General features: G+C 36.7%; 2 protein-coding genes across 2 annotated transcripts; both read right to left on the bottom strand.

Moving 5' to 3' along the window:
- Positions 1–14,372: 14,372 nt before the first annotated feature.
- LOC143571146 (putative germin-like protein 2-1) lies at positions 14,373–15,005 on the bottom strand. The gene has a single exon (XM_077056645.1). It carries the CDS (start codon positions 14,974–14,976, stop codon positions 14,404–14,406), a length of 573 nt encoding a protein of 190 aa, XP_076912760.1. The 5' UTR covers positions 14,977–15,005; the 3' UTR covers positions 14,373–14,403.
- Positions 15,006–30,822: 15,817 nt separating this feature from the next.
- Positions 30,823–34,478, bottom strand: LOC143571147 (uncharacterized). Its single transcript, XM_077056646.1, has 5 exons — positions 34,187–34,478; positions 32,769–33,683; positions 31,516–31,716; positions 31,242–31,437; positions 30,823–31,155 (listed from the first exon to the last, which is right to left on the bottom strand). The coding sequence occupies exons 1-5, from the start codon at positions 34,259–34,261 to the stop codon at positions 30,968–30,970; spliced, it is 1,575 nt and encodes a 524-aa protein (XP_076912761.1). The 5' UTR covers positions 34,262–34,478; the 3' UTR covers positions 30,823–30,967.
- Between the last annotated feature and the right edge of the window lie 33,263 nt (positions 34,479–67,741).

The raw sequence follows: 67,741 nt of genomic DNA, 5'->3' as shown, positions 1-67,741 counted from the left end.
GATTCTTGCGTAATCAAGTGATGTATACGGGTTATACAAGGGATCTTGCTCCAAGAAAGGAGTTAAACGAAGCAAAAATGAGTTTTTACGGTTAAATCTTTGTTTTTGGAATCATAACCGAAACCATTAAAGAAATGGCTTGATCGTGAGTGTAACTTGCTTGGTATTGTGGTATGTTGGTTGTAGGTTCTGTGTTTAGTGGGCGGAAAGACGAGTTTGTAGCTTGTAGTGGCGGAAAACGAAAGGTATATTCGGTTATGTTCGGTGTATGTGTTTTGGGACAGATTGTTGACGGTTTAGAGTTGGATCATGAAATTTTACAGGGATGTTCTACACATGAAAATATGAGTTCTGTGAAATTTTGGTAATTTTTGGACAAAGGATGAATATTTGGTGAATTTAATGCTTGGTTTTGGCCAAAAATGGTGAAAAATAGTTAAATATCATGAAAAATTCTGAAAAATTGCAGACAAGCGTTTTATATCATTTATAAGTCACACACAAAATTTGAGGTCCGTTGGAGAAGTCTAAGTAGGCTTTTCGGTAAACGAGTTCTAGGGTTTTCTAGCTCGGTTTTAGTTAAAATGGCATGTAAAAGAAGATTTTAGTTCTGGAAGAATTAAAGGGGACTATGTGGATGGCAGGGGACATCCAGGAAAAATTTGGGATTTTTCTAAGGTCGTTTGGTATTTACGACATATTTAGTGTTTAAATGGTGTTTAAAAATAGATAAATAAATTTTAAATATAAAAATTAATTCTGGAAATATTTTTATAAAATTCCCCACTGTCAAAAAGTAATTTTTGCAAAATTTCAAGATCCGAGACTAAATGGATAATTATTTGTGCTAAAAAGAAGATAAAAACAAACTTTTAAAGTCTAAAACGCATAAACCGGTAAAGTTCGTCTAAACGAGCTGACTGGTGTATAAAAACCCTAAAAATGAACTATTTTCATATAATTGAGTTAAACAAGTAAAAATGAATCATCCGAAAATAATTCGGATGATTTGGGTATTTTTAACCGATTTAACAGTTTCCGGTACGCCAAATACGGAAACGGGTCCCGCGGCCAATCGGGGCGTCTAAACCGAGCTCTAATTTCACATCTTTAATTAAATTATCAGTCAACCACTACTTTCGGGTCGTGTGTGACCAAACTCATTTTTGAAACGTAAAAACGGATAACCGTGCTAGGCACGCAAAACGAGAAAAACGACTAATAGTAGTTGTGACCATGGACTCTAAACGATATCACAATCTGAGTCCGGAGAAGTGTTTCTGGGTTAACCTTGCCCCAGAATGGGTACAGTACTGGGTTAACAGTGTTCCCAGATGTACCGGTTGATACGGTTAAAAGGTTATATAAACAATAATTGTATAATAACGATCGTAGGAATCATATTACAGATTGGACGTGTTAATTGATAATGATTGTTGTTACCTGCTTGCATGTGCTAAGGTGAGTTTCACGAGCCCCTTTTTCTGAATTGTTTTCAAATATTTTCCCGGGGCGGAAGCATGTTACTACTGAAATGTTTAAGTACATACTGAACGCATGGATTTGCGTGGATTTATATATATTTTATTGTACGGGAATCGTACGGAAATGTACTAAGATGGTAATTGCTGAGTTGCTAACATTCTAAGGCCCCGGAACACGAGTGATTAACTAAAAGCCGGTAGAGTGTGGATAGTACCATTGGTCTGACAAACCCAACTGGTCCGGCATGGATTTGCTGATGTTTCCCAGCCAGTTGCACATGTCTATTTTGGGTGTTATATATATTTTGCTATGTAATGTTAGACATAGCTGTTTGGGGCAGTTCCGTGGGCGGGGGATATGCCACGGGGGTTGTGTGTGATAGTCAGAGGTTTCACTTGTGGGCTCAGCATAATTACATCGATAATATTATATTTTGATAATGGATTATCATGGTTTACTCGAATTGTGAAACTCACCAACTATTCGTAGTTGACCCGTTTTCTCACATGCTTTTCAGGTACAACTAAGATGAAGTGATTGCTTACGTGCTAAGTGCTTGATGTGTGTAAGATTTGCGTGCGGGATGTTAGGATACATTATAATAAATAGAATTATGTATCGTATTGTATGATGTGTGTATCACCTAGACGGTAATGGAATACGAGATAATGTAATTTTGAAGTATATTAACGCATTCAGTTTTCTTTATAAACAATGTGGTTGATATCAGAGGCGTCTGTTGCATCCCGTTTACGTTTCCGCTGCAGTTACGGGGTGTTACATATACCGCGCGCCCGCCTCGGCTACCTGAGAATAACATACTAAAAGTGTCAACACAGGGTTGGTGAGTTCACAAGTATATATAAATAAAGTGTTTGCGTTTGCGTTTACGTTTTGCGTTTTACGTTACCAGATAGTGTTAAGTCAATTATATATCAATAGGTAGCTAACCTATCAAGCATGTATTACTAAGTGTTCGACACCGAAGTTGACTGTTTATCAATTGCCTTGCCACCATGTCAACCACGACCATGGTAATGTGTTAGCCAAGATTACACCCACTCGATCTACTGTCGAGTTTAGAGTTAGGCGGGGTTTGTCAAACCCAGTAGTACTACTCAACAGTGACTCGCTATTATCGATGTTATGAAGGACTTTAGTTGGTTTGTTTGCCACTTAACCTTACAAGTGATATATAAAAACTAAACAAAATCTACAGCGTTGGAGTATGTTATCTCCCCTTAATAAAAGCGTTTAAAAAGAGTAAAAAGGGGACGTGAAACTCACTGCTTGCGAAGATAACCAAAAAGATTCGAGAAAGGTGTGTGTCACAGAAAAATCCTCACTAGTGCTCTAAAACAAAAATGATATTTTCTAAGTATTTATACTACGAGTGAGTCCCTATACTCGACACATACAACTTATGCATGAGATGCATTTCGTGTTCCATTTGTGAAATAAGTGCGACTTGACAAACACGTTGGTGATACGTTACATGTGTGAAGAACTACTTAAGTGTCAAGTATTAACATTGTACATTACTAGCAATTATCCCCCACAAGGGCAATTTAGTCAAAACATAGCAAACATCGATCGGTTATACACTTTTCATGTTAATCCAAGTAGTTCAGAAGCTAAATTGTCCATGTAGATTTTCACTCAACAATATTACTCTATTCAATAAATCCTAACATGTCAAATAAATCACCAAAAATCATCACAGAAGAACACGTGAGTTAGGTTTCTAAAAATATTTTTATTATATTTTTATCTTATATGGTTTTATCACAATGATCAAAACATCACAGCAATCATTATCATGCGCAACATAATGTTATTTGTTATTACCATTAAATGACAAATCCAATTAATACAAGACAAATTGGGTTAGATTCCTAACTCAAAATATTAACTTTCAGAAGTGGAACCAACCCATTTGGTCTTGTCGTTTATGAGATATCTTAGTCGCAAAACAGCTTACCAGCAGGATTCCCGAATCAGACTTGCACAACAGATTTGTAAAATAATAAAATCTAACTTTTACACGTCCAAAAATTACAAATTTAGACTCTTTAGAAACTAGACTCTACCTACTATATCATATAATCAAAAATAACTTCAGAACAGGTAATTAACATCGAGTTACAGTCATTTAAACACGAATTCCATAATCTGTCCAGCATCAGTTTCATCAAAACTTAACATACAAATAACCTATGAACTATAACTCATACATACAACCCTCTAGATGCATAATTCACCAACCATTCATCCCAATTTCTCTTTACACACACAATTAGGGTTTTACTTCAAAGTTCAATTTCAAGAAACATGTAATTAACAATCAATAGCAACATAACTAGTTATCAATTCACTAGTAAACATCAACAAACACATAATTAAACCCTAACTCATCTTCAATCATCACTTTCAAGATTTATGGTTTTGATTAACATGCTCAATATCATAATTAAATCATTAGAATAGCTAGAGGGAATGTTAATTACCTATCTTGTACCTTGAATCCTCCAACAAAACTTGAAAAATACTTGTAGGTGTGTGTGTTGTGTGTGTTACGGCTACCAAGAGAGGGAGGGAAGACAAGAACGATCATATAAGGGGAGGGAGGGAGTTAGGGTTGGGTAATAATCTAATTATAATATTAATTATGTTACATTTAACCCCCTAACCTTCTAGTTAATCAATTTCTAGCACAAACAAAGCATTTAGTCAGATATAATCATATATTATCACAACCTAATACATATTGTACCAAGTACTTGTTTATTATATTTATTATTTGTTCACCAACGGTTTGAGTCAACTCGTGTGTGTTTCGGTGAAATTTCGAAAGACTATTTGTGTAGTGATTGCCATGCGTCATTTAAAACCCTAATTTAAATGCTGTGAGATATGCGTTACAGTACGTGTGATCTTAAGTTTGAATTAACGAAGTTCGGATTAACGGAGTTAACCTGAAAATGACGAGTGTCACACCATCAGATAACAGAATATACAATATTAAGATCTAAACAAATGTTAGATAATTGATTTTTACTTGAAAAATCAATAACTGATTAGGAAGTGTCACGTATAAATACCTGAAGGTAGAGAATTCAAAGATGCAAAATTTAATCTTCAAAAAAGATTTTAGGGGGCTCTGATATAGACATAGAAGAAGAAATGTTAGGGTTTTCGAAAGATAATCATATATAGACACAAAGAACCATGTAAGGAAAGGTTTTAATACCATAATACGAACTTTGTGATGATATTTTTTTTCCTCTGATGTCGTGACGTAGAAACAGAGACCTACAGATCATGAAGAAATAAACGAAAAAATCAGTTCATAGAATTGCTTAAAGATACTTATTAATTAACCTTGATAGAGTTGGGTTCTTACCAGATTTTGAATACTAAGAATAATCATGTGAGATCATAGTTCTTCAATCTCCATATTACTTTTAAGATCTCTCTTGATTTTCCCTTCACTCTCTTTGTTTGATAAAGATAAAGCAAAAGTACGACATAGATCTGCTAAAAAGTTAAAATATATGTTAAAAGTAAAAACTTTATGAATTCAAAATTTGAATTTGGTGTGAACGCGGGCCGTAAAGAACCAACTAGGCTTGTTCTTTGCTTATGAAAGAAGCAGTTGTACTTCATGAAGAATCAATTGTAAAACTCTTAGATTTACGAGTTTTTATGAAATTACCATTTTGTCCCTTCTATATACATTTTAATATAGTATAGATATATATATATATATATATAATAACACACACTTTCGGGTGACCCGAGTAACGCTACAAACAGAAAACATGATAAGGACACTTATATATAGGATGTACCAGCGGCGTATCCACCATGCCCTTATAACATCGATATTTGTACCGTTATCCAAAATCACCCTAGGTTCCGAGTTATGTCACACAACCGTATTTACCATGAGTTCCATGCGAGGATTTCGATAATTATGCATTCACTCATAATTATTTAGATCGTCGCACGATGCACATGGTTCGTCCCGTTGTGTGGGTTCGAAAACAATGTAAAAGAAAACTTTTTAGATCAATAATTAAATGGAAATTGTTTGATCAAGAGTAATAAAACTAAGTAAATGCGTGAATTTTGATGTTCATAAATAACTAATAAATGAACTTGGAAATATATATATATATAACGAGATTGTTGAAGTTAACGATTAAAAGTAATAACAACTAAATAAAATAAATATATGGAGAAAATTTTGAAATTAAATAAGTCACTTACACATTTGATGTATAGAAATACATGAGATGACGACAAAATTCACGAATAAATAATTAGGTTCACACAATAAACAAATCTTATGACATAAATATAATTGTAGGTGAGGCATTAAATCAAGCTTGTAAATCGGATAAGGTGAGGAAGGAGTACTATGAGCGTGAGGTGAGCTTTTGGGAATTTGGGTAGTCAAGTATCAAAAATATCGAAATAAAATTTGTACATGTGACTCCTATTAAATAACTATGTACAACACATGTTCATAGTCCCAATTTTCAAAACGTTTGTAGGAAATCGGTCATCGGTAGTTTATGATACAAATACGGTACTATTAGATAACTATGCACATCACCATGCACATAGTCTCGGTAAATAACCGGTCATAGACCACTTAAATCTTGATAATAAATTGTGTAACAATAAATAATGCAATAAATGACAAGATAGGAATAAATGAGAGATTGAATACCATTAAATAACCATAATTTTCATTCATAACAAAACTAGAGATTTAATAAAGTTTATACATTAGATTTAAATGAAATGAACTAAATAAAAGAAACGTCTTTTGCGTAGCTTGTCTTCATAAAAGGGTTAGGCTTAGACTTGGGAACCGTTGATGTAACATGCATGTCCTTGAGCACCTTGAGTAGCTTGGTTAACTTGAGGTTGGTTGATTGAGATTTGGTTGACTAGAATTGGTTGAATGGGTTATTCTTGAATTGCTTAGATGGGTTGAGCTTGGATTGGTTGAAGTTGATTTACCTGGGCTTGGTAAGCTTGATATTGGGTGGTTTGAGTTGGGTAGGATTGAATTTGGTTCATGTGTGCGAGTCTTGGGCATGCATTACGATAGTGGCTAGGGTCTCCACAATTGTAACAAGCTCTAATAGTTGAGGGTGCTTGAGTAAACGGTTGAGCATAAGGTAAATTTTGGGGTTGGGTAAGAGGTGAGGTAATGGTTGCATCATGAGTTGGTTGTGTTCACGGCATGTGGTAAAGAGGTGACCAAATCGATCGCAATAGGTGCATTGACGACACTTGAGGTTAGGCAAATGGTGAAATTTACACGTATCACATAATGTGAGGGGTCCTGTGTAGAGCTTCTTGGTGGGTTGGGTTTGCGATTGGGCCAAGACATAGTTTTGGGAATTGGACATTCTTTTATTGTTGTGGTAATGGGGAGAGTTGTTGTTGTTGTGCTTGAAGGATTCGAGCTTAGAAGACTCTGGTTTGGAAGATTCGGGCTGGTTTGGTGGGCTTGGATATAGGCTTATCATTAGGCTTCTTGGAATTTTTCCGCGTCAAGGTCCCAGCTTTAACGTGGTTTTCGGTGAGGGTACTGGCTAAGGTGATGGCATCATGGAGGGTTTGAGGGTCACGACTTAGGACGGAATCTCGGATTTGCATAGGCAAACCCGCGGTGTACTTGTCGATTGAACGTTCAAGGGGAGTGACCATGTGGGGGATGAGAAGGCTCAGTTCATGGAAACGATCATTGTAGATGGTGTCATTACCACTTTCTTGTTTCAAATTCCAAAACTCCTCTTCCAACTTTCGAAGCTCATGTTTCAGGAAAAACTTCTTGATAATGAGTTTCTTGAGCTCATCCCATGGCAAGGCCATGGTAACCTCAGCGCCAAGTGTGCGCTTCTTATCGTTCCACCAATTGAGGGCCTTCTTCTTGAGTAAGCTAGAGGCGTAAGTGGTTTTCTTATCCTCAGGACATTCACAGTGGAGGAACACGCTCTCCATATCTTCGAAACATTGGAGGAGAATAGTAGCACCATCGTTACGAAAGTATTCGGGTGGGTTGGCATTCTTGAATTGTTTGATGGAGCAAGCAATTGGGTTCAGAGTTGTGGATGATGTAGGAGCATTCACAGTTTGGAGTTGAGATATGATTATTGGGAGGGCTTCCACAATTCCCTTAGCGATGCGGGATGACATGCTACGGCCTGAGTTGCCGGTGCGACGGTTACGATTGATAAGGCGGGAAGAAGACATGCTACAATGACGACACGTGAAAAAAATTTATTATGTTTTAGAATAAAAAAAGAAAATTGTATAACTATGTGAAATTTCTAGTTTTGTGAAAATTCATGAGAATACAAAATAAAATTTTAATAACCTTAACTTAGAGTATTGATGAAACTGATAATTTGAGAAAATATTCATTCTTAAAAAAATTTAAACAAAAATCTCATCGTTGATTTAATTGATTCTATCCTACAGAATCATACTTGGGAACTAGTGGATCTTCCACCAGGTTTTAAACCACTTGGATATTCAAAAAGAAGATGAAAAATGATGGTTCCATTGATAAGTACAAGGCAAGGTTAGTAATCAAAGGGTTTAGACAGAAGGAAGGTCTAGACTATTTTGATACATACTCACATGTTACCCGAATCACCTCTATAAGGTCGGTGCTTTCGATTGTTGCTTTGAGAAATTAGGAAATACATCAAATGGATGTAAAAACTGCATTTCTAAATTGGGAGCTAGACAAAGAAATATATATGGAACAACATGAGGGTTTTTCAACTACTGGCCATGAGGGTAAAGTTTGCAAACTCATCAAGTCCCTATATGGTTTGAAGCAAGCTCCAAGATAATGGCACCAAAAGTTTGATTGATCAATGCTGGAAAATGGTTTCAAAATAAATGAGTGCGACAAGTGTGTCTATGTGAAAGACACAGCTAGAGGTTATGTGATTTTATGCATGTATGTGGGGATATGCTTTTCATAGGGAGTGATGATAAGATGATCAAATCTACTAAAGATATATTGAATGAGAGATTTGACATGAAAGACATGGGTTTAACCGATGTGATTCTTGGAGTTAAGATCACTAGAACCCAAAATGGTCTTCTGTTAAGTCAATCTCATTATGTAGATAAATCCTTGAAATGTTCAACGCTAGATACACGAGTATAGCTCAAACTCCGATTGATACTAGCCAACATTTGTCAAAGAATAGAGGTGAGGGTGTTGTTGAGTTGGAGTATTCAAGGATAATTAGCAGTCTTATGTATCTTATGTCTTGTACCCGGTTGGACTTAGCATATATTGTGAATAGGCTAAGTAGATATACTAGTAATCCTAGCTCAGAACATTGGAGGAGTATGACAAGATTATTAAGATATTTAAGATACACAAGGAGTGATGGACTGCATTATGGCCAAGACCCATCTGTTGTAGAAGGATACAGTGATGCTAACTAGATATCCGACATAAAAGATTCCAAATCCACAAGTGGTTATGTGTTTACCTTGGAGGAGCTTCTATATCTTGGAAACCTCCAAGCAAAAGCATATAGCTAGATCTGCAACGGAATCAGAGTTCATTGCAATAGACAAGGCTGGTGAAGAGGCATAATTGTTACGCCAATTTTTGGAATATATTCCACGATGGCCAAAACCAGTTACGGTTATTTTCGTACATTGTGACTGCTAGTCGGCGATTGGAAGAGCTCAAAGTGCAATATATAATGGAAAATATACACATACGTCGTAGATATAATACTATGCGAAAACTTCTCTCAATGGGAGTTATCACTATTGACTACGTGAAGTCAAGGGATAACTTTGCAGACCCGCTTACAAAAGGGTTAAGCAAAGAGGTTGTCTATAAGTCTTCGAGAGATATGTGACTAAAGCCCATGGAGTAAGTTTCTACAAAGAAAAACCTATCCTAGAAGTGGGGAGATCCCATGATCTAGGTTCAATAGGACAACCTAACTATACAAACTGAGGTCACTGTGGGGGAGTACCTCAACATATAAATGGAGGTGTATACTTCTTAGTCCATTCCGATAGTAAGTCAGTGATATCAAAGGAGGTTAAGCATAACACTTTTAATGATTTGAAGAAAATTACCAATGTGAGAGAGAAGTGATGTCGCTTCGAATGGATTTGTGGGGTGCGCAAATCCTAGAGCTCTCGCATAACCAGGCTAGTGTTCAATGACTAAAACGAAGACAACAATGAGGGGTTACCAGACCAGGAAGAGTGTTGTGTGAAATGTAATAACGTCTACGTCAAAAGGGGTTGGTTCTAAGACACTGTGTCTACTAACCTCTAGGAGACAAAGTATATTACACAAAGGAGGCTTCAAAGGGAACACCTACTTCTCCTACAACACTTAACCACTGTAACGATATTTGCCACTTGGGCGTATGATTTGATTTCCATTCACGTGGGGGATTGTTGGAAATTTTAATATTTGGAGATAAATAATTATTTGTATTAGTTATTAATATAATTATTATTCTAAAATGTAGTTGATATGAATGAGAAATCGTGACCATTTGATTTCCATAGGTTAAAAGAGATTAATTGAGGTATTCAAATATCATACGTGATACATTAAAGTCATCACGTAACTCATATAGTGAATGGTGAATTAAATCAAGTCTTTTGGTTGACACATGGCTCTTCTATATATACTAGCATGGATGTTCGTGGTTGAGAGATATACATAAATATCCTTAAATGCAATAGTCACACAACCAAAAGAGTTCCTTGGATTTACTTTCCTACGCGCTCTTTGTGCAGGTATTGTTCGGGTTCGAGGTTTAACCGACAGTACATTCTGCTTACGTTGTTGTACACTGGGAAACAGACGGGATCACTTGAGTGGCCTGAATCTGTTTTAAGGGAAGCATTTTCTACACGTTTCCCAATCACCTTGTTTCTTGCTTTGTTATTTCTTTCTAATCTATTTGTATTTTGGTTTCTATATTGTATTTTTTATTTCTTGTTCATGTATTGTAATTTGCAATGTTTTCAGACCCGGTCCGGACGTCGACCTGGACGCCTTACAGAGTCAAAGGTCGGACCGACCCGGGAGGGCGGACCGGTGTTTGACCCTGATGACGTCATAAATAATTTAAATATATATTTCTATCTATATATATATATAATTCATATACATTTAAAAAATAATAATAACAAACTTTAATATTAATTTATGTTATATAAATTGCTTTTTAAATATATATGATTTATATATGAAATAGAGACATTAATAAAGCTTGTTTGGTTGGCTTATGGAGTAATTATTAAAGCAACTATTCCGAAATGATCCAAGTTTGAATCCCGGCATGTACATTTCATTTTGGATTTAATGAAAAAATGGGTTTTACTGGTTCAGCCGGTCCGGGCCGACCGCTCACCCGCAAAAATCGGCCGGGTTTTTCGAAACGACCCAAATAAACTGACCCGACCCGGTATAGGAACCGGTCCCGGTCAGATCGGTCCGACCGACCGGGCCAGTTTTCAAAACACTGGTAGTTTGAATTATTATTAATTATAATTTAAGTTTTATTTCTTTTGTGAATGGTTTTCCTACATAAAACTTACATAAAAAAATTAAATGGGTTTATATAATTAAAAACACACGATTAATAGAGCTTATCATCGACAATTAGTTATGCATATCATAAAACAAGAGCACGCTTAACAGTTTCTTACCTGAAGAGTGAAGAGGTTAGTAACATTAAAGTTAGTTCTATCAACAATGATTGATTCTCACATTTTTTTAATCTTAATTATTTAAAGATGCATCATTTTTAAAATTGAAAGTTTAACAGTGTGTTTTGTTTACTACTTGAGATCATGCAACATTTTAACATGTTGTTAAACTTTAATTTAATTTCGAATGTCGTTGAATAAACTGTCATTACTTCTAATTGAAAATGCTCATATCATATGTTTTTGAATAAAGTGTTTGCTTTGATGATATATGTTGGTTATTTGGCATTTTAGATGATTTTGATACTGTATGTTAGAGGATTATAGCTTGAAATATTTTGGAATTTGAAAAAAGTGATATTTTTCCATTACAAAATATTTGTTGAAACTTTTTGATTTAAGTGCGTTTTTTTTCGAGACCCACGCTTTTTTTGCGCCTAGCGTCTAGGCCCTCGGAGAGACCTTTACGCCTAACGTTTTTAATAACTATGCTAATAGGACATTTGGACATGTATAACTGTCTTATATGCCAGTCGACTATATGCGATTTCCTTAGATGAGTAAAATGCATGTCTAAAATAGGGATGCATACAGTCTAATTTTGATGAAAAATTTGGGCCGAACTATGAATTGTGATTTTTAGAAACGACAAATTAAACTGGTAAGGGTTTTGTATCTTTCTTTTTGGTGGGGGAGAGGAATGGTCCATTGGAAGTGCTGGTTCTACCAGTTTTGCAGTTTAACGGTTCAGATTTGTTGATTTTAACAACTTTTATTTTGTTTTAGTTTTAAAATAATTAATTTGCTTTATAATTATTAAATTCTTATAGTTGGTTATGACTATATAATGTGTATATACAGGGGCGGATCCACGGGAGGGTCAGACGGGTCAGTTGACCTTTCGGTGGCCATGTCTACGTTAACCTGTATATGTGTAGAAGAAACTTTTTGGTAGCTTGACCCTTTAAAATGCATCTACAAGATCAATTAAACCAAAGAAAAAAAAGAGTGAAATGGAAACTTCAAAAAGCTCCCGCGATAGTTTCCGGTAAAGAGAAGGACCAGGAAGACAAATGAAGAAGAAATGGTTTTAGGATTTCAATTTAAATATAAATAAATATAAAACTATTATTTTATTATTATGTCAGATATGAAGCGACCCTTATGTGCCTCTCTTTTATTTATTACATAACACTTTAATAATTATTTATTCCTTCTATAATATTAATTAAATTTAGTTTTCTCACCAATATTTGATTTTTATTAATTTATTGTTAAGTTTGATTTAGGTTTTTTTTTTAACAAACAACTAATAAAGTTTGGCTATCCAATAAACTAAAAATATGTCTTTCGCCAAAATTTTTATTATATTTTAAAAGATATGTAACTAGATTAAGTTATTGACATACATAACAAATTTATTGTTTAGTTTTAGTTGGTGTTTATTCACTATTTAGTTTATATAAATAAGTTATATAACACTTTTTATAATGTAGGCTTTTTACGTATATAAATTGCATCAAATTGTTAGAAAATAAAAATATTTTGGTTGAAAAGTAAGTGGATCAATATCACATCAATTCCTATATTAAGAAGATTATGCCAACCTTGCTCTTGATTTTGTAGCCGTTAGAGAGGATTTCCAGCCATGAACAATTGATTGTATTACCTTGTTTAACTCTCACCTACTTTTCCCCTATATTGTATACTATTGTCTTCTTTGCATATGCATCAAAATAATAAACGATTCTTCTTTCATCTCATTTGCAATCTTTTGTATTTCAGTCACAAACTATTTCAATCACAAACACAAATTTGTTTTAGTCGTTGGTTATTTAATAGTGTTCGTCCATCTATTTTAAGTTATAGATGTTCATTTGTGTTCGTAAATCACTCGTTTATACTATTAACGAATGGGGATAGACGAAAACGGACACTTTGTTTTCCTAATGAACGAACACAAACAAAAAAAACACATGCCTTGTTTGTGTTCGTTTGGTTTGTTTACAAGCCTAATTACGACCCCCTGATTGACAAGTTCTAGTTCCGCCACTTTGTATATATGACTAGATATTTCAAATATGAGAAGGGTTAAATGGTCAGTACAATTTACATTTCAAACTGAAACGGATTGAAACTTTAAAATTGTCAAACGGCTAAAACAGAACCATGAACCAAACTGTTTTGATCTCAAACAACGATAATGGTTTATAATAAGGTACTTGTTGGAAAAGATTAAAGAGTATTAAGTTTATGGACGTTATTAACTGTTTTGATCTTAAACAATGATATCGCATAGTATTGCTATACTGCTCGTGCCCTTTCACCTAAGCACCATTGAGTCCGCTACCCATGCAACCATAGACCCGATGTCTTTGTCGCCACCTATGTCCGAACCTGAGACACCATGTTAAAAACAAAGAGGTGCGAGTAATCCTCCTTATAAATTACTCAAGGGTAATTTTGTCTCTTTTCCTTACGTGGTGGGGCAAGTTCCCGCTCTTTCCATTTATTTTTATCTAATTTTCAAAGGCTTAAAATGTTTAAACACCCAACTTCAAAAACGATATCTCATTCATCTTATTCATGTTTTGAACACAATTTGGTTCGTTGTGAAGCTATCACGTCAGAGAACACAAAGTCAGTAATTAATATTTATATTAACCCAATCACATAAAAATATTTCTATCCAAGTTTGGTGAAAAATACACATTTACCACTTGGTTTAAAAACTCATTTCTTTTACCATTTCCAACAGGGTCAAACAAAAAAATGACAGTTGTGGAGGCTGCAGTAACAGCGACGGACTCAGAGACCATTGTAGCAGGGTTGTTGACGATATCTTCAGCGTTTTGAAGAAGTTTAATCTTACGGTTATTAAGCTCCTATGATCTTTATAGCATCTATTGTTTTATTCTCTGTCCTATACTTTATAAACATATATATACTTTTTGTTTTCTTTTAACCTAAGCCCGATTAACATGATATTTTGAGTTACAAATATACTGACGAATTTAGTTTAAGGCTTTAGCCATGCCTTTTTTTATTACATATCAAAACAGTTGGTCGGTTCAAACACAGATATTATTGTCACGATAAAAACATTAGTCCTTTATTCATTCTTAAATAAATTAAAAAGCATACTTAGATCACATGCTGTGATCACATAATAGTTCAGAATTTTGATTGAATTTCTTCAACCACATTGACATCAACTCGAAAGGCCTTTGCAAGAATCTTCGGATCGATATCAGGGTTTGATCCAAACATAGCATTTGCAATAGTAATCACACCCGGGTTTTGACTACTCAAGCCCGCAAGAGCAAGAGCACACTCCTTTCCTATATTTTTCTGGAAGTGAATTAGACCTTGTGGAAAAACAAACACATCACCCTTCACCAGTATCTTCGTGATGAGGCGGTTCTCAGGGTTAGATGTGACAAAACCGACCAAAAGACAGCCTTCAATGACAGTCAAGACTTCACTGGCTCGAGGGTGCGTGTGTGGAGGGTTAATACCCCATGGAGCAAAGTCGATACGAGCCAACGAAATACCAAGAGTGTTGAGTCCTGGTAACCGTGCTACGGTCACTGCAGTCACATTAGACCCCACGGCATTTGATGTATCTCCCACTATATTAAGCCCTCTAAAGAGAAAATCATCGGCTTTCACAACGTTTGGATCTTTGCAAACCACACCATTCACGAACACTGCAATCATATAAACAAACAGTGAAAACATATTCATATGGACAGCAATAAATATTGCATATCATATATGAAGAGGTATGCACCCGCCTTAACATCGAGCGGGGCGGGTCAACCCACAAGATATAGACAAGAGGCTTGAAATCAGGATGTCATGAGGACGCAAAGCCAAAACCTATGCGCGTGGCGCATATCACATATGCTCACGCATATCATATATGCTCACGCATCACATATGCTCACGCATATCGCATATGCTCACGCATCACATATGCTCACGCATCGCATATGCTCACGCATCATATACGCTCACGCATATCACATCTGCGCGTGGCGCATCTGCGCGTGGCGCATCTCACATATGCTCACGCATATTACATATGCTTGCGCATATCACATGCTCGCGCATATCACATCTGCGCATGAAACTTCTGCGCGTGAGAATAAAGAGAAGACCTCGCGCATCCCCAGGATAGGCGCATATCACACATGCACACAATCAACCACGTCCTTATCCAAATCAGGATAAGGACAACCATGATTGTGCTCATCAGACAACCTTCCAGAAGGTATCCTTTAAGGAATAAAGAATATGCTGATGTTGACAGCTGCCAATGAAGGGTGGACAACTCAGCAAAGCCCATGTGCTACCACGTGACTACACATGGGTCAGGTGAAGTACCTTGGTCAGAGAATAATTAATGAAAAAGCACCAGGTGTCCTAAGGACACGTGGCGCGAAGCAGTAGGAGGAGGCCAAAAAGGCCCTAATTGGGTCTGAGCCCAATCATTGGAAACCCTAATACTATAAATACCACACCACCTCCACAGTGGGAGGTAAGCAAGAAAATACATTCTAAGTCCTTACTCACTTTCAGATTATTATCTTCTCCTACAATATCCTATTCTCACACCGGAGGGTTACCCCAAAGAGGACCCCTCTGTCCCTTTCTGAGGGGTAAGTTCACGGTGCTGCTCGTTTTGTAGGTGGAAGAACTCATATTCCGGAAAACCATCGGTGATATAGCACACTCATACCCGAGGAAAGTTGATCGTATACTAGTAAGTCGATCCACGTTTCTTCATTGGCGCCATCACCTGTTACAACGGCAACAAAACCACTATCTCATCAGTTCTCTCTGAAAATCTTCACCATGGTTTCCGGTGTTCGAAACAGCGATCAAGTTCTGGAGGATAATGAGCTTGAGGATGTTAATGAGGGACATCAGTTTCTGAGGGCGCCGCGTGATACTGCGCGCACCACCAGTAACCATCCCTTCATCACAACACCTCATAGCCAGACTGAAACTCCTCCAGACGATCTCACGTTCCAAAATCTGACTGGTGCAAAACAAAAAGGACCAATGGGTCTGGAAGTTGAAACCAATGACCCTAAAGAATGGCTCATAAACGAACAACGGCGTTTAATGGACAAATACAATGAGCTGGTCAAACACAAAAAGTTAGCCGACTTAACACAAAGGCTCGCATTTGATAAACAAACCATTCAGGGAACAACAAAAAGGGCGCGCGCGCCGGAAGATGGTCACTCTGTTCACACCGAACACGCTGATGTTAGTGATGAGGAAGAGGTGCACAGCATGAGGAAGACGTGAGATACTCATGCAGGAGGTTCACAGCTTCGCGCGCACATGAACATAGCGCCTGGAGCCAAAGTTGATATGGATCTATACACACCGTACAACCCACAAGCGAAAGGGCAAGTGGACGTAACCACACCATATAGGCCAGCCATCTTGGTGAAGCATTCAAAATTCACTGAGCGCATTGCGAAGGCTCCCATTCAACACAAAACCAAGATGCCAAGTGGTCTAGGCAAGTACGATGGTACAACAGATCCAGATGATTTCTTACAAGGTTTTTACAACACTAGAAACCTAGAAAGCTGGACGATGCCAACATGGTGTCACATGTTTGCTCGCTGCCTCACGGGCGCAGCGCGTGTCTGGTTCGAAAGCTTGCCGACAGGACAAATCGATGGGTTCGAAGAGCTATTGGAGAAGTTCCAGGCTCACTTTGTACAGCAGCGCAGACACACGCGCGACCCCGATGACATCATGCACTGCGTGCGCAGGAATGATGAAACCATTGAAGACTACATAACTCGTTTCAATCAGGAATCTCTTGCAATTGGAGGTATCACTGAACAACTCTTGCGCGTGGCCTTTATACAAGGTGCGCGCAGTGATCAACTCCGCAGAGCTCTCGTGAGCAGAGATGGCATGCCAACCACTTGGGCTAAGCTTATGGAAGCATCGCGAGTCTTCGCGCGAAATGAAAAACAAATTGCCCAAGACAGAGCAAGAGATAGAGGGCATCAAACAGAAGCACCACGCAACAATGAAAGGAGGGGCAAACAAAACTCCGTATGGTCCATGTTGCAACAAACCAGTTATTCTCCCGCAGAAAAGCAAGCGCAACAAAGTTCACCCCAGCCCCAAAAAGACATTCGTAATCGCGGAGAAGGTGACAAGAGGGAAGGCGGCAGAGAGCCTAACAGACCTCTACCAAGAATATGGACTCCCCTCACCAAAACGCCTTCGCAAGTGTTAAGCACAGAGAATGTCCAGTTTAAAAGCCCCAAGCCATTACTCCATAAGGGACCACCAAACAGTGGCAAGTATTGTGAGTTTCACAAGTCCACAGGGCACAACACCGATGCATGCCACCATTTGAAGGATGCGATTGAAAGAGATGTGAAATCAGGCAAGCTGGCTCACCTGGTGAAAAACCCAAGACCAGAGAATGAACAACCAGACGGAGCCTCAGCCAGTTTAAAATTCAAAAGAATCTGTGTAGCTGAAGGAGGAAGGCAAGGGCAAAGATCGAGGAAGAGAAGCGCGCAAGTCCAAGGGGATTGACGCGAGCAACAAGTAATCTTCCCAAGAATCAGAGGAGGCCCGTCTATCAGCAGTCCTCTAGTCATCACTGCACACATCGCTCATTATGAGGTGTCAAAAGTTCTGGTGGACACCGGCAGTGAATCAGACATCATGTATGAACAATGTTTCAGGAAGTTGGATCCAGCAAACCAAGCAAGGCTCGAAATTGTGAATGCACCAATCTCGGGTGTCTCAAACGAAATTATTCACCCCCTAGGTCAGATACAATTCGAACTAACTATGGGGGATGAGAAACACAAGCGAGCTGAAATTGTCAACTTCTTGGTCTTGCCCACCACTTCATGCCATAATATGATCTTGGGTAGAGGAACGATTGCCCAATTCAACACCATACCGTCACCAGCGCACGGCGCGTTGGGGTTCCCAACACCAACAGGAGTAACATTTGTATACCGAGATCATTTGTGCGCAGTAACAAGTATACCGCGAGAAGGGAGAATGAAGCTTCCAATGGCAAACAACGCGCCAGAGGAATGGCTTCTCAACCCAAAATTCCCAGAATAAACAATCACAATTGGAGCTACGATATCAGATGACCAAGGGTGAGAATGAAAAGATTGCTCCCAACGTATATATAGGTCTTCGCGTGGCAACATTCTGATATGACTGGGGTTCCGCGAGACCTGGCGCAGCATTCTCTCAACACATTCAAGTCTGTAGAGCCAATTGCTCAAAAGAAAAGAGTCATGGGGGATGAGAAGGTAAAGGCCATGAATGAGCAAGTAGAAGATCTACTGCGCGCAAATATCATCCGCCCAATACGATACCAAACATGGGTAGCCAATCCTGTGATGGTAAAGAAGAGCAATGGGTCATGGAGAATGTGCATTGATTTCAAGGACCTCAACAAAGCGTGTCCAAAAGATTGTTACCCCCTCCCAAACATTGACGCGAAGGTGGACTCTGTGGCGCCATTTAAGCTCAAATGTTTCCTGGATGCCTATAAGGGCTATCACCAAATTCAAATGGCACCACAAGATGAGGACAAGACTGGCTTCAGAACTGACAAGGGTGTTTTCTGTTACACAAAAATGCCCTTTGGTTTGAAGAATGCAGGAGACACTTACCAAAGACTCATGGATGCGGTTTTCAACGAGCAAATTGGAAGAAACTTAGAAGTCTACGTGGATGATTTGGTGATTAAAAGCAGGGAGGAAAAACAAATGCTCAAAGACATCGAAGAAACCCTTTGGCGCCTAAAGGAAGTAAACATGAAGCTCAACCCGAGCAAATGCACATTCGGCTTAGAAGAAGGGAAATTTCTCGGTGTAATGGTCACCAAGGATGGTTTCAAGGTGAACCCAGAGAAGGTGGAGGCTATCCTTGACATGCCCTCACCATCCACCATGAAGGAAGTTCAAAAGTTGAATGGCAGATTGGTATCAATTAACAGGTTCCTAGCAAACCATGCAAGAAAATCTACCCCATTCGTTAACACATTGAGAAATTGCTTAAAGAAAAGCCAATTCAAGTGGACGCCTGAGGCCGAGCAAGCTTTCAATGAGATAAAAGAATGTCTGATAAATCTGCCTGCGCTCACAGCTCCACTTCCTGGTGAAACTTTAACGTTGTACCTGTCAGCAGGAGAGCGCGCCATTGGCGCAGTATTACTGGTGGATCGCAAAGGAATCCAAACACCAATTTATTATGTAAGTCGGGTGCTGACAGATCCTGAGACGCGCTACACCATCATAGAAAAGTTAGTTTTATCACTAACGCATGCGTCGCGCAAGCTTCACAGATATTTTAATGGTCATCCTATTGAAGTCCTGACTGGTTACAACATCCAGCAAGTCTTGCGGCGTCCCGCGCTCTCAGGAAGGCTGACACAATGGGCGCTGGAATTAGGAGAGTACACGATCGCCTATAAGCCTCGTCCAGCAATCAAGGGACAAGTCTTAGCTGATTTCATCTCAGAAATCCCTGAAGGAAAAGTTGAAGAGGCTCAGCGCGAATTAGACCCTCCGCAAGCCAATAATGAAGAAAACGTTTGGAGATTATTCACTGACGGAGCTTCAAACAACGAAGGGTCCGGCGCAGGCCTCAAGCTGGTGGATCCAGAAAATCATGAGTATACTTACGCAATCAGGTTGGATTTCAAGAGCACCAACAATGAAGCTGAGTATGAAGCCCTGCTGGCTGGTTTGCGCATCGCGCACAAGTTCGGAGTCAAAAAGCTAGAGGCTCATGTAGATTCATACCTGGTAGCAGCGCAAGTCAATGGCCTTTATGATGCCAAGGAGAACACCATGCCTCTGTATCTAGAGCAGGCGAAAAAACTCATCGAACAATTTGAATCTTTCAGAATCATACACATTCCGTGCAGTGAAAATAAGTCTGCCGACGCGCTAAGCAAGATGGCATCAACCAGCTTCGATCACTTTGGCAAAGATGTCAGGGTGGAAGTAATGAGCAACCCGTCGGTGGGAGCGAAGTCTGTCCTTGTAATTCATACAACACTTTCATCATGGATAACTCCAATAATGGAATTCTTGAAGGAGGGAAAGGTACCGGACGATCGCGCACAGGCGAGGAAGATAAGACACAAGTCGCAGAACTACGAACTGCTTGATGGTACGTTATATCGACGCTCTTATCTTGGACCGCTCATGAAATGCCTGGATGCTGAGGAAGCAAGCTATGTGATCAGAGAGATACACGAAGGAATCTGTGGAATACATGCTGGCCCGCGCATGGTGGTTGCCAAGGCAATGAACGCTGGTTACAATTGGCCAGGCATGTACTTGGACGCGTTAAAAGAGATCCAAAAATGCAAAGCGTGTCAGAGCTATGCGCCAAACACCATGCGGCCAAAGAACAACTTGATTCCGGTGACCTCTGCATGACCTTTCCACAAGTGGGCAATCGATATTGTGGGTCCCTTACCACAAGCGCTGGGGCGAGTAAAGTTTTTGGTAGTGGCAGTAGACTATTTCACAAAATGGGTTGAAGCCAAGCCACTAGCAAAAATCACAGCCGAGGCAATGAAGCAATTTATTTGGAGCCACATCATATGCCGTTTTGGCCTGCCAATGGGAATTGTGAGCGACAATGGCAAACAATTCACTGACAGGAAGATATCCAGTTGGCTCAAGGAATTGCGCATCAACCAAGTCTTCACTTCAGTATACCACCCTCAAGGGAATGGCCAAGTGGAGCGCGCGAACCAAAGCTTGCTGAATGGGCTGAAGAAAAGGTTGGAGGGAGAATCCCATGCATGGGTCGAGGAGTTACCTAATGTCCTGTGGGCGCACAGGACATTAAACAAAACCAGCAATGGCGAGTCCCCGTTCAGCCTAACCTATGGAACGGAGGCTATGATTCCAGCAGAGATTGGATGCCCATACTATAGAGTGCTCATGATGAGTAAAAAAGACAACGAGCAAGAAAGGAGGTTGGATCTCAACTTACTTGAAGGGTGCAGAGAGGCGGCTATCATCAGTGAAGCCAAATACAAGAAAAAACTAGAAAAATATTACAATCAGCGCGTGAAAGAATGCCACTTCAAGAAGAATGATTTTGTCCTTCGGAACAATGAAGCTAGTCGCGCAATACCCCCGGGAAAGATGTCTCCCAACTGGGAGGGACCTTATCAAGTCTCGGAAGAATTGGGAAAAGGCGCACACTCTTTAAAAGATTTGAATGGAAAGAAGATCCCGCGCACATGGAACGCAGCACAGCTTAGAAAATGTTTCATGTAAAAGTTGTCAAGTTTGTAATCAAGGCCCTTTAAGCCATTATGAATAATGATGCGCGCTATTTCTCTTAATGTGTGTTCTATTACCTTTTGCATACATGTTTCACACTTCCCTTTATTAATTTTGAGCAATATGACAACATTGTATTGACATCAAACTAAAAATAAAACAAAGTAAAACATACATGCGCGAGCTTCAAGCTCAAACGCGTTAACGAGTTTTAACTCTAAAACGTCGGGGCCTTAGCCCAATAATATGAGCCTTAGTTCAAATCACACACAACATCCATCCTACATGCTGCGCAGCTAGACCATAAAAGTACCTAAGCACAACTAAGGCAAAGCACATGCCAAAACATAGTTGTTAAGGTCTCAGGTCGAGGTCGCGCATGGGATTATAATGGATATCAGAGTAACTCATACTGACACGTAAAGGCTAAAAAACTCATTCATAATTCCCTATAATAAATGCGCGATAACGTCACGCAAAGGAGGAATAATGAAGTGCCAAGGCACGTGTCAGCATATTCAGAATATTGCAAAATAACTTGAAATGTGACAACTGTTAAGGATTAAATAAAATAATTTCCTTACAGCCTTGTTCAAGTTTCAATGTGTAAGCATACCTTATATTCAACGAGCACAAACATGCAATATAAAGAGACGAATTGGGAATGCGCAAGATGCGAATAAGGGAAAAACAAAATTTCATTCCAAAATATAGAAGTTTACAAATTTACAAAATGATGAGATAAAAACTACAAACAAAAAAAAAACATGAAAGGCTTTTCAAGTCTCTATATCAACATCAGCCTCTTCATCGTCCTCATCATTACCTCCTCCCTCAGCATCTGGCGCAGCCCGCTCCTCGTCATCTCCAAACTTACCATAATCAAGCTGTTCGTCTTGAATGGAGTCGTCTTCTATCACGATAGTGTCAGGTGTAGGTCCTTTGGCCACGCCAGAGCCGCTAGCAGAGGCAGCATCTCCCGCGCCATCATCGCTGCCACCAGTCCCTTCACATTCGTCAAGTAATTTCTTTAGCGCGCCAAGATCGGGCTGGTCAGCAAGCGCGGCTATCTGCAAGTCACAAGGAAAAGTATGAGTACAAAAGATTAGGTAAATAAGTCAAGGTAAACTCATTAAGGTTAAAATACCTGCTCAAGGATGGGAATTGGAGTATTCAAGTACTTCTCCCCCACCTCGGCCATGTCAGCGCAGACAACGTCGAGCTGATAAGGGTAGTCGGATGGATTCTTCTTCAGCATGCCATATTCATAGCCATCCTTAAACCCTTCAGCTCGACCCACCAAGCGCGACGCAGCATTGCAATCCATCACAAGGGTCTGAAACTCGTCTGAGTATTTCATCGCATAAGCGCAACGAGTCACACCCTGTGAAACTAGCCATTGACGATCCTTCGCGAGGGAAGAAACAGACGTCTCAAGAGCAGGAATCTGAGAGTTTAACAACTCAACAGTTTCCTTGGTTTGTTTTAGCTCTTCTCTGTCAGACGCTGCTGCCTCCAAGGCTTCATTCTTTTCTGCTCGCGCAGCATCGAGCTCTTCTCTGTCAGACGCTGCTGCCGCCAAGGCTTCATTCTTTTCTGCTCGCGCAGCATCGAGCTCTTTCTTCAGGCGCGCAACCTCACTCTCTAATAAAGATTTGTCAGTGTTAGCCTGCGCAAGAGTTTGATCACGCGCCTCTGCCTCCAACTCCAAGTCACGCGCTCGACGCGCGTACCTGGCCGCATCCGCTTCTGCCGCTTGCAGCTTCTCCCGCGCAGCCTGCAGCTCATTCCCGCGCTTCACAAAGGCAGCGTTGGCACTTGCTCGGTTCTCGCTAAGTTCTGCTTGGAGTTTCTCAGCTCTCTCTCGAGCGTCAGAAAGATTCCAAGCAGAAATCTTAGCCTCTTGCTTGGCCTCCACAAGGGCATCACGCACTTTTATATAATCATTGCGAAGCTCTTGGGAGGCAGCAAAGAACGCAGACCCAGCAAAAAGGTGGTCGTTGAGCAAGTCCACGCGAGCGCGGTCCTCCTGAAACCTCCTTTCAGCAGGAGGAACAGAGTGAGCCCAGAAGTCTTCACACACGCCCATGGATTGAAATGAGCTATCTTCAGTAATATTCCAGCTCGGGCGGTATATGCGATCGGCTTCCTGCAAACACAAAGCAACTCAAAAGAAACGTTTTAGTTATCTAGACACTAATTTGGAAGTCCGCACAGCGGAGAAAAACAAACTTATACCTGCGGAGAACCGGCAGAAAGGTCAGCGCCAGCTGGTGAGCTCCTGCTTGCCCCACGAGAAGAAGGCTGCGCCACGAAATCTCGTGGCGCTATAGGGCTTGCGCGGCCACCATCGGAATCTTCAAAATTGACCTCCTCATCATCCTCTGTAACAGGTCTTTTCTCCTGCGACTTGGAAAAATCAAAAACAGTCTCACGAGGAGGGCTGCGTGCAGGAGGAGGTGAGGGAGGTCTTGACGCCGTTAGATCAGCGCGTAAAATAGTCTCCTGCTCCCTAGTGATCCCAATGAGAGGAGATTCAGTGCTTGTTAAAGCAGGAGCAGAACTAACAGCGCCGGCGCCAACAGCGCCGGCGCCAGCAGTGCCACCAGCAGCTTGTGTGCCAGCTATAATTCCTATGAAAAACCAACAAGGAGAAATGATTCATAACTTGAACTAAAGGAAAAAATCAGAAAATCAAAGCGCAATAAATACCTTGGCGCACCGCCGTCCGCGAATTGAGCATCGCCATGAAGTCCATTTTCCCCCTTTTCGAGGGTAAAGCAGGGGACTTCAAAGCAACCTTCGGCGCAGCCTCGGTACCTTGCCGATCCTGAGATTGAGCCACCAAAGTCGCCGGCTCTACAAACATTTGAGTGAACAAAGCTTCATTAATAACTCTATCGGAGTCACGCTCATAAAACCACAAAATATAAACAAAGTATACCTGTTGGAGAAGATGAAACAGCAGGCGCAGCACCGCTTCCCTTGTCCGCCGCGTGAAGAGATGAGGTGGCAGCACCATACCTCGTGTGGACGGGAGGATTGCCCACACCTCGAGGCAAAGAAGACGAGGAAAACTTGGAGGTAAATCCCTTGGTTTTCTCAAGTCCCTTCGCTTGGGTAGGAGGAGGATTCTGGGCAACAGGGGCATCATTTTTCTTCTGTTTTTTACTGGCCCCTGCGCCAGTTTTGCCTTTAGCTTTGCGCTTGAGTTGTGGCGCCTCAGCTTCTTCCTCCTCCACCTCCTCTTCCGCAAGCTCCAACTCATAATTCTCGAGCGCATCTACAATACGTGCAACAGAAATGTTAACCAAATTTGGTATTCTAAAAGCCTAAGCATAAGTACAAAGGCTTACCAGGCGCATCGCTGTCAAAGCAAAATTCTAAATCGACAGGGATGAACATATCATCGAAGCGATCGGGGAAAGCAACTTCCCCAGCGCTCAGCGCGACAGAGCCACCCTCCATATGCTCGTCATAGGCGGCGTGGACGTATTCCTTGCTTACTGCATAATACAAGACAAATGATATCAGCAAAACGAATTATATTCGCTCAGATATAATGCAATGAGCAAATAACTCACCTAAGCCATCAACATGGATGACAGGCTCAGTCGCGCTGTCGGTCCACCTCTTGCTCATACCAACCCCCACCAGCGCCTCCTCGCAAATATTCTTGGCGGGGGATGGTTCAGCAGATAACTTGTTAACCCATGTGCCCGTTGGGTTCTTAAGAACATTCTCATCCGCGGGCGCAGAAGTGATCGCGCGCATGGTCATGCGGATGGGAATCACACCAGCCTTAATATAAAAAAAATTTTCAGACCAGTCATGAAGGCTTTTGAAGGAAACAGTGCAGCACTTAACCTTCTGATTGCGCGGTGTGAATGAGAACCAAGAATCTTGGATTTTTGGCTTGTAAAAATATGGAAAGCGCGGAGGGGTGGGCTCCTCGCGCTGAGCTTTGCACATGAACTCAAAATGAGTCATGCGAACTAGTCCACAAGGATGGACTTGGGATATGTGAATCCCATAAAACTGAAGGAGCGCACCTATAAACCTTGTCATCGGAAGACGAAGGTTACAGTGAGTGAAAAAGTGAGAGTATAAAGAGATATAGCCGGTGGGCGGATCTGCCGCCGTTTGCCCGGTCGCCGGGAGCAGACAGCTATACTCAGGGAGAAAACCCTGAGAGGCGACGAGATTGTCGAAGTCAGACTGTTTCAATTTGCAGGGAATCTCATCCCATCTCTTCACTGTTTTGTTCTTCCCCACCTCCTCCGACGAGGCCTCGGCAGCCCGTTTACCCTTGCCGGTCTTCTTCAAAGTGGACATAACCAACGCTTTACACGGCGTTTGCTGGGGGAAATTGTGGTGTCTGGGTTATCAGACATACAATTGTGAATCAAACAGTATGGTTACTTTAAGCACGGAAATCTGGAAGCAAAGGATAAAGGCTCTTAATCGGAATGAAAATTGAAGAAGAAAGAGCTCTGAAAATAACAATGAAGATGAAGAAAAAACCACTCAAAAGGCTTGCTTTTATAGGCCCATGAGAGAGAAAGAAACAGATAACAGAGTTACGCTCACGCGCCCCCACTCGCAGGTGCAGGCCAACATGAGCGCGACACGTGTTCCTGACACTGTATGAGGAGACATGAAAGGCCACTGTAGCACCTCGAGCACACGAAAAGTCTGACATATAACGTCTCCATCTCTGACGCATGTCAGCACCAACCAACCACGTACATGGACGATTCATTTCAACCAAAAGGATAGAATTTCGCGCAACGCACTTGTGAGAAATGAAAAAGAAGATAAACCCTATTAAAAAAGCAAACCATTAAGTCTAATATCTATCTTACCTCGCTCGTGCGAGACAAGACACACATTAGACTGGGGGGCTTGAAGAGGTATGCACCCGCCTTAACATCGAGCGGGGCGGGTCAACCCACAAGATATAGACAAGAGGCTTGAAATCAGGATGTCATGAGGACGCAAAGCCAAAACCTATGCGCGTGGCGCATATCACATATGCTCACGCATCACATATCCTCACGCATATCGCATATGCTCACGCATCACATATGCTCACGCATCGCATATGCTCACTCATCATATACGCTCACGCATATCACATCTGCGCGTGGCGCATCTGCGCGTGGTGCATCTGCGCGTGGCGCATCTCACATATGCTCACGCATATTACATATGCTTGCGCATATCACATGCTCGCGCATATCACATCTGCGCATGAAACATCTGCGCGTGAGAATAAAGAGAAGACCTCGCGCATCCCCAGGATAGGCACATATCACACATGCACACAATCAACCACGTCCTTATCCAAATCAGGATAAGGACAACCATGATTGTGCTCATCAGACAACCTTCCAGAAGGTATCCTTTAAGGAATAAAGAATATGCTGATGTTGACAGCTGCCAATGAAGGGTGGACAACTCAGCAAAGCCCATGTGCTACCACGTGATTACACATGGGTCAGGTGAAATACATTGGTCAGAGAATAATCAATGAAAAAGCACCAGGTGTCCTAAGGACACGTGGCGCGAAGCAGTAGGAGGAGGCCAAAAAGGCCCTAATTGGGTCTGAGCCCAATCATTGGAAACCCTAATACTATAAATATCACACCACCTCCACAGTGGGAGGTAAGCAAGAAAATACATTCTAAGTCCTTACTCACTTTCAGATTATTATCTTCTCCTACAATATTTTATTCTCACACCGGAGGGTTACCCCAAAGAGGACCCCTCTGTCCCTTTCTGAGGGGTAAGTTCACGGTGCTGCTCGTTTTGTAGGTGGAAGAACTCATATTCCGGGAAAACCATCGGTGATATAGCACACTCATACCCGAGGAAAGTTGATCGTATACTAGTAAGTCGATCCACGTTTCTTCAATATATAAAACCATAATATTTGATAGTCATTTACCTGGGCTATTTAGATCAGCCACACAGAAGTCCTGAAGAGGACTCGGGTCAGAAGCAAAAGCAATCAAACAAGTTGCCAGCAATATACTGAATATTAGAAAACGAGACATCATTGTGCGAAATATACTTGTTTGCTCAAGAAATCTATGAACAAAGAATGTAACTTGGTAAGGTTTATATAGTGAAAATTAGCATGGGATAAACGTAAAGCAACATGCCATGAATTAGTGTAAGTATGTGTGAAAAATTAAAACTACGTACGAAGACGTGTTAAAATGTGTATATATAATAAAATGAATACAAAATGTTTCTCAAGTACGCAATATTTTCAAACTTGTTGTCATTAACGTAAAAGTGTGTTGGTCTGCATATCATTGAACAGTTTAAGCTCCATATTTAGAGTGTTTAATGCAGATTGAACTTGTCAAATTTGGTATGGCTATAAAACTGAGTGCTATAGTTATACACATCATATTAAATTAAACCGACTTCTCTCTAATCTTGCTTTCTTACTCAAAAGACAAGTTAATTTGGTAATCTTTGACATTGCTTTTGTTCTTGTTGTTCTACTCTTGGAAACAAAGATGTTTTCATCCAAATCTGTATAATTAATTGAAATTACTTAACCACACTCTTCTTTTCTTTTGTTCTATTTTTATCTATGTTGGTTTATCATCAACTCTTTATACTAACATTACACGGCTAATTAATGTACGAAGTATTTACAAGCCAAATTGTGTGCGATGACAAATAAGCATACACGGACTGATTTAATATTGTTATGATAGCTAAAAGAAAACGATATCTTGTTGTAAAACTTCGTGACGCTTTTTTGTGGCGAATAAAAAAGTATAAGGAATGTTTGTGTCATTTTTATATTATTGGAAGTCGAAGGACTACTTTTGTAATAGTTTTATTCTCAGGGACAGGTGACGTTGTAATTGTACAGTAACGATCCTAATTAACCTAATAACAAATTAACTATTGATATGTGAAATAGTAATCAAAGGGCCAAGAGTGTTACCCTCTTCAACCTATTTGAGGTATACATGTGAAATTTGAAAGACCACTTGAATCATCCGAGTAATTAACTTTGTAAATTTTTATTCATAATTTCAAAGATATATTCTTTAATATATAGTATAATTACTATCTATGTGTAAAGATATACTAAGTCTAGGACACGTAGTCAGGTTCGTTGTTCTAAGTTGTAGTAATCTAACTGGCCCAGACAACTCATTTGGACCAATCACAAGTTAAGACTAATTAGGCTTTATTCCATTGGGCCTCAACAACATACCTAGGATAGGAATTTACTAACGGCGATTTAATGTATTGTTACTAGTTACCATAATAAACACGTAGGCATGCTTGATTGCTTGCACATATAAACACCTTGGTACACATGTACTATTATGAAAGCAATTAATCATATGTAAACTATATCATTTAGTTGGTTTAAAAATGTTATAACTTGGTTGGATTTTGGGGGTGTTATAGAAGAAATAAAGGCCTTTAAGGTGACATAGTGAAAACTGATAGGCCTAAAGGTTGCATCCATTGACATTGATGAGTAAAGAGCTGTGGAGAGTATATACTTTTGATTGGGTAAATAAATTAAATTTTATTGTTGAAAGACTAAAGCTCGATTTTGTTACTGTGGCTGTTGAAATTTAAAAGATGAGAACATCTATAGTTTTTTTTTTAAGTTTTTTTTATGTAAAGATCATTGTATTTATATTATGTGTTTTTTTTTTTCTAATTTCTAATGACGATGTATTTTATATTATTGTATCGTATTTTTGTTATGTGATTAATTGGTGCAATGTGCGTTTTCGATCAAGGGAGTCGAGATGGAGATGTGAATCGCCCGTGGAGTATAGTGCTTTTGAGGTAAATACTAACTATCGAGATACTCAAGGGAGAAATGAAAGTAATTGAGGGAAATGAAAATGAGTGTGCACATATTAAATATTTTTATAAAATTTGGTTGGCAAAACCATCAGGAATCAATTGGCCTTGGTATTTACCAGCCATACGATTAAATCATCAAACTTCTTAGTAAGCTAACTTCAATGCTAATGTGACTACTAATTTCTTAACAAATAAACTTATAATTTTTTATATCGTTAGCCTTTTAAAATTGTTCCATCATTCACCAAAAGTAAAACATGTTTTCCTTACAAAATAAACACAAAAAAGAAATTATCCGACCTGCCGGATTCGAACCAGCGACCTTAGGATTACAATGGTACATTACTACAGTCCTCTGCTCTACCAAATGAGCTAAGGTCCGAAGTTGTTTTATAATTCGCTTTTCTTAATAAAGAAAGTATATAATTCTCAAATAAACAGCAATTTATGAGTTCAACCACGGACAAGCCTTAGTTAAAAGAGATTATGTTGAGGGACTATAATCATTTTACTAACTGTTGCTACCAATACAACTTGTTCACACAGACACACTCGATGTCTCGATTCCTTCTATCAGAGTAGTTTCCTATTATACTGTTTTGAAGGTTATCATAGCCTAACTTGCAATTTTCCTAATCCTATCGATTAATATCTGCAAGGTCTTGAGTGCTTTCTGATCAAGTGTTTTTATAGTTAAAAAAGAAATCATGTTTGTTTATTGGATTGTTGATGCTTATGGTATACGAAACACGTGGTTCTATATCAACGATCCCAACCTCATCTTACCACCCAAGCCTCTATGGTTCATGTACCCATGTGGTTCTGCATCAACGATCCCAACCTCGTCTTACCACCCAAGCCTCTATGGTTCATGTACGTACCCACAGCCCATCATCACCTTCAATCGCAAGCCCAACCCCATCCCGCATCCTAATTCACTTGTGTAACGTCATTGTTGTTGGGATGTTTATTGATTCGGTACAGTTTATTCAAAACCAAATTCAACAAGGCCCGTGCATATGAACGGATGCTGTGCATCTAATCGTATTCCTAGTCTCGTTTGGCAATTAATGCCTTCGGACATGTATGCAAATCAACATCTAGTAAGGATCCAATGTTTGCTTTAGTAGAAACACGTTCACGGCTCGGTTTTGACCGGTTTTTATCAAAATTTGAACCCAAACCATTAATATGAATTAAACAAAAGACACCCAAACACACAGGTTGATATAGCCACCATATTCGGTTCAGCGGTTGGAAACGGTTATTAAATCGATTTTCATAATCATCAGGTCGTATTGAACTTTTAAAAAAGTAAAATGAGTCATGCATATCTGCATATTCCAAAATAAGAAACTAAAAATAAAATAATAAATGCCATCTGTTCAATATGTCACGGTGAATCAAACCATTAAATCCGAGTTTAATAAACGCAAACCACCATCATCATCAACCAGCAATCAAATCACCATATTCACATATCAATCATATTTGCAAAGTCTATATACAACGGTCACATATCTGAAACAATGAATAGTTCAATACCTCTCAACTTTCATGTACAATCCTGAGAGCGCATCATAAAGAATCGCAGCAGCCGGAGGCCGAGGCAACGAACCAAGAAGTATATCCGGCGTTTTAATGCTCGGGTTACCATAAAACCTACAATTTTCTTTCACACGCGTTGTCACCATACTTCCTTCAAGTGAACAACCAACAAAAGCACCTACAAAACAACCAAAACATCAACTCAACATTCATTTTCCCAAAAGCTGACGTGGCACTATGTATTTGTCCACGTCATCAACTTACCTTTACTACAACTGTATGTGTAACAAGCAGCATATCCACCATCACCAGCTCTAAAGTCAGCACCCGCAGCACGTCCAATAACACCAGCAGCAGCACTGGCTCCAGCTCCTAATGATAAATGTGCGTTTCCACCAAATGTTTTAACCGCATCAGTGTTTCTGAGCACGACTATGAAATCGGTTACCTCACCTCCAACCTGTTTATAAACAGATGCTGAGTTGGCATTTTGGTGTGCTGAGGTGGATAATGAAGGAAAATATGAAGGTCAACTTACCTGAGCTCCCCAGCCCATACCGAAGGAAGAAATGGCAGATGGTGGGGACCACGAGCCGTCTTCTCTACGCGCAACAACCAACCCCGTACCAATATTGTAGGTTACCATCATGCCGACTCTTGCAACGGTAAGAATTGCAAGACCTTTTGCTTGTTTCAAAACAGAATCTGGTATTGACTTTTCAGGAGTCAAAGATCCAACCTGAAAAAAAACAAAAGATATAGAAAGCCTTGAAATTGATTTGTAGAACTAAGCCAAGACATGTTACAATAAACACACTGTTTTCACGACCGGGCCAGACCCACTGATAACCGAAAAAACCAGAAAACCAAACCGTATCATAACCAGGAAAAAAATGAATCAAGTTTTACAGTATACTTTGTTTGGTTTTTGGTTCCACAATTCTTGCTTATTCAGATAACCGAACCAAAATTGAATCAAATAAACCAAATAATAACCGGTTAAATTGGATAACCGAACATAATAAATCGGTTAAACTTGGTTTGGTTTTTGGTTTGGCCAAAAAAATAAAAACCAAATAAAACGATATCCGAACCGATCAACACCCCTAGACGGTCGGATGGGCGGTCGAACCAAATTTCAAAAGGTTTTGTACCATTTTTTGTTCCCCTTTTAAAATCTCATTTTAAGAATCATTTTGTTACTCGAGCCTTCAGATTTTGTTTATTTAAGTCTTAATATTATATTAAAATCGTAGATTCACGCCAAAAAAGAAAACAGAAAGTATATATATATGTATATATATAATGTTGAGAAACACGACAGGAAGCTTACACAAAATCCACAGGTTTGGGTTTGGTATAAATGGGTTTAAGTATATCAAGCCCGTTTAGCACTTTAGCTAAATAGTTTGTGTTTTGGTCAACCCAACAGGTTTGCAGATTGGCCCGTTTACTCCATTCGGTTTTTATTTTAGTTTATTTAAAATGTATTTTATGTAAAATTGGTGAGTTCTTTTATGCCAAAATTCAAAACTAAAATGGAAGTTGACATAACTAAATTTGGGTTCAGGTTCTTGTCAAATTTTTCAGGTTCACTGGTTGGAATGACTGGACCGGATTTAAACAACCGGATAACGTCATAAATGACATAAAATTATATATCAAATTTTTATATCATTTATGACGACATTCGATTCTTTAAAATAACTCCAACCGTTCTGACCATTGAACCAGTAAAACAACCAGTTCGCTATCCGAATTGTTTAAGAAAACACTGAATCCACACACTACCTTAAAGTAACCCCGGATGGTGTTTGCAGCCTTATAAATCTCATATTCCATAGTTTGTCCCCACGGGAAATTAAGCCATGACCTCAACGTACTAAGGTCAGTCAAGTCCTGTGTCGGTACTTGTGCTGCACGGCTAACCCGGTCCATCAAGTACGGTTGCACCACCTCAAGCCGAACACAACACACATCGCAAACCCGTTGCGGGTCCCCTTTAAGAAACTTAGCGGGCAATAAACTCCTTCCTTTAGAACACTCGTTGCAAAAGATTCCACCACAAAACCGACAATGATGTCGGGAACACATTATAGGATGAAACCGCACGTTACAGAGCATACAATAAGATGCAACACTATCGGCCAACCATTTTGGTGGCTCAGCTTCTAGAAGCTCCTTGATGATGTCGGCATTAACTTCTGTAAGATTATGAGTTACTTCTTTCCATGTATGTTCAAGAAGCTGGTCAGATAACCATGAAATCTGATACGCGTATGAATCACCGGATGTTATGGACCGCATCTTTCCTTGTGCTGCAAGTAACATATCAAGAACAACATCCCACATTGTGAAATCTTTGTCTTCACCAGCAAACTGGTCCCATTCGATATCAGTATCTTTTAACAGGTTTGTATTTGAACGGAGGCCTCGGTTCCATTCTGCGCGTTGACTTTCTGACATCGGTGGGACGGAGACAGGAATCCAAACGCCAGTATCTTCGGTTAGGGGCGGTTCGTAATAGAAAAATTGAGTTTCTTTTTCATGGTCAGAATCCAAATCTTTATGACTATCATCAGTTTCAACAGTGCTTCTAATCATTGCATCTGTTTTCTCAACATCGCGTACCGATTCCTTTTGGTTAAGATCTTGAATTTCACTTACATCACTGATGTTGCTATTTTCATCAATAACTTTAGAAACCTGATTATTTACATTCTTTTAGTTTGAATATTAGCAACTAGTACATCAAAACCAATCACAACAAAACCCTATAATCACACATTTTCAAAGTCTCATGTATCAATATTTATAAAAAAAAGCACTTGCCAAAAATTTGCTTATAATCACACACCTTCAAGTCTCGGTTATCACTATTGATCAAGATTTGCCTATGTTAAAACCCATTTCAAATCACTGCCCATCAAATTTTGCCTAAATATGGCTGGCTATAATCACACGAATTCAAGTTTCATTTTTGAAAATTTGCCTGAAATCACACAATTTCAGGTCTCAATTATCACAGTGAATTCAAAAATGACCTCCTAATATTTGTCTATAATCAGACAACTCAAGTCTCGATTATCACTATAAATCAAATGAACCTTAAACAACTTGCCTATAATCACAAGACCATAATTGAAGTTTAAAAGTTGTGATTTCAACCAATACATACAAAATCAGTATACAGTGAATAAAAAAATAACCTTTGGAGTAGAGAATTTAGATTCGTAATCGTCGAGATGAATCATAGGGTACCGTACAACACTAGCGTCTTCCATCGGATAGGTTTACGGGACGATTGGATCAAATCATCTGGTTGATTGCATAAAGAAAGCTTCGATCAGAAAGAAGATTGATGAAGATTAGGGTTAGGGTTTGGGTTTGGGTTTACGATCTTGCGTGACGAAACACGAAACCTACTCATTCAGACGATGATCATCATGATTGATAAGACCTATAGTTTATCTTTTCATGGAAGAATCATATTATTATTATTATTATTATTATTATTTGTAAATAATATTTATGCGTCACCATGTATCCAACCGGTTTCGTTTATACTATACACGTTTTATACGTATTAGTTGGGTGATCGCGCGATGTACAACCAGTTGGGTTAAGTGGCACTCGATGCATATTTATTGGTCCTGGTACATGTAAAAATGTAATTTGTGCAAAATGTTTGTTTTTTCGGTGTAATATTTAAAAAAAAATATTAATGTATGAAAAGGTTATGACTGTTAAAAAATCGTATGGGTGATTGGTTTAGAAAGAGGGGTAAATGTGTAAGAATTTAGTAAGTTGACATAAATTGATTAAAGTTGAAGGACCATTATTTTAAGTATATATTGCCTTAAGTAAAATTAACGTGCCTTAAGTACAATTATTCTGATTGGTACTACCAATGCATCGGTAATCATGTATTGTCACTTCAATTATACAGTATCCACAAACTACATGATTACTGAAAACACCTACCCATATGTATAATAAATTAATTATTAATTCATTTTAATTCTTCAACATTTGCTATGGAATCAATTTTATGTGGCAAAACTTTGTCATTAAATGAAGCCATGCATCATACCCACAAGTTGTAACACTCTGAAATCTTAATTAAGACAGCGGAAGACTTTAACTTAAGTCATTCGGGTTGTGACAGATGTCGATAACCAATAATAATAGTTAAAGAATATTTAATAATAAAAGTTTGACTTTTATTTAATAAAATATTCATTACATTATCAGAGTTATACACGTGCCATCGCACGGTTTAATAAATTCTCATATTCCTACATTATTCAAACACATAACCCACGTTCTCTTTTCCTTGTCCCAACGAAGCCATCACTTACCTGAAAAACATATTAAAAATAAATGTCAACACGAATGTTGGTGAGTTCTCTTTATTGAAAATAATATATATATATATATATATAAAGGATCCAATACAATAATCCCTAATCGTACATTACGTACGCGACCCGTATCCCCGTCGATTTCAAAGAACACGCAGTGGCAATACTGTAACTTTCATCAAATCTGATTCTCTGCTCCCATCGATTACGTCCACCTTCACCATGACCGTTCAACAATCCATTACCATCCAACGATTCTGTCCACCGTCCACCTTCCAACGATTCCGTCCACCGTACACCATCTTCCTCCGTCACGACTTGATCACATTCAGTTGAAAAAATTGACCAATTGAAATTGAAATTGTTGAACTAATTGATCAATTAAACTTTGAAATTGGTCCAATTAATCATCAATTTGAAGTTTCAATTGATCAATTTTGAGTTTTGAGTGATGGGTTTTAACTGAACGTTTAAAGTTTTAAGCGTCATTTGCAGAAACCCAGTTGCAGACGTTCCATATTTTGTTCATATGATCGAATCGATGATCAAATTAACGATCGATTGACGATTGCTTGATGATTACGAGATTACATGAAGTGATTTCAATGGTCAATTTCATGTTACAGGTGTTTAATTTTTGTTAGTTTTAGAAGTTCTTAACACCCAGAACTTCTTAGAATTTCTAAACTTTATCAGAACTTCTAAACTTTTTTGAACACCCAGAACTTCTTAGAACTTCTAGACTTAATCAGAACTTCTAAACATTTTTGAACACCCAGAACTTCTAAACTTTATCAGAACTTCTAAACTTTTTTGAACACCCAAAACTTCTTAGAACTTCTAAATTTTATGAGAACTTCTAAACTTTTTTAAAACCCTGAACTTCTTAGAACGTATTAGAATGTTTAAATATGTTCATTTTTTTAACACCCAGAACATCTTTGAATGTATTAGAACGTTTAAAGATGTTCTTTTTTGGTCCGAACGTTTAAAGGTCTTCAGTTTTGTTTCAGAACGTTTAAACATAATATTTTGAACCCTAATCAGAGCTCGACTGAGTGCATTATTTCTGCAATTTCATAATCGATTGATGAATCTAAATACTTCTACACATCAATTCGATTGATTAAATCATCATTTTTTGATCAATTTTGAAGATTTCTTGATGTTCAACGCCGTTCAATTTGATTTGGTTTTTGACTTTAGAGATTTCATAAGCTGTGATTAGAGTTTAGAAATTGGATTAGAATGAGCGACGAGTTCCGAATTTGGATCAGAGTCGATTTGTAATCGACGAGTTTTGATCGCGAACTATTGTTATGTTATTTACGAAATTGCCACAGCGTGTTTTTTAATCTAACGCTCTGGAAGGTCGCGTACGTAATGTATGATAAGCCATTATTATACGTTAACCCACCCATATATATATATATATATATATATATATATATATATATATATATATATATAGAGAGAGAGAGAGAGAGAGAGAGAGAGAATGGTTCAAATAAAAAGAAGTTGTTTCCTAAGATTGATAAGAACCAATAGAATTTTGACATTTGACATTTGACATTAAAACCTATGGTGAAAGAGTGATCGTAGGAAACTATGACGGTTTTGGGTCATTTTAAATCTCAACCATTGATTGATATGATCCAATGACTATGATTTATTCTTAGTCTTCATAGGAAACTACTTGTTTTTAGGATAACTTCCCATATATATATATATATATATATATATATATATATATATATATATATATAGTAAGGGGTTAAAATAAAAAGTTGATATTTCCTAAGAAGTGTAGGAAGTAATTGGGAGCCACTGGATTGAATAAAACACACATGGGTAGGATGGTCCATATTGTTTTCATTTCTTTTAGGAATTAATATCATTATTTACTATCTTTCTATTTTCAAGCTTGATTTAAATTGAAATGATTCTTTATGCCATATTAGATACTAGGTTAAATACTCGTGTATACACGGGTCGGATAAACTATATCAACAAAACAATTACACAATGTGAAATACTTATACTAATTTGGTATTAGATAAATGAATATTAATATGTATTACAATGTTGAATAAAATAAAATTTTTATAAAATTAAAAAAAGAAAAAGAAATTTAGATGGTAAATTTTCATTAATCTCTAAAAATTTCTTCATATACAACATTTTTATAGTTACTCGTCATTGAATATTATAAGATTGACTCCATCTCTAGGATTAATTAGGGATGTGCAAGAAAAAAAACGATCCGAAACCAAATTAACCAAAAAACCGAACCAAAACAAAAACTGACGGTTTGGTTTAATTGTTTTTTTTAAAACCGCACTCACGGTTCGATTTTGTGACATTCGTCAAATTCGGGTTTCTATCATTTTTAGCGTTTTATTTTAATAAATTATACGTCGTACCCGTATTGTAAACCCGACCCGGTAATTTTATACATCGTTTAAGTCGATCTTTAAATCTTCCACGTACATAATTCATCAAACCCGTCATGTAGGCGTGTACTAATCGTTGTTTATTTAACATAAAAAATTAGTTTATAAGTTGTAAGGGGTAATCTTTGCAATTTTTTGAACCTATATTAACATTTATTAAGTTTTATACCCCTTTGTAAAACACTTGGAACTTGGAGGGCCATTTTGTAAATATGTATTATACATATAAAAGGAAAAATACCTAACCCTAATATCATTTTCATTATAGCCGCCCCTCTCTTCTTCTCTCTTTTTCGGCCGGCCTCCGCCACCACCTCCGGCCACCAGCTCCGGCTACCACCTGCCAACACTACCTTCGGCCACTATCCTATTTCCCTCGTCTCTCGATCCTCCGATAACCCCCGAAGCCACCCACTCCCCCTTTCCCCTTCAATTTCGTTTTCCGAGTCCCGCAGCTCTCTCTCTGCCTCTCTCTCTCTCACTACTTCTCTTTCTCTCTCGGTTTCACTCTTTCTCTCTCTCTCTCTCTCTCTTTCTCGCATTTCTCTCTCTTTTCTCGTATCTCTCTCTCTCTCTCATCTCCGGTGGATTTCGGCTCGGTTCATTTCCTGTATCGAGCCACGACCCGTGAACATCAAAAAGGTATATAATTTTAGGTTTTTGTGTTATTAGTTTTTATATATCGATTATAAGATTTAAATTTGTTAATAATCGGTTTTATATTTCGTTCATATTCTTTGAAACGAGTTGGATGGGTATTGGATTGTTTTGTATCGGGAAAATGATGAATAACGGGTTCGAGTCTCATCCTAGACCGATTTTGTGTTATCGTTGTTAAAAGTCGTATAATTAGTATAAAACTATTTAAATATATAAAACTCATTATTTATAACAATTATTATTATTATTATTAACTCTTTATAAAAAAATGCATATCATGATTAATTCTAATTATTGGTACTATAAATGTTATATTTATTAATAGATCTTTAATATGGTGAACTCGTTTACAAACCGAATCAAAATTTAGTATGGTATTATTATTACTATTATTAGTATTATTATTAGTATCATTATTCTTATACTTATTAGAGTTGTTAATATTATTATTAAAGATCATATTATTATCATATATTAAAAATCATATTTTTATTATTAATTATTAGCAATAATATTATTATAGTTATTTTGTGAACTCGTTTAGAAAATCGAACCAACATCGAGGGTGGTATCATTATTTACTAAATATTATTTATTATTATTATTATTATTATTATTATTATTATTATTATTATTATTATTATTATCAACAACACTTTAAATTAATACCAAGATTTTTATCCTCTAACTATTATTATTAGTATTATTATTAATAATTATTGTTATAATTATTATACTATATTAGTATTATTAGAAATAGTTATTGTTATTATTATTATCTTATGTATCTACACACATATATATATATATAAATATATAATATCTTTTTTAGAATTATTATTATCATTACTATCATTATCATTAATAATATTATTATAAACTTTATTATCTATTCATTTTCATAAAACCGAACTCTTGATTTAAAACCCGTCTTGTTTCTATTTAATATTGGTTTAGTTATTTAAAAGCCCAGTAAAATAATATTATTTTACTTTAAATTACCAACTAAGTACGAGTCCCTAATCGTTAACAAATTAACCGGTAACCCGATTTATAACCAAACCTTCTCGCCCAATGTTTCAAATGTAGTTTCAACTAAAGTTCAAGTTCATTAATATATTTTATTAATTCAATTTCAATTAGCTTTCAAGTCGGATTCATTCGTTTCGTTCACAAGCTTTCTATATGTCGATCATTTATTATTTCCCGATGCGTCAATCAAGGTGAGTACTTTCATACCCCTTTTTTTTCATCTTTTGTTTTGGGGTGACATTTCATACCTATCAAACTAAATGCTTTAGTTACTTGAATCTTAAACCCACAAACGTTGTATACTTTACTTAAATAATTGCTCGATTTGGTGTTCTATGCTTACATGCTTATTTGCGTATGTGTTTATCGCTTTTGGATGGTGGAACTATAAATCCTAGACCATTTGGCAACCCCTCATGGCAAGGTGTCGTTAACGTAATGCAATTAACGATAACTATTAAATCCTAGACTACTTGGCAACCCCTTGTAGCTAGGTGGTGCTAATGTGTTTAGCAATTGTCAATAAAATCTTAGACTATTTGGCATCCCCTTATAGCTAGGTGTCGCTAACGTAAAACTATTAGCGATATCTATTTTATCCAAGTTTATAGCTTTTATTTATTGTTTTGTATACAAATTTTGTGGCTTTTTATTACTATATACTTATATGCTCAATCTTATGAATTGCTCACCAACCTTTGTATTGACAAACTTTATTTTATGAAATGTTACAGGTTTGACTTTTGTTAACTCGAGGACTTGACGAAAACGTTACCAAGACTATTAGGATATTAGTAAAACGAACAATATAATTGCTACTTGTATTCAAATTGTTTGTGTGGACGGGATGCGTTGTTTATTGATTTGTTGAAATAAAATGAGTTGAATAAATATTATCACTTTAAATAGTGTCTTGTGTATTGTCCAATCACGTTGTACCCCGGCATGTTCCGCCGCCTTTGGTCGGGGTGTGACAGATTGGTATCAGAGCCACAAGACTATAGGATAGGTGGTCAGACGTAACGACCTAGTATAGTGTTTACTTTAGGGTCCTTATACGTGTTGCATATACGTGTTTACCCTACTTGATTGTTCAATGCACTTGTTTATTTATATACTTATTTATTTTATCAAAACATAAATATACACATACACACACTTTCATAGTACTCCAAGGTATCCTTACCTTAAAACGCAAAAACATTAGTTTTTATTGTGTTTTATGGATCACGAGCTTAACTTGGATCCCGTTGTTTCAAATCTCCTTAAAGATTGTCTCATATGAGATGACCACTTTAAGTTGTCGAATGCGAGCGTTTCGGTCTCCTTCCAAATGTTTGGTGTTGAAAACATAAAAGCCTCGGTGGTACGTGGACTAGTGTTTTGACATCCCGTTGTATCTCGATTTATTGCCTTTGTCATTATCGTTATTTGAGTCAAAACATGAAAAAGACGCGGTGGTACGTGCACATGTTTAAACTCCAACATGGTAATTTTGTAAAAGGTTTTTAATGTCGGAATGTCAAGTCATGGTGGTTCATGCACGATTTTTCCGCCTTTAAATCTTAAAACTTTATTTGTACATTTCAATAACTTGGACCATTTTCCCTTTATTTTGTTATAAATCCTTATCACAAGTCTCCATTTATAAATGTAATTTTATATTGTGAATAATTCTTTTATATCTCGATTTTATGTAGTAAAGTTTTACGCCAATTTTCTCATTTTGTTTTGACAACAATTTTATTTATATAAATTTCATCCATTGTGACCTCTTATATAAATATATGTATATATATATATATATATATACATTTTCGAACCATTCACTATGATTTTTAATATGCCATCTATTTTCATTAAGACTATTTATAAACAAAAAATCCTCATTATGTAAATTTCAGCATATTAAAAATATTTCATGACAAATGTTACGTTGAATTTTCAAGTAAATCTTCTATTATATAAACTTTAAATTTTCTTTAAAGTCCCTGTACAAAAAACTTGTATAAAATTTCATTTTTATAACTATTCCGTTTATTTTAGACGATCACTTCAAAATTTTAATTATTTAAACTTCTCATGACATTTTTTTAATTATACTATATTATATAATACACGTGGTAAAAAAAATTTTCACTACCAAAATTTATTTTCATAACAACTTTCATCATACAATCTTTGGTTCATTATAAATTTTCTCAAATAAAAATTTACATCATATGATTTTACGCGTTTTAAAATTCTTATGATAGTTTTGCCTTGATTTTTCAAGAAAGTCATAAACTTATAGTTTGTAATCTTCTTGAAACTCTCATGCAAAACTTCATAGAAATTTTATTTTAAATATCAAAATCGTTTACCTATGATTTCTCGATTTACAATGCCGGTCATTTAACTTACCATGATATTTTTGTTACACGATATTAAATAACGAACTTGGTAAAAAGAAATTTCATTTCGCAACTTCGTTTTCCCAAAGACGACATTCATCATTTAATATTAAAACCTCATAACAAATTTTAACATTCAATTTACGTATTTTAAATTTCCTCATAAGCAATAAATAAATAAAGTTAATTTAATCTTTATAAAAAAAATTTGTATGATTCACACGCTCGGATCTAAAAAAAATAATTATATAATATAATGTATATATTTATATATATTAACTTGCAATTTCAATCATCAAAATTTTAATGGACATTTCAAACATTAATTATAACTTATGATATTTTCAATTTAATGCTTATTATTAGCCAAAATCTCCCTAAACGCAACCACAAGTTTCCAAACACCCGTATCCCATCTCAAACTACCGCCTTAAATCAAACCATCCTTACACTTCAAAAGTTTTCCCGCGCACTCAAATCTTTTCCTCGATATGAACGAAACTTATCCCAAAGTATACCCTCACCTACTCAAACCCCATGCAAAATCCAAGATGTACAACATTAACCCAACAAAAAGCCTTAAATACCGACACCTTTACGCCACGAACACCTATCGAACTCACTATCCAAATACTTCAAAGCCACCGACAAACAAACCCACAAAATACCTTGAACATATAATAACCAAAGCTTACCCAACTATGACTCAAATCATTCGACCCATGTTATGTCAATTCACCAAACCATATTGCCACACTGTTCACATCCAACCATAAAGTTTGATATCCAAATAATAACCCAAACACTCCTTGCCAAATACATGTATAAACCAAATCTCAACCCAAGCTAGTCAAGGTCGACTTACCCAACCCATCAACTTACCCGAACTCAAATAAGCAAACATCATCCTAATAGCCAACCACTACTCACACAAATCATCCAAACCTAACCCTCTCAAAAGACCTAAACTCAACAAACCCCATCGATTCAACTCAAGAAAACTCAACTACCCAAGCCGACCTAAACACCCTCACTTACTATTAAATTTCCAACCCATTCACCGTACGAAGCCTAAGACCCCCCCCTACGCATGCAAGCTTCGTTTTTCCCAAATTTTTTATTTATTTATATATATATACAACTAATGTATTTATAATGGCCTCATGTGTTCACATAATCACTTTTAAATTTTACACTCTAAAAATATGTATATATATATGGTATTGCCATGACAAAGTTTGATTATGAGGATTTGCTTTCAAAGATTATTAAACGGTTATATGTATGATTTCAAGATTTTAAATATTGTCTCCTAAGTTGATAAATCTCTTAATAACTTTATAAATCGAGGTTTCATTTTGAATGTATGAATGCGGAATTTATTTAGTAATAAATTACAACTTTCACCATATTGTATAAACTCAATGACCATGGCTTTGCAAATCTTTCGGGAGGCTTTATAAATATTTTATATTGTAACACAAATTTTTGCTCAATAACGATTTACGCGAACTATTACCTCTTATTATCGCAAGCATCATCACTTCATATAATTTATTTTCATCACAATAACTTTATCTATACAAACTCCTTTAACAATTTGGGTTACAAGATTTACATTTAATAATGATTTAAATTTTTTCCCTAGCAACGCGCTACCGCGATGCTTTGTTATTATGTACATTTCTTAGAAACAATAAAACGGCCTTACTTACGACCTCATTTTCAGTTTTAGTCTATTATACGCTACGTGATTTACATATTTCAACATTAAATTCGAGTCTCACAATTATTGCGATTTTATTTCATTTGATGAGATGTTTCGATGACAATATTATGCACATGAGATTTCAGTTTGTGTTTTGATTTTCGTGACCGAATGCAAACTATTCAATAACAATGTGTGTAATACTTTCAAAACCTCAACTTCGCCCAAATCTCGTTTATCTTTTAAACGATATTTTCACGACTATGTTATTTATATTTGAGAATTTATGTAAACAAGATTTTATACCTTATTCTATACCATTTCATCTAATCTATTAACGGCCTATGTGTGGTTGTCTACAAGTTTTGGCGCTATTAGAAACCGTTATTATAATGACGATTATATAAATGGTTTCACAATAGTGGTTGTATTCACGTTTTATCACATTTCATCGATTGTTTTGGTTGTTAATCAATACTATTTTATTTATATTGATGCATTTATGTGTCACCCCAAAGAAACTCACCTCATCCTCGTGATTTCACGAAATCGTATTCTCAATTTTTTATAACCTCAAGTTTGTACACATATGAAACTCATTGTACGACATTATTGATAATTTTAACGTTGTTTGCCCCTACCACATGTACTCACTTTTGGGTTCCTCATTTACACCTATTGGATTTCTCATTTTCACTCTTTGAATTCTCGTTTCCTTATTGGATTTCACATTTCCTTCTATCAGAGTTCTCATTATTAAAATTCAACATATTTATGCACGTTTCAAATGTTTAAGATTTCAAAAAAAATATATAAATGTGTCTTTTTAAACTACACAATGGAACGAACCATGTGGACCATACGACGATCAAAATAATTATGGGTGCACACTTAATTATCGAAATCCCTGTATGGAAGTCATACTTAGTACTCTTGTGTGCGATAACTAAGGCCCGAGTATGATAGCGAAATAACGGTAGAAATGCAAGATATGATAAGGGCACGGTGGATACGCCGCTGGTACATCCTATATATAAGTACCTTTATTATGTTTTTCAGTTGTAGCGTTTTTCGAGTCATGCAAGGATTTGACGTTATTCTTTTGCTTAAAAATTGTTCATACAATTATCTTACTAAAAACGATACTCGTTAATAATTACTTTTTCTTTAAGTTTATTTTAATTTCGGGACGAAATTTCTAAAAAGTTGGGAATACTGTGACATTCGTCAAATTCGGGTTTCGATCCTTTTTCACGTTTTTTTTAATAAATTATACGTCGCACCCGTATTGTATTGTAAACCCGATCCGGTAATTTTATACACCATTTAAGTCGATCTATAAATCTTCCACGTACATAATTCATCAAACCCGTCATGTAGGCGTGTACTAATCGTTGTTCATTTAACATAAAAAAATTAGTTTATAAGTTGCAAGGGGTAATCTTTGCCATTTTTTGAACCTATATTAACATTTATTAAGTTTTATACCCCTTTGTAAAACACTTGGAACTTGGAGGGCCATTCTGTAAATATGTATTATACATATAAAAGGAAAAATACCTAACCCTTATATCATTTTCATTATAGCCGCCCCCTCTTCTTCTCTCTTTTTCGGTCGGCCGCCGCCACCACCTCCGGCCACCAGCTCCGGCTACCACCAGCCAACACCACCTTCGGCCACCATCCTCTTTTCCTCGTCTCTCGGTCCTCCGATAACCCCCGCAGCCACCGGCTCCCCCTTTCCCCTTCGGTTTCGTTTTCCGGCGACCGGAAAACCTGCCGCCGCCTACTCAGTCCCGCAACTCTCTCTCTCACGGCTTCTCTTTCTCTCTCGGTTTGTCTCTCTCTCTTTCTCGTATCTCTCTCTCTTTTCTCGTATCTCTCTCTCTCTCTCTTTCTCTCCGTCTCTCTCTCATCTCCGGTGGATTTCGGCTCGGTTCATTTTCGGTATCAAGCCATGACTCGTGAACATCAAAAAGGTATATAATTTTAGGTTTTGGTGTTATTAGTTTTTATATATCGATTATAAGATTTATATTTGTTAATAATCGATTTTATCTTTTGGTCATATTCTTTGAAACGAGTTGGATGGGTATTGGATAGTTTTGTATCGGGAAAAAGATGAACAACGGGTTCGAGTCTCATCCTAGACCGATTTTGTGTTATCGTTGTTAAAAGTCGTATAATTAGTATAAAACTATTTAAATATATAAAACTCATTATTTATAATTATTATTATTATTATTATTATTATTAACTCGTTATAAAAAATGTATATCATGATTAATTCTAATTATTGGTACTATATAATGTTATATTTATTAATAGATCTTTAATATGTTGAACTCGTTTACAAACCGAATCAAAATTTAGTATGGTATTATTATTACTATTATTAGTATTATTATTATTAGTATCATTATTCTTATAATTATTAGAGTTGTTAATATTATTATTAAAGATCATATTATTATTATATATTAAAAATGTAACATCTCAAAATTTCTAAATTAATATTAATTATACTATTTATTTTTGGTGAGAAAGTTTACTCGGGTTAGCGGAGAAATAATAAATAGAGTAGGAGTTAGCATGGGTCGGGCTAGTGTTGGGTAATGGACATGGGTTATGGACTTGGGTTAATAAGTAAGGAAGACGGACCATGGGCTCAAGCCCATGATCCATAATATTTAAGCCTTAAATCACCCTTAAATCCTTTTCATTTCACATATTCCATACACCACACAAAACACACACACTTAGCTCTCTCTCATCCTACTTTCTCTCTAGCCGAAATAGAAGAATAAACCGAGCATCAACCTGAGGTAATGATAATATTATATTGTAGACATACAAACCCGTTAGATTTAGTCACGAAACAACAAGCCGACATCGTTAAACCGTTGAAGTCACGAGATCCGGGTGGAATCGGGTATGAACCGAACCTAAGATGAGCTTAGGGATCACCCTAGCTCAGATCTGGATCGAACGGGATGAAAAACGGTGAAAACGGTTGCCAAACGAGTGAGATCTCGCTTTTCTGGTAAGATTCACGTTTTTCCGGCAACGGCGGCGCCGGAAAGGCCGTGCCGGAGGTTGTGTCACATCAGATGTGACGTCTGACGTCTGACAAAAACCTAACCCTAATTCGTTACGGAATTCAAACGAATTAGCGGTGATTCGTTAACGGAAGGGTAGCCACTTCGTTATGGCAATTCGTTAAGATGGGAGGACGAACTAGAAGCAGCTCGCTAAGTGATTCGTTAAGGAGAAATGATGAATGAGGATAACGGATCAGACCATGTTAGCTGATTCGTTACTCGTCATGACAAGATAACGAATTAGCCCACTAAGTTCGTGTAAGGCCCCGTTACCGGTGCCCTACATTTGGTGTTGGATTTACTCATGAACGCAGTTCTAAATATTAGAGTTAATTAAAACTTTCGCGGAATAATATAAATTGTCAACCATCCATTACAAACATCCATAACTTGTCGTTTTAAAACATATCATAAAACATAGTATCAAAACATCACGACCAATCTTCAGATGCCAGCCTCTTCAGCATTGCCATGTGTCTCCCTCAAGCCAGCTGTCTCAGTCGATTAGCCTGCGTGCATACTAAAAGTCAGCTACGCTGAGTGAGTTCTAGTTAATCATACAACATACAATACTTTCACCTACTTATACATACGCATCCGAAGATCCATATTATATACTTAACCTGCTTATCTTTCTTTCGTACATATATAATTATATATATTCTTTCTTTCAATCATTCTTTCTTTTAATCGTTCTTTACATACTTTACGTCTATCGATACTTTACATACTTATACGTCTTAAAGAGCATTAAGCCCTACTGCCTCGAGTATTATTAGGGCTCGGTCCCTTTCCGCCTTGAGTATTATTAGGGCTCCGTCCCTTTCTGCCTTGAGTATTATTAAGGCTTAGTCCCTTTCTGCCTTGAGTATTGTGAGGGCTCAGTCCCTTTCTACCTTGAGTATTATTAGGGCTCAGTCCCTTTCTTCTGTACCGGGCTACCTCTTACATTCATTCATAACATACATACATATCATTCATACATTATACATAACATTCATATCCATAAGTATAACTTGACAGTACATGCAATATCCGAAGATTGTTCACGTACTGACAAGCAATCATCTATACTTTTCACATAATCACATATGCATACACTTATCACTTAGGATAAGTGTATTAACAATTCACGTCGAGTATGCACACAGCCCTGAAAACATAACAAGGAATAGGGCTAGAACTCACCTGAATACAGTTACGTTCATCGTTAATAGTTATTCCTTTCTTGAGTTATGCACGACCAACTGTATAATATTTACACGTATCAATTAACTATTACTACTCCTATCACATTTCTATCTTTATATAACCCATAACGAACGGGGGTCCGGGGGTAGCGCCCCTGGCAGCGGGGTTCTAGGGGTTGCAGCCCCTAGCAGGATCCAAGGGGCCGAGCCCCTGGTTGGGGTCAAGCTGCCAGGTCAGCTTGGAAAAATTTTATTTTCATTAACTGTTTTAACACATTTTCCATTACAATTTTAAATCGTTAATTAATTTGCTAACTCAAAAGTTCAAGGGCTTTCTTGTAGTTAATTCATTCTTCTCTAAGTACAGGGACCATTTCTGCCATTCTTGAAAACTTAGTTTGTTATCCAGTTATCGGATTCGTTGTTTAGTCCATTAACGAATTAGAATTCTATAACGAATGGAGTTCTGTTTCGTTATATCATAACGAATCACCACTAATGGACCATCTTAACGAATTGAACTCTATAGCGATGTGGTCTTTCAGAGCGAACTGGAAATCATAGCGAATTGCTCCACTAGTTCGTTATTCTTCCTTAACGAATTGGCCTAACGAACGAGGGTTCTTCTGCAACGAATCACATAACGACTTGAAGCTCATTCGTTATTCCCCCTTAACGAATTAGGGTTAGGTTTCGTCAGAGAATGTCAGGAACATTCCTTGACATCCTTAAATACATGCGGCGCCTTTTCGGCGCCGCCGTGACGAAAAACCGGGATGTGGCCGGAAAAACGTATTTCAGCACCGTTTTCACCGTTTTTCGTCTCGTTTGATCCAGATCTGAGCTAGGGTGACCCCCAAGCTCATCTTTGGTTCAGTTTATACCCAAAAATGCCCGGATCTCGTAACTTAATGGTTTAACGGTGTCGGTTCGTCGTTTCGTGACTAAATCTAACGGGTTTAAGTAAATAAAACATCATACTAGTATTACCTCGGGCCGGTGCTCGGATTCCTTCTTGGTTTCGGCTAGAGAAAAAGAAGGAACTAGAGGAGCTAGGTGGTGCTAATGTGTTTAGCAATTGTTAATAAAATCCTAGACTATTTGGCATCCCCTTATAGCTAGTGTCGCTAACGTTAAACTATTAGCGATATAGTATTTTATCCAAGTTTATAGCTTTTATTTATTGTTTTGTATACAAGTTTTGTGGCTTTTTATTACTATATACTTATATGCTCAATCTTATGAATTGCTCACCAACCTTTGTGTTGACAAACTTTATTTTATGAAATGTTACAGGTTTGACTTTTGTTAACTCGAGGACTTGACGAAAACGTTACCAAGACTAATAGGATATTAATAAAATGAACAATATAATTGCTACTTGTATTCAACTTGTTTGTGTGGACGGGATGTGTTGTTTATTGATTTGTTGAAATAAAATGAGTTGAATAAATATTGTCATTTTAAATAGTTTCTTGTGTATTTGTCCAATCACGTTGCATCCCGGCATGTTCCGCCGCATTTGGTCGGGGTGTGACAGGTTTTAATTTTGCATGTAAAAAAACCGACAAACCCGAACTAAATTGAATTCCTAAACTTTTGTTTTTTTATATTTTATATTAAGTAATTTATTAAAATTTAATAAATATGTAACTCTAATATTTTTGATCAAATGTATAACAGTCTATTAATTTACAATTAACAAAATTATTTATACCTAAATTAATTATTTTTTGCCAACTTTTTTAGGCCTAAAATTTTCAAACTCAAATGGCAAAAACCAAAAAACCAAAACCGAACCGAAACCAAAACCAAAACGAAAACCAAAAAAACCGAAATTTTTTGTAAAAACCGCACTCACGGTTCGGTTTTGATTTTGCATGTAAAAAACCGAACTTAACCGAATTCCTAAAGTTTTGTTTGTTTATATTTTATATTAATTAATTTATTATTATTAAATATATATATGTAACTCAAATATTATTGATCAAATGTATAATAGTCTATTATTTTACAATTAACAAAACCATTGATACCTAAATTCATCAAAAATTATTTATACCTAAATTCATTATTTTTTGCCAATTTTTTTTATGGCCTAAAATTTGCAAGTTCAAATGGCAAAAACCGAAACAAACTGAAAGCAAATGAAAACCAAAAAACCGAAACTAAACTGTTTCAAAAACTCCAAAAACCAAAGTTTTTGTTTTCGGTTTGGTTTTAGCCAAAAACCACACCGAACCGTACCACGCACACACCCCTAGTATTAATCTAGAAAAGTGCGACATAAATCTCTAAAAACTTTCCTTTTATATAATGTTTAATAATTATTTAATCAACTTTTCTTTTTAATAACACACGATTGTTACTAAAAACATAAATTATTTAGTACTAATATTAATTTAATATAAGGATTTATATTTTTAAGAATAATGGTGTTTAAAAAAAAGATTGATACAATTCATACAAATACTTAAATAAATTGTACTCAAAGTTTAAATAAATATATTATCTTATAAAACAATATAAACTAATATTTGTGTTTAACATTCAAAAAATAATAATAATAATAATCAAAACACCGGATACTAAGAATTTAAAACAATACTAATCTACAAAAACTGAAAAAAAGTACTTTAAAACATAAAAAACATTATCTTAAATATAATAAACCGCTTCCTTATTTCAAAACAATAAAACATCTCAAACAATATGAAACCAATATAGGTTTTTGGATAACATCGAGTGTAAGATGTTTTGGTCATATTCACATGTATTTTCCTCAAAGGTATTTATATAGATTTGATGCAGATGAGCATGTCGCATGGCTGGCAATGAATATTACCATTGTTGAATGGTTGTCCAAAACTTTGTTTTTTTATGTGAAATAAATAAGTGTTAATAAAACACATAGGATAGTAAGATTATATAAAACTTAGTTTCTAAGCTTTTGACCATGTTATTATTATGATTTTTTTAGAATCTAAGAGAAGTTATAATTATAGTCGGAAAAAGTGAAAGATTTTAAAAATCGTGAATGGTTTTTCAAAAATTAGAGTGTTAAATGTAGTTTATAGTTTAATTTAACAATAAGATTAAGTATAAATTTAATGCATTCACTTCTTAATATGAAATTATTAGGACTATTATTTTGTATAAATCTAAAAAACAATGGAATGTTTTATTCAAATTTTAAAACAAATATTGAAAAGGAAAATCATTAAGAACCATTTTCATTTATTAAAAGTTAAATATTGGGGGGGGGGGGTGTTATAATTTTTGTGCTTTGATGTGATATAGATAAAGAGATAAGTTATAGAATGTTTTAAATGATTTATATGAATAAAATAATTAAGAATTCAAGATGAAAAGATAGGGGTGACACTTGGCAAATTATTAGACTAATTAAGGGATATATGGTTGAACCGTCATTTTTGTTTATTATAATAGTATATAAACAACCACATGATTAATATACTAGGATAATATATGATATGACTTTTTTCAACAATTTCATAAAAAAACCTACAATCAATTTCAAGGAATCAATTGTAACTAATTATATTATATCTAACAATAGGAAATTGGCACCATTCAATATTATCTTAAAAAACACATTGTGCTACATCTTTTTCAATTTCCCAATATATTCAGCATCCATCATCGTAGTCAATTTGCTCAATATTTTACAATGTCGGTGGGCATATATTTTTCATTTTGGAATATAACTAAATAATTAATCAAATCCACTCATGTGTTAATTTCAATTTTATAACTCCACGAGTTTAGTCGTGGTGTTTTTTTTACATATAAAGCATGTTATTGTTCATCTTCATACAAAGTGTGTTATTGTTCGTTGATGATGCATGTTTTGTTTAGTTTAATATTAATACAAAGTGTGTTATTGTTCATCTTCATGTATAGTGTGTTATTTTATAACATTCGTTTTCGTGCTAATAACATTGAAATTAAGAAGAGGTTGGACGAGAGCGAACGAAAGAGGAAACTATCTGATGAGCTGATCGTGGAACACATGAAGTATTTTGTTATAATTGAGCAGAAGTTGGTATTTCGTTTAAATTCAAAAGTTGATCGAGCTGAAGCTGGTAATATGGTATTTGAGAGAGTGTATGGTGGTGGTATAGGAGTAGTTGAAGCTTCATTTTATGTTGAGTATGATTTGGGTAAAGCTACTAATAAAGGCAAGTAAAAATAGAAGAGCCTATTATTTAAAAGGTGGTTGAAGCTTCTATGCAAGTTGGTAAATCTAGCCATGTAGAGGTTCAGGTTGTTGAAAAAGTTGTTGAACCTATTGAAAAACCGATTACTGTTGAAGATGATAAGGCTGATGAGGAAAAATAGGAGAATAAAGAAGATGCTGATGAAATGCTGGATTTGGTGATAGTGATGATGATTTGGATGATGACAACACACCGCAAGGTGGTGCTGGTTCGGTTCCTGGGAAGTCTAAAGATATTTGAACCTGCGGGTGGTGATGTTCAAAAAGATGATCCACCACATGAATCAAAATCTAATAAAACACCGACTGACAAAATAGTGGAGGAATTAGAAGAGTTGGTAACTTCTAATATTTGAATCACAAGTATGGTTGAGGAACTGGAAGAAGGGGAGATTCCAGTTGATAAGTCTGAATTAGCAAAGATGTTGGATGTTTCAATGGACGACTTGACATTTGGACTTTGATAAAGATATTCCAGAACCAAACAATGATGCTAATTTGTTAAATACTGATGTTGAGTTATGGATCAACCTAAAGTATTCAAGTATGTTGGTAATGAATAAGAGTTTGATACGTTTGATGAAGTATTTGATGAGGAAATTGAGATGGAGCCAAATCCGAACAAGCAAGCCAAAAAGTTAGTAAAGATAAAATTAAAAGTTGGTTTCTTGATCGAGTTGATATTCAAAACAAGTTTTCAAGAATCCTGTGAAATATTACAAAATGTCTGGAATGGACACTGCAATGGGTAAGTGTTTGGGCATTGCTTATATGAGCAAATTCAGAAGATTGGTATTAGAAGATTATTTGGAGTACAATACTTTAATAATGTGATGGAATTAAAAAGCATACCATTGTTCGATGCATACGACATTTCCATGCATTATGAAATTTGTTATACAAACCGAAGAGTGGTCCGGTGGATATCATCTGGAGGGTTTATGGCTAATGAAGCGAAACGAGGTTTCAAGAAATGGACACCTCAGAAACCTAAGGTGTTCAAATCGTGAAATCGTAAGAATCCAGAGGGGGGTTGATTAGAGCGTTGAGGTATACAATACCAGAATCGCTTCGTATTATTCCGCTGTACCCAATGGAACATGATTTTCAATCTTATTTCCTTGTTGGTCTTATCTGGCGTTGACCGGTGAAGCTAGAATTTATTTGGATCAGGGGAACGAAAAGTATGATGTGATAAGAGTTTATGATCCGATGTGGTTGATTAATTGCTCATGGAAATATATTGAGATATTACATATCAATAAAATTCAGTGTAATGATGAGAGTGTGAAAACTCAAGCCAACCAGTTTCAGAAGGTTGTGGATTTTTGCTATGACAAGAAGATACATTCTGGTAGAGATTGGGAGACGAATTGGAGAGTGGTTAGTGATGAACATGAGAAGATTGAAGCTGAATGTGAAGCTATGATAAAAGATCGAGTTACTGGGGCTTCTTGGAACAAATTTCAATACAAAGACATGGGTGTTTCCATGCCTACTTCTCAGAAAAAGTCTATGAAGCCGTCGTTCGAGGAAATTATGAAGGAATATCAGAAGAAAGTTTTTGGTATTGATTAAAGACCTAGAAATATCAAGGGGAGTTTGTTAGAGCATTTTTGTCTAATTCTAGGTCTAGTGAGCTTATAATGTCATTTATATGTCTGTTAAGGGCTAAATTGTCAATAGATGTAAACTTGTAAAGTGGAACGTATAAGTCAAGGACGTATAAGCTTATACGCCCGTATAAGCTTATACAGAGCCTCAAACTTATACATGACACTGTTCATCTATATATAGCGATTTCATGTTTAGAATTGATAAGTTGTAATTTGTACTTTCTTTGTGAATCAATATACTGAGTATTAAGAGTGCTTGTGTTGTAATTGCTTTATGATATATTTCCGCTATATCATATCGTATAGTAAATATAATCGTTTCGGTCCTAATCATTACATTTCTACATACATGATGTTTAGCATGATGAGGATCATGTTCTTACATTTATATTATTCTTTTACACAAAAACACACACAACTCCGAGGCTATGCCTCACTCTCAAAATCATTTCAATACCCTAGATGTTATTTTAAATTGGCAAATTCATTAAGAATTCCTACCATTTTTTATTTTTTTGCTCCCCTATCCTAGAGGATAATTCTTGTGACGGATATGTAGTAATTGTAAGGGGACACACTTGTTCACCGAACCCTTGACACCAAGGCTTACAAGCCTAAGAAAAATCTATGCGTATAAATCTCAATCAGCCGTGAGACCCAGTTGCTTTCCTGGAGGGTTCGATGAGGGTGTGAAACTTATTAAACCAAAGCATATCACACCAAACGTCCACGATTCTACTAACCTCATTGTATCAAACGTGATCATGTGACGACCAATCCCTTAATTTATAACCGAATTAATGGTGATACGTGGCTAAACTTGGTTCCTCCTTATGATGTTTTAGTTGAAAAAATGGGTGGGAAAAAGTAATGGTGATACATGGATACCCCAACCATTCACATCAACGCCCTCATCTCGATTTTAATCAATTTTTTATCTATTGTTGGAAAATTAAGCCATGGTGATACATGGATATTTCAAGGATGAGATTTTTGTTTAAATTTTTGATTTTGTTATGAATGGTTATTTTCTCATTTTGTTGGGACAATCTCATGATGATTCATGTATGTTTCAACCCTCGATTTAAGTTTTATTACTTCACTCATTTATCAATTTCATCAATGCACCCAGTTAAAATTAATAGAATTTTCGTTTTATACCCTCATGAAAAATTTTCACAACCTCGAAATTTCGCATAGTTATACAATTTATCCCAAAACCAAATGAATTTTCAAATTTTGTCCTTCTAGCAAGTCTTCCTCCCATCGAGCCCATCGTCACACGAGTAACTTGGTCGTAGTTTGTCGTCCCACATTGCGAAGGGGATTCTGGTAGCCCTTCCAACACTCATTTCTTAGCTTCAAACCGTGAATGCTGCTACCACACCTATAAACCCAAACCCAATTGCGTGCTCCTTCAAATAATTCATGAATGCAAACCCAACCAATTACGGTGGGGCCGAGGGTGCTACCACATTCATTAATGACATGACTGATCAAGGAAAAAATGCTCGTAAAGGATATCTAATGCTCGAAGATCTTTACTTGTATCGTATTTACTACATGATTGAAAATTATGGGTTTCTAGATGTATGTCAGGTGTGTCTATAAATCATTTGTTTGTAAGATTCGGGGGGACCTCTGACCTATCCTGACAAGGTTGCAAAGGTCGCTAGGCGGATCCTAGGAAGCCAAGTGGGGAATTGGGTGTACTCGGATTACTCGGGGAGTACCCGGACATGGTAAATATAATAAAAATTAACTTTTGGATACTATATACATGTCAAATATAATTATTTTACTAATATTTATACCAAAATATGGGAATATTAATATAAATAAGAGAAATAATTTTTTAAATAATAAAATTTTCAAAAAATTTCTAATCGTAAATAAAAAATGATATTTGTTATTTAATATTATAGAAATACGAATTATGTTTTATTTTTGAAGTCAAAATCAGCTCAAGTACACCGACTATATTTGATTATGGCTAAGGTTGATCACCTTTTGTGACATTCGTGACAAAACGAGGTATATTATATTCACTATGTAGCAAGTAAACGATAAATCGGTTAATTCGTAGTGCTTAAACGAGTAACCGACCGATACTAATTATGACCCGTATACATACTAAGGGGTCATATACGAGATATAGATATATTATAGAGGCTAACATATTGATATTTAGGCCCCAGTACGTTTAAAACCATTTAAACGAAAAAAGTTTCGTTTATTGATACGCTATGAGTTTAAACGCAATCGTTAACATCAAAACGAGCATTGTAGCATCCGTTAAGCCGAAAAAGATTTATAAAACACTTATATGACATGTTCTAGGCAATCCGTGAAAATATTTTGGATTTTTAAAACGAGTCAGTACGTTTTTCTTATTTTACAAAAATGGGCTGAAAAACACTCGTTTTCGCGCTATTTTTCGCACTCGAACTAGTTTTCTTGCGAAAAACCGGACCCGAATTAAATTTTGGACCGACTTTTACGCGTGGCACGAAAAACGAGGCACCAATGGGCCAAAAAGACGCCCAATGGGCCCCATTCATGAGCCGGCCGCAAATAAGGGTATATCTCTTTTGTTTCTAGCTTGTTGTATAAGTTAAAAAAAATTGGATATTTTAACACACAAACCAACCAAGATCAAGATCAGCTGATTTCTTGCATCTTCCAGCCAAAACCTCCAAGGTAACAATCAAAACTCATGAGATTTTTACTTGATAAACAAAGTTTAACCATGAAAAATTAAGTCTTGATTAGTTTTAAACATGTTTAACCATCCAAAAACCCTAAAAATCACCTAAAATCAGTTTTTGATGTCAAACATGTTTACAAGTCAGTACCATGTGGATTTTTGGCCAAAAACACGGATTAGAACATGAATATGTCGTTTTTACGGTTCGAAAGTTCGGTTTGAAACCAAATCCGAAACCCTAATTAACAAGGCTGTTATATGGATGATTTATGCTTGGTTTGATGTTATATGATATGTAGATACACTGAGTTTGTGACCCAAGACCTGGAGAGTTGTTTTAAACCATCAAAACTCATCGAAAACCGACAAGGTAAACCCGTAACACTCGTTTAGGGGCTGTTTAGCATTAGGTTGAGACTTTCTTGTTGTTAGCTTGTGAAAATTTTCAATGACATTAGGGATCATTTAAATGAGTCCCTGTTCAAATTTGGTAATTTTCCGATAAACAGAGAATATTTGGCGAATTTATTACCGTTTATTGGCGTTTATTCGGGAAAAATAGTTAAACTTAATCAAAAATTATGAAATTTGATTTGGAACCCATAAATGTTATTTGAATATCACTGGAAAAGTTTGAGGACATTTGGAGATGTTTAGGTATTTTTGTGCAATTGTGTTGTAATCGAGTTTTAACAGCCGAAAAACACGCAAAAAAGGCATTTTTTCAAAAGATTTAGGTTCTGGAGATTTTGAAGGGGCTATGTAATAACATTGAGGCCATTTGTAAAAATTATCGGATTTTTCGGAGGTCCTTTGATATAAACGGGCCATTTATTACACGATTATAACCTATTAAATGAATTTTATAAATAAATAATTAATCATAAAATTTCTGAAAATATTTTTATAAAATTATCCATATTTTTATGTATTTTTACAAAAATTTACATAATTTATATATAAGCACGTATTTAGTTATGATTAATCAAAGATTTAAATTATTATTGTTTTAACGAAACCGGCAGTTTGATGTTTAACGGACTGACTGGTACGTCAAAATATCAAAAGTGGTCAAATATTGTATTTTTGGATGAAATTGATAAAAACAAACTTTTTACGAGAATTCCGGACAATTCGGATGAACTGTATGCGCGTCGTATAATCAAAACCGTAAGAAAACGGAAACGAAACCTGTGATCAATCCAGATACCGAAACCTTAAAATTCTTTTATAAATCAAATCATTTTATCAATCAATATGTTTACATAAGTTTATATGATCTTACCTATTTCCAAAACGCATAAACGATCAACTTGGCTAGGCTCGGAAAACGGTGAAACTGAGCCAAATCCTGTTTTAAACATTTCATAGTATACAACGTCACAATCTAAGACTATGGTCATGTTTTGGGCCTAACAGCTATAACCAGACAAGTTATACAACCCGATTTGGTTTAAACACTGTACTAGTATTAACAATACGATACCGATTATAGGATACGAGTTATAATCGAGGCATAACATTTATTGACGTATATTACCTGCTCGAACTACAATAAGGTGAGTTTCACGACCCCACTTTCTAAACTGTTTTATGAACTTTTGGGGTGGAAAGCATGTTTACATATACTTATATACTTGAAAACGTGTGGTGATGTGAATTATCTAAGTACTAACACTTGAAAGTCCCCACAAACACAAGTGATTAACTTCGTGCCGGTGACGTATGGATAGTACTATCGGTTTGACAAACCCAACTGACAGAGCCGGTGGGGTATGCCGGAACATGTTAACCCAGTTGCACATTGTCATTTATACTTATTACATTCTGCTATGTGGTGTTAGACACAGTACATACTTGGGGCAAAGTGGCTGTTAAATGCCAACGGGAGTGCATGGGCAGGGGTGGCCATGTGTTTTAGCTCGTTTCGGTTTCACTTGTGGCTTAGTATAATACATCATACACATACATGTATACATACACACTGTAAACTTTACGAACTCATATACTGATTTCGTTGATACTCGTGAAACTTGAAACTCACCAACTAGACGTAGTTGACCCGTTTTAACATGCCTTTCAGGTAAAGCAAAGGTGGAATGATTTGCTTACGTTCTTGGTGTTAGGAATGAAGTTGAATAGCTGTGAATAGACACAGATATATATAATATTGAATAAGAAGCTCGTAAACCGGTTATGTGATTCTCATCTAGTTTGTAAACATAGTACCAACCCATGTATTATGATGTAAATTAGTTTGTGAATTTTTTTATAAACAATGTTGTTGATACCAGTATTATCTGTTACACTCCCGTTTTACGCTTCCGCAACTACCTAGTCGGGGTGTGACAGAAGTTGGTATCAGAGCCATTGGTTATAAAGAATTAGGATGTCCCTTAGGATACCCTAAGATAACCTTAGGCTCGATTAGTTTTGGGAATAAAACAATATTAAATAATATAAACAGGCAATTCTCGTGATGAACTTGAATGGACAAGTGGGTTATTATGGTCCGGAACTTAATAACGGACTTGTTTGTACGAGGGAATCCGAGAAGAAGTCTTTGAACAATCTAATAGGTAAAAACAGCAACATATGTGTATAAAATATAATATTAAATAATTATACATCTATATAAAGGACTATCTATTCTAATGTGTGCGAATACGTGTAAGTATTAAATTGTAATTAATATTATACATTATTAGAATTAATGTTGTCAAGAATTGTTATTATTATAGTAACCTTTGTAAAGAGGGATGCCGAGAACCAGATATGATGCAACTAATCAAGTACCAACACTATCTCTTGAGAAGGAAGAACCAGAAAAACACTTAGAGGAGAACAAATATGTAGAACAGATGGAAATGAGAGAAATGAGGTGAATCCATATGAGGCGCCATTGATAAGCCTTACCTATCAGGATATAGATGAGACAATTATTCCCCTAGAACATCACCAAATCATGAGGTAGGATTCACCAATACTTACTACTAGAACTCCTAGATCTCCCACACCATCATCACATCATACCCCGGTGACTGCACCCACTCATAGAGCTAGTCAGACTGACCGTACATGTGTACCGTCACCTGATAGTATGCCTTCCCCACCCATATTGACTTATCATAGAGGAATAACCTTCAGTATCTATGTTACCAAGATACCTTTCCTTACATGGAGTATACTTGTACTTAATCCAGAACCTCCCCATTTAGCCGACCCAGCCTGGTTAGCTGTATTGACTAATCAGATACTAAAGCACTTAATAGCTATAATCACCAACATATAGAGAAGACGTGAGCTATATGATTACATGCTGGGTATACAACATGTAGTGATGAGCTTACGTTGATCCGATACTCATTATTGACGGCTCTTGGACATAGTGACAACCAAGTTATGCGGTTGTCAAGCAATTATTGCAGCCTAAATGGTTGTTTGTGTGTGGTTATTGTATTATATGCATACGGATAAATATAAATAAAAGTAGTATGGTTTGTTATACATAGTCTTTTGATACCCCATGCAGCACTAGTAGTAGCATATTGCGCTGACATGGAGGATGTTTTTAATCTACTATAGTTACAAGCACTGACCCTTACCGGGTTAAGCCTCTATATAGTGAAAAATTTTAGTATATTTATTTAAGAGCTGGCCGATGCCAGGTTAAGTCCATGCGCTGGGTTTGGATTACATATGTACAGTAACAGTTATGTGTAATACAAATGTGTTCTTTGGCATAGTTGTGTGTTTATGATTATTGTTATAAAATGGTCCCGGAGAAAACTAATACTATATTTGAGGCGGAGGTGGGCGAAATGATTGCTCGCCACCTACAAGCAGTGATACTACTATTGTAGCGCAAGTCAATTCTGGCATACGTGAAAATACAACAGTTAACCAACCGTCGAGCACTGATACAACCGCTAATACTACACCTCCGCCGAACACTAATACAGCTACGAATAGTATTTCCCCGTTGAATACAAATAATGTCACGAATATAACTCCCCCACTGTATACTAATATTTCTAGTAACACGAATTCCCCGCGAGAATGTGTAACACCCCGTGACCGCAGCGGAAACGTAAACGGGATGCGACAGACACCTCTGATATCAACCACATTGTTTATAAAGAAAACCGAATGCATTAATATACTTCAAAATTACATTATCTCATCTTTCATTACCGTCTAGGTGATACACACATCATACAATACGATTCATAATTCTATCTGTTATAATGTATCCTAACGTCCAGCACGCAAACCTTACACACATCAAGCACTTAGCACGTAATCAATCACTTTATCTTAGTTGTACCTGAAAAGCATGTGAGAAAACGGGTCAACTACGAATAGTTGGTGAGTTTCACAATTCGAGTAAACCATGATAAATCATTATCATAAAATAATATTATTATCGATGTAATTATGCTGAGCCCACAAGTGAGAACTCTGTTAATCCCAAAACATATCGATTAACCTCCGGGAACTCTGTTACCCCAGAATACTTCCAATAACCTCTGGGAACTCTGTTACCCCAGAAACACATTTAATAACCTCTGGGAACTCTGTTACCCCAGAAACACATTTAATAACCTCTGGGAACTCTGTTACCCCAGAAACACATTTAATAACCTCTGGGAACTCTGTTACCCCAGAAACACATTTAATAACCTCTGGGAACTCGGTTACCCCAGAACACATTAAATAACCTCTGGGAACTCGGTTACCCCAGAACACTGTTTCGGGCCTTACACTGTTAGCAACTCAGACAATTACCATCTTAATTCATTACCGTACGATTCCCGTACAATAAACATTATATAAATACGTTCATTTCCATGCGATCAGCATGTACTTAAACACTTTGATAAAAACATGCTTTCCGCCCCGGGAAAATATTTAAAACAGTTCAGTAAAAGGGGCTCGTGAAAACTCACCTTAGCACATGCAAGCAGGTAACAACATTCAATATCAGTTAACACGTCCAATCTGTAATATGATCCCTACGATCGTTATTATGCAATTATTGTTTATATAATCTTTAACCTTATCAATCGGTACATCTGGGGACACTGTTAACCCAGTACTGTACCTGTTCCGGGGCAATGTTAACCTAGAAATACTTCTCCGGACTCAGATTGTGATGTCGTTTAGAGTTCCATGGTCACAATTTCTATTAATCGTTTTCTCGTTTTGCGTGCCTAGCACGAATATCCGTTTTATGTTTCAAAAATGAGTTTGGTCACACACGACCCGAAAATAGTGGTTGTCTGATAATTTAATTTAAAATGTGAAATTATAGCTCGGTTTAGACGTCCCGATTGGCCGCGGGACCCGTTTCCGTCTTTGGCGTACCGGAAACTGTTAAATCGGTTAAAAATACCCAAATCATCCGACTTATTTCGGATGATTCATTTTTACTTGTTTAACTCAATTATATGAAAATAGTCCATTTTTAAGGTTTTTATACACCAGTCAGCTCGCTTAAGGGAACTTCACCGGTTTACGCGTTTTAACTTTAAAAGTCTGATAATTAGCACGATTAATTATCCGTTTACTCTCGGATCTTGAAATTTTGCACAAACCACTTTTTAATAGTGGGGAATTTTATAAAAGTATTTCCAGAATTAATTCTTATATTTAAAATTTATTTATCTATTTTTAAACACCATTTAAACACTAAATATGTCGTAAATACCAAACGACCTTAGAAAAATCCCAAATTTTTCCTGGATGTCCCCTGCCATCCACATAGTCCCCTGTAATTTTTCCAGAACCAAAACCTTCTTTTACATGCCCTTTTTCCAAAACCGAGCTAGAAATCCCTAGAACTCGTTTAATCGAAAAGCCTACTTAGAATTCTCCAACGGATCTCAAATTTTGTGTGTGACTTATACATGATATGAAAAGCTTATCCACAATTTTCCAGAATTTTTCATGATATTTAACTATTTTTCACCATTTTTGGCCAAAACCGAGCATTAAATTCACCAAATATTCATCCTTCATCCAAAAATTACCAAAAGTTCACAGAACTCATATTTCCATGTGTTTAACACCTCTGTAAAATTTCGTGACCTAACTCTAAACGACCAACAATCTGTCCAAAAACACATACACCGACAAAACCGAATATACCTTTCGTTTTCCGCCACTACAAGCTACAAACTCATCTTTCCGCCTTATCTACCACTAAATACAGAGCCTACAAACAACATGCCACAATACCAAGCAAGTTACACTAACGATCAAGCCATTTCTTTCATGGTTACGGTTATGATACTGAAAACAAAGATTTAACCGTAAAAATTCGTTTTTGATTCGTTTAACTCATTTCTTGGACCAAGATCCTTTGTATAACCCGTATACATCACTTGATTATGCAAGAATCGGTTTTCATCTTTGAAACCTCATTTCCTTGCAATTAAACTCAAGAAACGAAGATGGAAACGTATATAATTCGATCTTTACCTTGGCTTTTCTTGTTAAATTGTCTCGGTTTTTGATCAAGGAGTTGAGAGTGGAGAGGATTTGGGTGATTTTTGCTTGAAAAAAAAGAAAATGAAAGGTGTTGTGGTGTTGTGTAATCCGATCGGACTATAGGGTGGATGGGGTGGGTCCCACAAATCCATTCTTGGCCACTCATTTTGATTGTGTAATCCGGATAATGTTGTGGATAATCTGGTTCAGTTCGTTTTTCGGTTAAACGTTTAATTCCGCTCAAAACGAGGCCAACACGGTCGTTTTTCGGCTTAAAAATAAAATTTATATAAAACCGATTTAAAAACTTAAACCATGACATTTATTAGCTTAAAACATCATATTATTAGTTATCACGCATCTTTTTCGGCTTGATCGATCGTCTCTTGCTCGGCTTGGTATTAAAGGTTTCGTTTAACGTACTGACGTACTTTTAAATCGAAATCCTTTTTTCTGTGCCTTAATCCACTTATCCCGAAGCTTTAATACTTCGTAACATCACTAAACATTATATATTTCGTCTATAATGTAATCCCCGATTCGTTCGGGTTTCAATAACCGTTCATCGATTAATTGTAATTTCGATACGACTAGCTGTATATTCGAGTATAATTCGTACTGTGAATCTTATATACTCGTATAAGCACATTATAATTCATATATTCAGTATTGAATAACACGTAAATAGTATATTCCGACTAGGGTATACCTGAATTTGCCGGAATCGTTACATTCTCCCCCAGTTACAAAAATTTCGTCCTCGAAATTTTACGTATCAACTACTTCCTTTTGCGGAAATAGGTGGGGGTATTTCCTTCAGAATTCACTCTCGCGTTACCAAGTATAATCTGGTCCTCGCTGTGAATTTCCACTTAATCTTAATTAATAACGCTTGGTGTGTCCAAACAGTTTAGTTTTCCCGTCTATTATCTTTACGGAATTAGTTACGATATCAAGAATGTCCTCTATGAGTACCTCTATTACTAGTACTCTCGTTGCCTCGTCGCTTACGCAAATTTCAATCCGTATACATGGCAAAACCTCATGTATAGAACTTAGTCACTAGAATACTTTAATCGGTAAACTAAATGACCAACCATAGAGATAGTTCTCATGGGGTCCAAATTATTAAAAAGCTATTTTCGGTTTTGCCAAACCTCATATCACCTCTCTAAGGTGATGCCTTAAAATACCTTGTCACCCCTTTCCGGCGACAATGGTTTCCTTTGAATGTTGGCATAACTCCTTTGCCAATTACGCGCTGCTTTCAATTTGTCTTAATTATTATAAATCTGATTGGTTGTTTCTCGAATGAATTCGACTCTTATGGCTTGATTGACGCCCATTTTCAATTTAACAAATTGGTGATAATTACTTCACCCATAAAAAGCTTCAAGCTCTCGATGCTTCCTTCCCCGCCTTCCAATAATGGAAGTAGGATGACTATTTTGATTTGAGATAATTGAAAATGGCACTCCACGACGAGTTACCATTTCAACATTATGAATTTGGGCGAGAATTCATTGTGGTAATCGTCATAGATTGGGATGAAATGTGAGGATTGGTTAATCAATCCGCGATTACCCAAGGGTTTTCGGTATGCAGCCTTAACTCTTGCATAACTCAATATTCACCAATACACGTGACCATATCTTTCTCCAAACTCGACCATTAATAAAAAATCTTTCAGATATCCGTATCATCAATAGTCAAATCCGATCCCGGATGTATGGATTATTTCGATCTATGCGCTTCGTCCATGATTAATTCACTAAGGTCATGGAGGGTCGGGATCCAAACCCGATTTTTGAAATAGAGAGTTTCGTCCACGCGCTGTCCGAAATTCCTTTCGTTGCCGTAAAGTTCCTCCTTTTCCAAATGTCCCTCTTTCAACGCCTCATATTTAGTTCTTTCTGATCGAATATGTGATGCAACTTTTATGATCGGTGACGATGGTGCACTTCGTATCGTAGAGACAATGTCTCCACATTTAAGTGCATAGATAACCGCTCCCAGTTCTAAGTCGTGAGTAGTGTAATCTTACTCGTGTACTTTTAACTGTCGGGAAGTATAGGCTATGACCTTAATATACTGCGTCAACACGCATTCTAACCCTTTACGCGATGTGTCACAATACGTGACAAAACCATCGTCTCCATCGGGGAGACTTAAAATTGGCGCTTGGCACAATTTTAATGGTTTCTATCTTAATTGGGTCTTTGTTAAATCCTTGTTGCTTCACAACATGACCAAGGGATTATGCCCTCTTTATTCAAAATCACATTTCGAAAACTTCGTGTATAGCTCATCTTGCTTTAACACTTCCACAATTTTCCTTAACCGTCGATTGTGCTCTTCCTTACGTTGCAAATATATCAAAATATTATCAATGAATGCTATGACAAATTTGTCCAAATAAAGTTTACAGACTCGATTCATGAGTTCCATGAATGCTGCCGGCGCATTTGTTAGCCCGGAAGGCATAACTAAGAATTCATAATGGCCGTAGCGAGTCCGAAACACTGTTGTCGCAACGTTTTCCTCTCGGATTTTTCATTTGGTGATAACTATATCTAAGACCAATTTTCTAAAAAAAACAAAACGCCCTCTGCAGTTGGTTTAACGGATCATTTACTTCGAAGAAGTGAGCACCTACTCTTGATCATCACTTTATCCAATTTTCCGTAATCAACACATATCCTAACACTTCCGTCCTTCATTTCCCAATTAAAACTGGTACACCCCATGGTGACTAACTAGGTCGTATAAAATCTTATCCAACAATTCTTGTAACTGGTTGGATAAATCTTGCATCTCGGACGGTGCAAGTCGGTAGGGTGCCTTAGCAATAGGGCCAGCTTGAGACAATAAATCGATTCTGAATTCAACCTATCGGGTTGGCGGTAATCCAGGAAGTTCTTTTGGGAAAACTTGTGGAAATTTGCGTACCACCGGGATATTTTCTATATGTTTTCTTTTAAAATACTTTGGCAATCACGTTTGTTAAATACACCACGTATTCTTGTCGTAAATATTATAACATCTCAAGATGAGATTTGAGTGGCAACATAATACCGTACACTTTTCTCTGTATTTAATCGCTTCATAGTCCGAAAGAGAACTTCTAATCATCTTCTTTTCCTATTTGATTTCTGCTTCATGTTGAGTTAGCCCATCCATGCTAACTATCACGTCAAAAATTCTTTGTTTTACTGGTCGTAGGTCAATAAGGAAAGGTTAATCGTTCCGAATAATAGGACAATTCCGTACAACTTAGTTAACCATTAGGGATTTACCGTTAGCGATTCTACAGTATAGGGTTCTATAGTTTCACTAACCGGTATCTTTCCAACGGGTAGGAGGTTAGCAGGAACTAACTTCTATCGACGACCGTAAAAATATCACTGAAGCCTATTGATTTAAAATTACAACATACTTAATACCACTTTTGGATCATGACGTGCCTTATTTGAATTACTCACAAAAGCACGGCTCCTTGCTCGATCAGAGGTTGATGCTTGTCATGAGGTTCGTCTTCCAATGACACCTTGGTTCAACTTTGAGCAATTTCTCTTGAAACGTTCTGTACTGCCACATTCATAGCAAGTACAACTGTTTGGCATAATTTAGTCTTTTTGAATGGATTGTTATTGAAGTTGTTGGTTTCGGAGTGGCTGTACACGAATGGGTTGGGATTACCGGTTCACACGGCTTCAATTGGTTCTACAATTTGGGGCATTACGTCCATCTTTACCATACCTGTGGCCTACTATCACCCGACATTCTTCTTTCTGCCGATAACTATATTTTCCACATTTAAGGAAGGACCCTTTATCCGGTTCATGTTTTCACACCAGAACTAGTCTTAGTATAATTCTGGGTTGTAGGACATACCTACTTATCCAAAGCCTATCTTGCACTATACCTTTATCATTTCTCTTCTTTATTACCCGACGTCTCACCTAACGTCCTTCCAGTCCACTTGTCATAGAGTCAAATATATCGATGCTGGTTTGTGACACAACCCTTCCAAAGGTCGTATATTTTACATGATTGGCTATACTCCTTATCGATGGAGTTGTCCCCAATATTGCGCTCACTTCGCTTAGTTTCAGGAGTAATTAGCCATGTTACCAGACATGACAATTCCTTTAAACGATTAGCGCGTTCTAAGTGACCATCACACAACATTTCTATCTTTCATAGCTCATTTTCCAATCTCTGAACTTAATTATTCGAATAAAAGTGCTCTGGCACAAGAATTTTAAATCCCGAACATATTATCTGAGCAATAATTTTTCTAACTATAAATTTGTACCATCGTGTTCCATCACGATACAACATAATCTACCAACATACCTGTAGCATATTTCACTACACAATGTTCTAGACTCTTACCAATATCCTTAAACATTTCGATCTTTTCTATCCACTCGCTAATCCATTCCTTCCTTTGCCATCAATCAGCTATTAATAATCCCTTTAACACAACCGATAATTATATTCTTCACACCGGATCTAATTTATTACGACTACAATTCAGGTTTAGTATATAACTAATACTTGTGGTCATAATAGCATTCGGTGGAACATTATCACTCTTAGTAATACCACTAAGAATTGAAATATTCATAATCCTGTGATTGCTCGTTCTATAATTCTGCGTTCACATTCGCATCAACACTAGCAGTGATCTGTGATACTACATTCGGTATCATCATCTGCTATCTTTAAGCAATCAACTGAATCATATCAATCTCCATCATTGGAGTTACTCTTTTTATGTCATTCTGCCGTACTCATCCCGT

Source organism: Bidens hawaiensis, unplaced genomic scaffold (assembly GCF_021521415.1).
Source record: "Bidens hawaiensis isolate Kalapana, Puna unplaced genomic scaffold, B.hawaiensis_p1.1 tig00025202_1, whole genome shotgun sequence".
Classification (NCBI taxonomy): domain Eukaryota; kingdom Viridiplantae; phylum Streptophyta; class Magnoliopsida; order Asterales; family Asteraceae; genus Bidens; species Bidens hawaiensis.
This window is presented reverse-complemented; position numbering and strand designations above follow the sequence as displayed.

Coding starts and splice junctions, on each gene's coding strand:
- LOC143571147 (XM_077056646.1), bottom strand. CDS start 34,261: ATGGAAGACGCTAGTGTTGTACGGTACCCTATGATTCATCTCGACGAT. Junction 33,684..34,186: donor CTAAATTCTCTACTCCAAAG/GTTATTTTTTTA, acceptor GTAAATAATCAG/GTTTCTAAAGTTATTGATGA. Junction 31,438..31,515: donor GTATGGGCTGGGGAGCTCAG/GTAAGTTGACCT, acceptor GTTTATAAACAG/GTTGGAGGTGAGGTAACCGA.
- LOC143571146 (XM_077056645.1), bottom strand. CDS start 14,976: ATGAATATGTTTTCACTGTTTGTTTATATGATTGCAGTGTTCGTGAAT.